The sequence below is a fragment of the Parasteatoda tepidariorum genome, chromosome 4 (genome assembly GCF_982258835.1).
Source record: "Parasteatoda tepidariorum strain Cologne lab strain chromosome 4, Ptep-v5.0, whole genome shotgun sequence".
Lineage (NCBI taxonomy): Eukaryota > Metazoa > Arthropoda > Arachnida > Araneae > Theridiidae > Parasteatoda > Parasteatoda tepidariorum.
Window position 1 is genome coordinate 76,340,419 of NC_141758.1, and position 72,089 is coordinate 76,412,507.

The window sequence follows — 72,089 nt, forward strand, 5'->3', positions numbered from 1 at the left end:
CTGGCTACCGAAGCGGGGGTGCCATCCCCTCCGCAGAGGATCAAATTTGTGATGGCATGTCTTCGGATCATCCTCCGGGATGTTTCCCAGACCGTCGCCAATAGCCCATTGTGCAGCTCTAGTGCGACGTAAATTAACAACAACAACAACAACAACAGCACAATATGGATTAGCACATAGAAAAATTATTTAAATCATCAAAGAAAAAAAATTTTCAATAGATAATTTTAACACGGATTTGCCCGAAATGGATTTGCACATGGAAAAATTAACAAAGAAAAACCTTTAGCAGATAATTTTATCCACGGATTTGCCCGAAATGGATTTGCACATGGATATCCATTTCTTTGCACATTCTTTTCTAATGGCAACTACGTTGGTGTAAGTATGTAAATATTTTATTGCTTTGCAATTTCAACGGTAACTATAGGAAACATAGCTCATTTACAATTTCAACAAATTAGTGAAAGAGTTTTTTTATCAGTAATTTGTAGTGGCAGATGACTTAATGGGAGAATCGTACAAAATTAGAATTATTTAATTATTTTACTTTATATATATGATGTTTTCTACACTAGGGAGCGCTGCAAGCTCGGGACTGCCTAAATTTCCGGGTTACTGTTTCAGTTGTATTTTAAAGCCATTTGGCAACATTGTGTTTTGAGATTCTTGCAAACAATGCATTTGATTACTTATTACTTATGTTTACAATGCTAACAATATTGTTTACAATACTAAAAGTGTTAACACTAACGTAAGATGGTGCACAGCTTGCAACACGAACAAACAGTAATAAACAAATGGAAAGAGGCCAAATCAAGACTGCCAAAAAAGCGAGTTATTCAAAATCTAGCAACCATGTCACCTTTTTTAATAATAAATAACAAAATAACTAAAACAAATTTTCACTCCAAACTCCCCAGAATTACATAATAACATTAATATCTTATGAAATACGGCAGATTTGAGCTCAGAAATTATCTAGTTTATTTCTTTTATTGAAAACAAAATTATTCGTTTGAAAACATCGCCTATCAGAATAACATGTAGTAAGCAGCTGCAAACTTTTTAACCGGAACTAGAGTAGGTCCCGAGCTCGAGATTGTTATTGTTTACATTTCTATTGAAAACACCATCCATATGTAATTAAAATTATTTAATTATTTTACTTTATATATATATATATATATAAAGTAAAATAATTAAATAATTTTAATTTTGTACGATTCTCCCATTAAGTCATTTGCCACTACAAATTGCCGATAAAAAAAACTCTTTCACTAATTTGTTGAAATTGTAAATGAGCTATGTTTCCTATAGTTACCGTTGAAATTGCAAAGCAATAAAATATTTACATACTTACACCAACGTAGTTGCCATAAGAAAAGAAATCCTTTGAGCGCCATCTGTAGTTCGTTTTGATTTTAAACTTCAATAACACGTGGTCTTTACGTCTGCTAATAACAGCGTATTAAAGTTCAAATAAAACAGGACAGCGCATGATTTCCGCTTGGGGTTATTGGCATCAGTGTTTGTTTGTTTGTAAATGGAGTCGACAATGTTTAATTTTTTTTTAAATTAGTGAAATTAGATAGTATCTGTACTATGAAACTAATCTTTGTAAACAATTTTATTGCATAAGTGTAGAAGGTAATTAAATAAACTAAAACATTTTTTTTTCATTTCTTGTGACAGATAACTATTCACAGTTTTAGTACCTTGTCTATTGTATGAATTTCAGTACTTCGATTTATTTTAGTTGATCTAAATATCAGTTGTGATGAATATAAATTACTGTAACAAATATTTTCATCACGAATCACTTTAAACTTTTGGGTTATTATTTCCAATAATTGTCTATGCATGATCCTAAAAGAGTATTACAGAATTGAAATCCACGCCCTGGTTTACTTTTATTTGTGACATATTGATCAAACGCTTGTTTTATCTCTCTAATTTGAATATATATTGAAAAAATAATTTGTCTCAGAGATTTCAGTGTTTGAGAATCTACTCTGATTTATGCATATAAATATTTCCATAACTTTGCATTAGTTGTTAATTTTAAACGCTTTCATAAAAAGCTGTACGAAATGAAAATCAAACAAATAAAGTTATTGCACCCTTTTCAAAAGATGTTTTCGTGCAGAATCAAGAGATGGATTTTATTGGTTTAAAAATTGTAAATTTTTCTATATTGATTACACCATTTAATGTAATTATTTATTCTATTAATCTCTCAAATAAGGGAAATTAGAATAAAAGCCAATTTTTCAATATGAAAATTTTTAATGTATTTTATAAAATTATTGGTTTTTAAGAAAAGTTTTCAATTTTGTTTCATATTCACTATCTTTTATTTGGGGCTGTTTCCGTATCCTGATCTGTCTTGCCAACTACAATCGCCAAGGTGCCAAATAGATTTTAAACTTGCAAGTTTTCTTTAAAAAACAACTTCCTTGGGGTTGCTACGGGTTATACCTTTCGAGTTGGTCCCTTTCTGTGATTTTTATTTTTTTGGTTTCTCGTGGGTCACTGCCCGGAAGTTTCCAAGACTTCGCGATTATTCTGCCACAGATCACGATATGGAAATCTCTCCTTTTATTTAGTGATTGTGTGTGGACCAAGATCATAGTCATTATCAAGATAATTGAGTAAAATTAATGACATTACCCTAAATAAGATATTTTACTTTTTTTGACCATATCTTCCCTTGTTTATAATGTAATGTAATGTTATATATGTAATGTTTTATAAAGTATAAGTTTATTTTATTCAAAATCTTTTGTAGTTCACTTTTATAATTATTCAATTCTGTGCTATGTTTGAATTTAATTAGTCTTGTATATTTAAAAAAAAAATTGTATTAGAATTTTCATAGTTGTACAACAGTTTGGCTGGGGTAGTCTGTTAAGTAGGGTGTTGGGCCCATGTCCAGGAGGCCCCCACTGGCCGAAGACTCCCTCTGTAGACTCCTCTGAAAATACTGAATTGGCGATTTGTCGTTCTCTGGTTCAGGGCAATATTATGATCTGTGGGTGTTTGAATGTGTCCGCCCTCTGAACCGAGCTGTGATGTGTGCAGCTGAACTCATATTCTTGGCCATAGAAGGCGCCACTAAAGAACAAGAGGCGCTTCCTCTGCCTTGAATTTGCTGGATTTTACCAAGTAGGCTTGATGATATTGATCAATCGAAACAACAGCAACATACCACAGTCTTTTGAGCTGATATAATACAAATGACAAATTGAAAAAAAGTCAAATTTATTGAAATTAATTATTATCTGAGTGTTTTAAAATTGATGGAAAAGCAAAAAATCTTGATTCAAAACTATGACATTTATCTATCATTTACTTTATGTCGAAAACATATTAGCATTTCGCTTGTGTAAAATGACATATGGTATGTTTATGTAGCTTGCTTTTAAAAACTATTACGCTACTAATTATCTTTTTATCATACTTACTTAAATAATTAATTTTATTCAACTACAAAAGGGGAAATTTGTTTTTAAAAAAAGACATTTTTTTTTTATTTTTTACTTTTAAAAGATTAGGTTTTAGGACAAAATTTATCTTAATTTCCATGTTTAGCCAAGCCATTTTTCTTTCTCAACCATTGCAGTTTGGACCAATATACTGAAGTCCATTGTTTTATCATGGCCTACAATATTAAAATTACTAATGGTTTTATGAATAGTCACAAAAATTTTTGATCATTAGTCATTTTGTTCCCTATCATTGTTAGTCTGTAACCAAAAAGCATTTTTAACTTTTCACTTTTTCCACCCTCCTTTCTCAAGCCTCTGCAGTAGGCCCAACAGACCGTAGAAATTATTTTGTCTTAACTTAAGTATATAATAATTTACACTGTATTAATAATTTTTGAAATTGTTGAGCAAACTTTTTAATTCTTTTCTAGATTCCATATTAATTCTGCAAATAGCCTTTTGCAAATGTGAAAAAGAAAACTTCAGAAATGACTAAAATGAAGCTTCAAGTCTTTTCTTGCATATTGCTAATATTTATGATATTCATTAAAGGTATATATTTCATGTTTTATTAATAAAAAAAAAATTCTTTTATTTTGTATAAATACTGTTTTTTTTTTACTTTGATAAATGTTTTATTAAACAGTTTATAATATGTATTTAGTATTTTTTAATGTTGCCTTTAATTAGGTAACAACTGTATCGCTGGACCAGAGCTAACCGTATCAAATATTACTGAAAGTAAAATGCATGTCAGCTGGACCACAGTATCTGTTCCTGACAAAGTTATTGAAAAGTATCAAGTAAGCTATTTAATTTAGCTATTTTTTAAGTATGATTTTTATTTGCTTTTTATCAGACCTGATCTGAATTTGCTTATTAATTTGTTAGCCACATACATTTTAAAAATATTTTGTTACAATATTATCAATCAAAACATGAGGGTTTTTTTTTTCAATAAAATTTACTTTTAATTTCCAGATTAATTTAAATTTATTTGAAAGAAATGTGTATGAAGTATGTGTCATTATTTTCTCTCACAGTAAATCTGTACAATCCTTAAACGAGTTTGTTTTTTTTTTTTTTTTTTTGCATACACGTCAACTATCTAATTTTAACTTCAAAATGGTGGGGGGTTTTTCTAAAAGTTGAACACAACAACTAGAGTTTACAGATAGTAAAAAAAAAGAAGAAAAAAAAACTACTGAAGTTGATTGTGCTGTCTGAAAATGTGGCAAATAAGATGTTTTAAGTTTTTCAAATCAATTATAACATCTCAAAAAATGGACAGTATGTTAAAAAAATGTTTTTGTTATATAGAAGTTTATACTGCAATGTTATTGGTTCTCTTATTTCAAATTCTTGTATCATTTTATATGTTTTGGAAAAAAATACTCTTACTGTATTACTATTGTAAAAGTTTACTTCAGAACTTTAAATGCAATTTAAGGTATTGTAGAGTTGATACAAAATGACACAATGTAAAATATAGCCCTTTTCATGTGTGTTTATGTTTTTAAAATTTAAGGCCGTGGACATTGAAGTTTAAAGTGACTAACTATTATCAATCATTTTATTTATAGATTTTACACAAAGTAATGATGATTTTATTTATTTTTTTTAAATGACTTTGTTTTTCTACATTTTATTTTGCTACTCTTTTTGTAATCTGTTTGAGAACTGCCTGTCAAAAAAAAAAAAAAAAAAATTATGAATCTTTTGATTGATTTAAATAACATATTTTAAGTGATAATGTAATTACTTTCTAAAGATTTCTAAAAGAAAACATTTCCATGCTAAAGTACAAATGGCTTTAAGTGCATAAATAAGTTAAAGCATTACTTTTAGTGTTAAAAAAAAAAAAGAAAATGAAATCAGTAAGTTTTGAGAAAAGAAAAATTATAATGGAAAATGTTTTATCTCTATGAATAAATAAAGAGTCTGTGTGCATGTTTGATTGCATCTCCATTTCAGGGTTGTCAAACTTTTGACTAGTATTTGACAATTTTAACCATAAATAAAACTTAAATAAATAATTCCAAGAAATGATGTGGTAAGATAATACCTGATTAAAAACTTCATTCACTTCAAATAGAGGTGCCAATTTTCAAGACTTGCCAGGCGTGAATGAGAAGAAATAAAAATGATTTGAAATTTTTTTAAAAAAATAAAAAATAGAAAAAAACTTAAAGTTGGCAACAAAAAATGGAAAAATAAAAGTGAGAAACAAAAGAAGAAAAATATTACAGCAAATAAACATTAGTTCTTCACTGTCTCTCCGTAGATTTTCTTGTTTTGTTTCTCAACTGATTTTCTTGTTTTGTTTCTCAACTTTAATTTTATATGTCTCATTGGGAACTTTGTGTTTTTTATTTCAAATCACTTTTGTTTCTTCTCATTCACGCCTGGCAAGTCTTGAAAATGAGCATCTACTTTTGAAGTGCTTGAAACATGTCAACTGTTATTTCCTATTTGTATATTTTTGAAGCGAATAAAGTTTTTAATCAGATAATATATAAATAAAGCTTTTTTGAAGCGAATAAAGTTTTCTATCAGTTAATATATAAATAAAGCTTTTTTGAAGCGAATAAAGTTTTTAATCAGATAATATATAAATAAAGCTGTTTAATTTAAAAAATTACTGTCAAAGTTTGAACCGTTAAATAGATTATTTTTTTCCTTGATTTAAAGCTAATAACTCTGAGACTAAGTCGCGAATTTTCTAAAATTTATCAATCAGCATTTATTTGATATTTTAGGTTACATTTATTTTGTGCAATTGTGTTAAATGTGTTTAACTTATGATTTTATTCAAGTAAATAAAAGGTATATCTTAAAAAATGAAAAAAAAAATATGAAATACATTATATCTTTGTAAAAAAAAAATTTGTTTTTAAGCACTACACTGCACTTTTTTTATTATTTTTTTTTATTTGTTTAATATTATGAATAGAGCCCGGATTTTGATGACCTAAAAAATCTCAATTAATGTCCTTAAAAAGTGCAAAAAATGCCCTTACAAACTGCAAAAAATGCCCTTAAAATGCGAAAATTGTGCTAACAATTGCCTTATGACATGACTTAAGTAGAAGTTAAAATATTGAACTAAAACAATGTTTTACTCTTTAAAATTATTATGAGTCGTTTCAAAAAATATAAAGCGATGCAATACTTGTTCTGCGTTCATTAAAGTTTGAAAAATATGTTATATCCTAAAATAACGAAAAAAAGGAAAGTATATTGACTCCAAAACATTTTCATTTTGTATAGAAACTTAAATGAATATAACAACTTCCATCTCATAATATTACTAAATATCAGAATTACAGTAAATTATTAAATTTTTTTTAATATTTTGAAATGTAAACGAGCGTCTCTTGTCTGAAAACAAATTTTTATACCAGGAGAAGCTTCTTTCAACGTCTACTGATGTTAATGGTGCATACTTGAAAAGGACAGTCACACTTACAGACAATTCTTCCTCAATTTGAACAGATGTTGCTCCACCTGTTAATATCCTAGAGATTTTCTTCATTGTTTGGAAGCCTGTGTACTAGTAAAAAATTATAAAAAATAATAAAAATTACAAAAAATTTAAAAAATGCTTTAAAATGCAAAATACGCCCTAAAAATTAAAGAAAATGCCCTATAAATCTCAAAAAATGCTCTAAAGGACAAAAAATGCAAATGTCATCAAAATCCGGGCCTTAGTTATGAACATTTGTTTGTTGCCTGTCTCTTATTTAAGAATTTTTCAATTGAAATCCAACTCCTAAAAAACTTGTTTTATTAGGTTTCTGCTTATCCAGTTAAATCTTATAGCCAAATGGATGCACTCAACCGAAATGAGTGGACTTTTTATAATACAACTCATAGCTCTGATTTGCTGGGTCTTCATCCAGGAACGATGTACAATATCAGTGTCTGGGCAGTGACCAGTGATGGTCACTCTGATCCCTCTACCAAAATGGTTTGGACTGAAGTGGGAGGTAAGAAAACATAACAGAATATAAAAATGACAGAATATAAAAATGACATAAGAGAATGTGACAGAATATAAAAATGACGTAAGAGAATGAGACAGAATATAAAAATGACATAAGAGAATGTGACAGAATATAAAAATGACATAAGAGAATGTGATAGAATATAAAAATGACATAAGAGAATGTGACAGAATATAAAAATGACATAAGAGAATGTGACAGAATATAAAAATGACATAAGAGAATGTGACAGAATATAAAAATGACATAAGAGAATGTGACAGAATATAAAAATGACATAAGAGAATGTGACTGAATATAAAAATAAAATGTTAAATAAAACATGTTACATGTAACTGTCTTCAAACTTTCTATGTATTATAAAAATACTTTATTAGAAAAAGTTGTTACTTTGTTACTATGTGTTGTAAAGTTGTTACTATGTGACAAAAGTTGTCACATAAGCATCACCTAATATTAAGCAAAAGCAGAAATAAATTCTTTGCTGGTAATTTTTTTCATGATTGTAGGCATATATACTAACATTTAAAAAAAATCATAAATTAAAACTTTAAAATTTTTATTTATTTTTACACCATCATTTCCTATTATCTGAGACTAACCTGGGTATTTGTATTCTGTTCAGTTTAATTTGGTTTTAAAATTTGACTTAAAACCTTCCAATTCTGGAGACATATTTACTTTATAATCTAACGTTGTATTCTAAACAGCTTAACTGAAGCTAAAATATAGTTTTATAATATTACTTTGTGTTAATCAGATTAATATTTCTTTGTGTTAATCAGAACCTGATGAACCTTCCCCAGTTGACATTATTGAGAGAAAAGGAGAAACTCTTTCCATTCACATACCTGAAGGTGTCAGCAATAAAGGCCCTATAACGTAAGTTAATTCAAATATTCTTCCTGTGACATTCATAAATCAATACATTGTCAGCAAATTTCAATAATTTCTGCATTTTGAAATTAAATGGGATCCCCAACCTTTTAGGCAGAAAAAAGATCTCGAATTTTTGCCACCAGCAAGCATTTGAAATTTCTTAATGGTAATTGTAATCTGAATCATGTTTCACTTTTTGTCTCTTTCATTATCACCCTGATAACTATTCTCTTTATTTAGGGATATTGCTTTGCTTGAAAAGGATACGGCAGAAGAAGCCCTTCATTGTAAATTCTCTTTCATATACATTAATAATATAATAATAATTAATAATAATATTAATAGTATAACTTAAAATGCTTCACTAATGCTTTTTTTTTCGCAAACAAATTAAAGGATTATTTGGTATTTGCACTTTAAGATGATCATGGATACCCACACATGTCACCAATGTTGTCAGCACCAGCTGATTGTTTATAAGCAAAATGGCGTATTAAAATTCACCCAAGTTTCTCCGCATAGGTTAGAAGGTTAATTAACGTGAAGTTAATTAAATACAGTGCCGTATCATACATCAAAATAACTGATCTATCATTCATTGTTGTCTATGTCTTTTACTTAACTTAGATTTATTATTTGCTTTTATATTTTATTGTAACTGTAATATATTTTTGTTTTGTGTATCTGGCAACATTGATGCTTAATTAGTTTGTTTATGTTCAACATGGTTTTGTACCTTTCTTTGTTAAGTAAGAAATATATGGTAAAAAAATCATTGTGAAAGAATATTGGATGTATTACCTAAGAGAATTGATATTTGACGATCTTGGTTTACTTGAAATAGAATATGAAGAACAGTTGCTAACGTAAAAAAAATGCCACATTTTAACAACCAATCAGGATCGAGATACCCTCACTACATTGCATGCAGGTATCCCATTACTTTCCTTTCTGCATAACAGTGAAACTTCCTCATCTGAACTCATTTTTTTCTTTTTCTTAATATGACTGAAGGAGAATTTGCCGTAAAGAGTTTCTCCCACACAGTATAGCCTCCCCTTAAGAACCTGTCTTGTGTTTTGCAATAAACATTATAGTTTTCAAAGTTTCATTACATAAGTTGGATTAAAATGAACTACTTAATTGTAATCAGTTGATGAACATCATTTGCTATCTATTTACTTTAATTTAAGGAGAAATTTTTGTTAGTTATTTTATATATTAGTTAAATTTGATTTCACATCATTTGTAATTTCATTGCTTTGATCATTTTTCAGGGGTTATTATGTTGTGACATTAGAGAAACATTCTCTAATATTTTTTAATCCAGAAGAAGTTGGCAACTATTCCTTGTCACTAGAAACTGGTCTTCCATTTTATATCACAGCTGATCTACTTCCTGAGCATGCAAATCGATCTTTTATAGTTGGAGACAAGAGAATGTATAACGGATATTACAATGCACCATTGTCAGAAGATCGAGATTATGAGATACTTATTGGAGTAGTCAGCTCTCTAAATGGGGTAAAATAATGCATTTAATTATTTTTCTATTTATTTTAATGATTAAAATATTTTTTTCTAGCTTATGCATCTTTAAAACTACTAATTGTGTTAATTATTTTTAATAGGTTACAAAAATAACCTATTCGCCTTTACAGTCTAGTATTGAAAGTGAAGAAGAAGATGATGTTTTTAAGGGTAAATTGCTTTGAATATTTATTATTATTATTTAACTTTATTGTTCTTATTGTATTCTTAGTTTTTAGGAGTTTTAAAATATTTGATTTTGCTACCTTAAGAGCTGTTAGTTAATTGATTGGTTAGTCTTGTCATGTATTCATAAATAAAACATACTTGCACTGTATGCAAATTATCTATTTATAAAATTACTTTTTAACTTTTAGGATTAAATAACGAAAATATAGTTTAAGATTGTGTGCACTGTTTAACTCAAATTTTCATTCTGAAGAAAATTAAGCAAGATTTACTGATTTATAAGTTTAATTAAAAAATTTAAAAAAGGAAAAAAATTAAATATCATCAAGAAGTATCTATCTATGGACTATGCCACAGTAATAATAAATATTTAATAATTTAATTTTTTTTTTAATTATATTGAATGTTTTTGAATAGTCAAATACTATTGTGCATGTAAGAAAGAAAAAAGAAGATGAAATTATAAATGTTTATTTAGAATAAAAATATAAAGTGTGACTGGTGTTATGAAGGAAGGATATGATGTAAAACATCATAATTTTTTTATATTCTCCTTCTTCAATAAGCAATAATGAGATTTTTTTAAATTTATTTTAAAAAATTTCAAATTAACAGAAAACATTGAATGTACACATAAAATTACTTATGAAAAGTGGCAAATGGAGAAAAAGCTCTTGTGACTGATGTTAGTATCTATTAGGCTGTTGTTACAAATAAAAACTTTATTAAAATTTTTATTATTATTATAAAATATGTAAAAACTAACATTTATAAATGTAGGAGTACTATTAACCGCTTATTTATTTATTTTTTATGTTGCCCTCTGTGTCATGAAATTGTCTATATATATATATATATATATATTCAATAAATTCTTATTTGTTATTTTTAAATCTTATTATCTGTATTAAGGTATTTTTTGCAATAATATTAAATAAATTTATAGTTTTTATTTAGTTTGTTGATGTTTTTGTGTAAATGTGCCCAATTTTAGGGAATTATATTACATTTTTCCAACAATATTTGTATTAGCTCAAATAACAAGTATCCAGCATATGTATTTTATTTTTAACATCTGAAGAATTTTTTTTTCTTCATAATAATGAAAGGAGAAAGAAGGCAAGAACGGAGAAACTTTTAAAAATTTTGAAATTCTACTGTTGAAAACTCTTATTTTATCTAGTTTTAATGATTTTTCAACTTAAATTATAATTAACTTCATACTTAATTCAGCTATCATCTTGTAAATCTACATAACTTATTGTAATAAAAATCAAGATATTAGCATACTTCCCTGAAAAGATTTTTAAATCATTTTTTCAATATGAAATTTGACCAGCTAAGAATCTATTTAGTCTTTTTTTATTATAATTTTGCTTACAGTTAATATTAAGATTTACTTACAGTTGATAAAAAATTTTCTTCCAGCTCCAACAAGCTCAAAGTTATCTGTTATTCTTTCTGCTGCAATCGGTGTTTTTGGATTTCTTCTTGTTGTGTCAGTTATTGTTTATTTCTTGCTCAGAAAACATTATGGTAAAAGAAGACCGTCAGATGAAATGGTTTTAAGAGCTCACGGTTCAGAAGCAGTATGTCACATTACATTTATTCCATGTTGTTTAAGAAGCTGTAGTTATCAAACATTCTTTAAATATTTCTAAACAAAAAATTAACAGAATCTGTTATAATTTGTGTCATGATAAATATAATTATAATCTTTATCTTCATATCACCTTATTAGAGAGTGACACCTAGATGATGTCACTCTCTAATAAGTATTAAATAAATATTGTGCTCTTTTTCCCTAAGAGCTGTTTTTAATCCTTCTTCTCGGCAATAATTTTAGATATATATAGATTTGAATTACTTGTTAAAGAATTAAAGTATTTTTTTAAAAAAATATTGGAATAAATATTTTTTATGAAAGTAAACTTTTACCTTATTTTAACTTATATGTTTTTCTAATTGCAAGCTGTCCTCGGAACACAGTGAGAGTTATTCTCATGAAAAAGTATGATTTTTAATCTGATTCATTTGAATTAAGTATTTGTTTTTAGATAAAAATTAATGAAGTGGTTTCTCAATAATTCAGCTTAATGTAAATTGCATGTCTGGTTGATCGATGCAATTTTATAATTCTTGTTTGTTTGTTTTTTTAAATAGTGTCTTACTGTAAATGAAGCTTAATGTGTAGTACCTACCAGATTATTTAGATACTGTTTTTATTATTTTGTTAGTTAGTTACTTTCTCATATTTCTGAGTCAAAATAACAAAAATTGTAGGTTTCAATAAATTTTTTCTAGTGATTTTTATCCCTCATGTGGTACTTTTGTCTTCACTAATGATGATAACTTCATCAAGAATCTTCATAATGCGAAAAAAAAAGATTTAGGAAGAGGGGGATAACAAACAATCAATTTTATTAAAAAATTCTATTGAAAATATCCATCAAATTTTAAACATTTCAACTTTTTCCTCAAAATATTGAATAAATAAACTAAATAGGTTTATTTGGATAGCAAGTACTACAAACTAGAAATTATTGATTTTGTAGGACTATCTCAAAATTGACATCATGTTAGACTAAATAAAAACACACTTTGTATCAGAAACTGTGTTTCACATGATTCAAAAGCTAATTCTGCATGTGTGAAAACTAGCAACGAGAACCTTTTTTTTTTTCTTTACTTGCCAGAAGACCTGCCCAATCAAAGAATCCCTTGTCCGAAATGGAGTCTGCACTAAGGAGAAATTGCTGTATTTCTTTCTTTACTTGTTATTTCAATTTAATATGTATGTTTTTTAACATAATAAAGGTAAATATGTATTTTACAAAGTGTACTAAAATGTGATTGATATTTCTTTTTTTATTCATTTACATTAACTACTTTTTAATGTCAATTTCTAAAATTACTGAAGATAGCCTCTGAAATAAAGTTTAAAAAAACTTTTTAAAACCTTTGAAAAACATGAGATGTCAATTTTGTTTAATTAATACTTTTTTATTTGCTCTTTCCAAAAGAGTATGATGATTGCTTATGAACAGTTTTGTTGTTAAAAAGACATATTTTCTATATGCATTAAAACTGCAGTAAAATTTAAAATTAAAAGAAAATCTACAACCCTTAGTTTTAAGCAGATATCCATATGCAAATTAGGTGTTATAATTTAATAATTTCATTTATATAATGAAATAAATATAGTGAATAAAAAACTATAATAGAGTGATAAGTAATTAATTCTTTGTTTAAATCTTTTTATAAACGTTAATACACTGTTTATAGAACTAATGTCATCCAGATCCAATTTTCTTTGTATAATCGAATGATTACCCCTAATAGTTTAGCACTCGAATGAAACATTTTGTTATCTAAAATACACACATTCTAACTCTTTAGGACTTATACCATTAAATATTTGAGATTCCTTGTGTTAAAGTTTGCCCTTTACAATAATAATTAATGCTCTGATTACTAATAATTATTAATTAGGTTTTAACATGTAAATTAGTGATGCGGTGTTCCCTACATGTTCAATGAATCGAGGCTGGAACAACTAGTATTCATTTTGCTATCAGAATTTTAAAAAATATATATAAAGAGGATTGAGTGAGAATTATAATAAGGAATCATATATATATATTAATGATTCCTTGTGTAAAAATTTACTCTTTACAATTATAATAATTATTTATTTTGATTACTGTTAATTATTAATTAGGTTTTAACATATAAATTAGTGGGTCCCTACATATTCAAACAACATAATTAAGAGATGCTAGAACAACTAGTATTCATTTAAATAATGTTATCAAAAATAAGAAATAACTATAAAAAGCTATCATTTAGAATTATAACATATATATTCGTAAACAATGAGAAAAAAAATCTTTTCAAACTAATTTACTTTTTGATACAATTTAGGCTTAACTCTATATGATAGAGAATTGACTTAAAATAACCTTGTCTCATACCAAAGTAAACTGAATTAAAATGTGTACATTCATAGGATGAAAATGGTTTCATACCGGGAATGCTGCAGATAAATGATGATGCTGATCTGAGTGAGGTGTACGAGAGTCTAAGAGAAAAATATCCTCAAATCTCTAAATCGAATTTGGATGTTCATCAAACTGTGCTTGGTGTCGGGCAATTTGGAGAAATAAGGGAAGGATTAGTTAGAAGAAGAGAACAAGCTATTCCCTGCATTGTTCAATACATGCAAGGTAAACATATTTAACATTACATATTTAGTTTTCCAATCATCTCTAAATAGAGAATGAAAAAAAAAACTATTGTTTTTAGAAATTTTTTCACATATATTTAAATAATGTTTGTTTCATTTAAATATAATTCATTGTAAGGTGTGATTAAATGAACAAAAACTGTATCAATTTTTCTTTATTATGTCATTATAAAAATAATGTTATATTTGTTATTAATAAGTTATGTTAACCGCTGGCTCTCAAAGTATTTAAAGTAATTAATTAAAGAACTGTAAAGATTAAAAATTTACATAACCTCAATTATTATTATTTTTTTTATATATAATTGCTAATCTGAAAATATAAATTTTAAAATTCAGGTTCATTGAATTAATTCTTCTCTGAACTTCTTAAGTACAAAGGGTTAATTAGGAGATAAAAAAAATTCCAAAATGATTTCTTCGTTTTCTAACTAAACAATCAAAATTTTATTCTTGTCAGCTACTTATTGCAATACACGAGTTGTAAAATATTAATACTCTCCCATGAATCTTAATTTAACTGACTTTTAAGTAACTTTTATTTTATTTTCAATGTTTGCTTAAAGTTCTATACTTAATTCTTTAATAATTTATAAATTATTGATCAGTGAAGAGAAAATTACAACTAACAAATAGTTGCATTTTTACCCTTAATTTTTCTTTTATTTCCTTCTGGGAGAAAAGTTTCTTTTTCACTTTGTTGACATGTGCATTTTATAAAATGATGCGAATCTAAATAAAACTTAATCATATTCATTCTTGTAAAAGAACTTGTGTTTTTTTATATTTTATAAGTTAATTTATTATTTAAATTATTTTTAATACACACTTTTTTTCAAGCTCCATCCCTTCTACTGGAAAAGGAACATAAACAATTGTTATGTGAATTAGATCTTATGTCCAGAGTGCAAGTTCATACCAATGTTGTTGAATTTCTTGGTGCTTGTGATGAAAGAGGTATGTTTATGAGAAGTTACATTTTATTTTTATTTTTTTGTATGAAAAAAAAATTAAAGAAAACTTACAAATAAATTTTAAAATGAATTTACACTTTTTTTCAACAAAATCTCTGCTTTTTGCTTTAAAAAAAATTTCGATTTTGTACTTAAATTGTTAGTTTTTGTTATAATAGAAATTATTCTCCTTTATTATAATCTTACGCTTTTTCTCTGCATTGGTGCCAGGGTAGGAGCTACTGTGACCTCTCCAAAATCTATGTTATTCTGAAATTCAGGAAATTTTTTATAGCATACGACAATTTTAGACAATCATCTAATTTACTGAGTTTGTTGTAGTATTAACTTGAAATCCATTGAAATCTCAGAAACATTATTAGTTTAAAAAAAATACTTTTAGCTAATAAACTGTCATTTAATGAAAACTGTTCCTGTTACTACTGCTTGTGATGAGAGTTCTTTTAGCAAACTGTCCATTATAAAAAATTAAGTTATTCAATTATGAGAGGCAAGAGGCCTCACTCTTTATATAATGTGAAAAATAGAATAGATAGAAATAATAGAATAAATAGATAATAAAAGAATAGTTATAAATTATATGGTTTGTTTAACACTTTAAATACATTGAAGTTTTTAGAAAAGTAATTTTTTTATATTTTTGTTATATTTTTTATTGCGTAAAATTGTTTTATGTGTAAATTTTTCTTTCTTTTTTTGTGCTCATCTTTTTAACTTCTTTCTAAAATATTTTAAATGTGTAATTTTATTATAAAATACTTTCAAAAAAGCATTATTTCAGCATCCATATATGATGTTGCACTTTTTTTTTTGTTCAGTATTTTTGATCCCTCTCTTTCCCTTTACATGTCATGTTATGTTATATTAACATATGCAAACAGTTCAGAAACAAACACATGTTATAAATTATGTTTAAAAATTTTATTTTTATGCTTTAACTCAGTTTTAGCTGCATTTGTGGGCATAACTATATTAAATGCAAAAAATATAAAGCAAGCAATATAAATATATTTAATCAGCTCGTTTTAAACTTTTTATTTTAATTAAAATGTGGGAAGTCAAACTTATTTCTAACTTTCCCTACCCCTTGTCGCAATATCAGGAACTTCCAAACCTGATATCATTTATGAATGGCCTTTTCTATAAATTTTCAAATTGTTGTTTTTTGCAGACATTAAATGCTCATAAAATGGTAACTGAATTTCTGAAATGCATTTATCATTCAAATTTTTAAGTTAATTTAAAAAATAACTTTAAATAAATATTACTATATTTTTCATGCTATAGATGTCCTCCATGTTGCAATTGAACATCACCCTACATCATTAAGGGGAATGTTGCTCAGAAGTCGCCAACAACCTGGAGGAAAAGTTACTAATTTATCGGAACCATTACTTCTTGAGTTGGCTGCTGGTGTTGCTCGTGGAATGGCACATCTGGCTGATAGAGGGGTAGGAATATTTTTCTTTTCCTTCTGATAGGGTGATTCAAATTCACAAAAAGATTTTGAATCTAGCAGAAACTAAAAAAAAATTCTGCACAAAAGTTAGCATTTTTTTTTTGTACTTTTTTTTTTTATTATTATTATTATTTTACATATCCCCATATTAAATGCATGATTTATTTTTTGGAGTACGCAGAATTCTGTATAATATCTTTGAAATTCTAATAAACTGGGCTAGCATGTTGATGATAATGATGCATATTTTGATTACTTATTTGTTTTTTTCCTTTGTAGGTCAATATTTTTTTTTGTATTTTTTTTAATATTTTTTACTTTTTTTTTTCAACTTTTTATCAAGTCATTTATCATAACCTTTTTATAGAGCATTTTATTTGTAAGCAATATCTTTTTCTTTATAAATAAATGCAATTTTTGCATTGAATTTAGTTTTCTTAAATTTCCACAAACAACAGGTGTTGATGTTGAACTGAGTATTTCAAGATAAAAGAATTTTCTTTTGGACAATAAACAATCTTTTAATTTGAGTATTATCAAAAAAATATTTGGTATTACAATATGATACTGATATTCTTGAAGATTTATTTATTAGCATTTTATATAATTTATAAATTGCATATTTATTTTAATTATTACATTTATTTTTATAGTTAAAGGCATTATTTTATATAAGATCATTTTTTGTAGTTTTCAAAGGCATTTTGTAAGGACATTTTTTTTCTTAAATTTAGGCCATCAACATCGTAATATTGGTAATAAAAAAAAAGAATTGAAGCACAAATAGATGGAATCATATCCCACATGATCTTTGAAAGTTTGTGTAAATGACTTCTGTTTTTGTTTCAGTTTGTGTAGAAATCTTGATTGCTGATGTGGGCAGGAAAAAAATAAAACATTTAAATGTTACAGAATTTAATTGTTTTCTTTCTTTTATTGAAGACAATTTGCAGTGATATTCTCATTAACTGAACTAACATTTTTCTTTTTTAGCATTGAATGCATTAATTGTTATTTATGTTGTTCTTATGTTTCCCAAATGAGAATTTTGGCTTGATATGAAAGAAAAAAAAGGTATAGAATTTTTTTAAAAAAAGCAATTTTCTACAGCATTGTAAATACATCAGCAGAACAATTCAATTTATTTTTTAAGATTGTAAAATTCTTTTCTTCCAAAATTCAGCTTTAAGAATGCCGTTTTCAGTATCGCTTGGAGCACAAAAACGTCATCTGCTGGCACTGTCCTGTGTTATGCATTTCTGGATTAAATGTATTATTGGCTGTTTATCAAATATAAGTTCTTAGTTTCACATTTTTTTTATTTGTTTTGTATTATTATTTAGGTTTTGCATAAGCATTTATCTACAAGAAATGTTCTAATAGCTGAGGGATCCACACCTAAAGTTGCTCATTTTGGCCTTGGTTATTACAATCCTCTTGGAAAGGTAACTATATATTTTATTTGTTATATGTAAAATGTTAACTTTTAATATTTAAAGAAAACACTAATTATAATTTAAACTTTTTAAAAGTTTTTCGAATGTAAATCAGGTATTTGCATATTTTTAATACATTTATTATTGCATAGTTTTTATATTTTTTAAGTTAATGAAAATTCTATTTTGTAGTGAAGTATACTGAACAAACTTTATGAACTGTTCTATAAGCTTCGATACAGTATTTCTATCATAATATGCGCCTAAAACAAAAATTATATTGTTCAGTAAATAACATAATATTTCATGAAGTATAAGAAAAGTCTTTTAAAGAAAGTGTAAGGCTTTTAATGTAACAAAGATGCATGGAATATCTTCTGGACATGAAATGGATTATCCCCAAAGTTTTAGTTATTCTTGCCGCTAATTTTTTTTTACCTGAGCTTATACTAAAAATCTTAATATTTAAAGCATGAAATTTAATTATTTTAAACAGTTTTTTTACTTAATAAATAGCATTTTATTATAAATAGCATAATAATAGCATTTTAATTTCAATAAAATTATTAAAGTAAATATTTAGTTACTGACCAGAAGCAAAATATTATCATTGCAAATTCTTTGACTTATTTCACCTTTGTCAATTTTATATATTACAAGTTTTTAAAAAACAATTTCATCAGAATTTTTAATTTTTTTAGCGATTATTATATACAAAATGGACAGCACCAGAAGTTATGAATCTGAATACCTACACAAGTAAAAGTGATGTGTAAGTTGATCAGTTTTTAATATATTGTTTAAGTTATATGTCTCTGTACATATACCATTTTAATGTAAATTTGAATATAAAGAGATCATAAAATTTTTCTAAGTGTTTGGAATCTTATTGCTTGAAAATCAATAAATAAAATTATTTTACAAACATTAACCATAAACTCTGGAAAGCATTGCTTATGATATAAAAAAAAACTTAATTAGTGCAAAAAAAACTTAATTTTTTTAAACTGTTTAAATCACATTTGTTTTGTTTTAATACTAATTAAAGGTATTATTTTAATAGTGAGCCAACTTTTCTTATTAATAAAAATGAATTTAGCTCCACTTCCTAAACCTATACACATAAAGTTTTAAACTCAGTAATGCGACCTCAAATCTGACAAGATAAGGAAAACAATACACTCGTTAAATTTTAAGACTTGGTATTCAAAATAAATTATGATAGACTTGGTCCACTCTTCAAATAAAGACTTCAACTAACTTCTTTAAAAACATAAATTTATTGTACTTATCTTTATTAATTTTAATTTTTTACAATTATACTTATCTTCCTCAGCATCTTGTTAGATTACTAAATAAAATTTAAGAATCCTGTAAATTTACAGTGAAAAAATTTCAAATACTTGAGGTTATTTCAGAATTACATTGTATATAAAATATATCAGTTTTCTTTTGTGCTTTACTTTTTCAAGTTCATCTTCCATAACAATATTAAATATATCTTCATCGGGTATATATAATCGCTTTGTACATAACTTTTTTGTTTGTATTAATAAAATCAGAGTAATTTTCTTCAGTTATTGTTTGATGTTTATTTTTGTATTTTTAAGTAAACGCTTATTATATTTTTTTAACTATATAAGAGCATTGACAAATTACAAGGGGGTCATAGAGCAAGAAAAAGTCAGGAAATTAATTAAAATTTCTTAAAAAGTCAAAAGGAAATAAATTAATTTAAGTTTGGCAGAATTTAAAAATCTGATATTTTTTCTATAATAATTAGTTTTATTGCAGTTTTTTTTTTTTTTTTAAATAAAAAATTCTTTATTTTTAGCTCTAATCTCAAATCTAAGTGTTTTATAATATAAGGCATAGTTGGAAAACTCATAATAAAATTCATGCCATCAGTTACGAAAATCAGGGAATTTCTTTCTGCATGTTTGTGGCTGCTTTGATTCAGTAGTATATGTTCTAAGTTATGAAAGTAATACGAATGAGAAATAGTATATAATTTTTATTTATAATGGTAGATTACAATAACAGTAAACAGTTCAAAGTTACAAAACAAGGCAATAATGTAAAAAAATAGTATGTACCGCCTAACAATCTCAGAGTAGACAAGTATTGATTGCATGACAACTAGAGAAAATAAATTGTTGGACATCTATTTCTTCATCGGTGTTGCACAATTTTTAAATTACAGACTTTTTTAATTGACTGTTATTGCCTGTAACAAGCCAAAATGTAACAACTAATTTATTGTGAGATGTCCAAAAACTCATCAACCCAGCTTGGTTTGTTTTTATTATTCCTTTCAGTAAAATCTTTCCAAAAAAAAAAACTTTTTAAAACCGTTTTTTGTAATAATAAAAAGCTGCTAGATTGCAATTCATTTCCATAGTGGAAAAGCTATTTTTCTGCAGTATAAAAAAATAATGGAGCAAACTTCGATAAATTTAATTACTTAGAGTTACAATTAGATTTTAATATATACTAGTGGGCTGCGCCCCCTGCTCGCTAACGCTCGCCAACCCCCGAAAATTGCTACGCAATCTTATATGGTTTGCTTCGCGTACCAAGATCGCTTCGCTCGCTACTAACTTAGGTACATTGCAAATGCACACAATTCTAAGAATTCAAAACAATCATTCAAATCCATATAAAAAAATTACATCTTTTTAGTAAATACTAAGTCATTAAAATAAATTTGAATTCAAATAAATGACATGTAATTCGTTAAACCTATTAGAAATGTGCTATAGTATAATTCGTGATGTAAATCAAAAATCGTCAAATAAATTCGTAATGTATAAATTCGTGAAAAAAAGCACTTTCGACAAAATACTAAAATAGAGATCTATCGACAAAGACTACTCACTTCTGCCTAGCTTAATAGTATGAGATTGCCGCAGCTGATGCTCTCTGGTTATTTCAGTTTCCGTTTTTAGAAGCGCTATATGTTGAGTCACCTCAGATAGATTTGGCATGTGACATTTTTAGCGGCAATCATGGGTCGATTCGCCGTGTAACAGAAATAGTAGCGTAAGCAAAATCAAAGCAAACGTTGCCACCGGCGGAAAAGAAATACAGCCAAAAATTTGGGAGCCACGTAAGGGAATTATATATATTAGATATTTAGATCTATTGGTAAACAGAAGTGATTTTTCTAAGTAATCATTTTTTTAAATAACATTTATGTTGTTATAACGTTATATTGTTGAAACAAATTTGATGAGTTCACATCCTTAATTTAATATTTTCACTTACCAAACGGTAGGATATATTAAAGACTTTTTTTTTTGCCTGCATCTCATTGTGCATGAAGCTGATCCTTAAGTTCTAAATCATTTAACAGATCTCTTTAACTATAATTTATAACAGTATATCAATGTTATTTGCTCAAAAATAATAATTGTTAGACCACCTTTCTAAATAACTTTATCTTAAAATGTAAGGCAGATTTTACATTATAATACTAATAAAAAACAGCAATTCTCTTAGTTTTAAACTCTTGAATTAAAAGCGTAATAATAGCAGTACAGGAAAATAACTTTAAGTTAGGGATTCAAAAATATTTATAGAAAAGCATGACTTTTATTAATTTTATGCTGACTACAACCAAAACAATAAGGAGACGAATGAGGAAAAACTGGATCACACCACGTGATTTTCTGGCCAATAAAAATGCATCGACAACAATGGAAAACTGCGACACCATCATTAGAATTTTATATATAGTAAGATATATGATATATATCTTCAAATTTAAAAGATTTTTCAAAAACTGTAAAAATTACAGATTTATTTTTAAAAAATTCATCCAGAAATAATGGACTTTTTATAAAAATAAGTAAATTTTGTTTTTGAAGGTTTTATGCATTTCCATAGTTAGAATTAAAATTTCTAGAAATTAATTAAAATTGAAAGTAGTTAGCATCTGAGATAAAATGTAAGGTTGATGTAAAAATTATTTTAAATTTATAATATAAATTTATATTTTAATTATATAGTTTGAATTTATATAATTTTTTATTATTTTATCTTTAGATGGTCCTTTGGTGTGATGTTGTGGGAAATTTTAACTCTGGGTAAGTACCGTAATATAAAATAATTCTGTTATACATGTTACAGTTTTGTAATTTGTTTTTATGTTATTGAATTGACTTTTTATAGGAGGATCGCCTTATGTTAGTCTTCCATCCAGAGATGTACTGCCTCGTGTAATGCAAGGAATGCGACTTCCTCAACCTAAGGGTGTTATGGATGACTTGTAAGTTCAAACAATATTTTCATTATAAATAGTACAGTAGAGAACCGATTATCCGGAACGATCGGGACTATCGCTAATCCGGATAACTGATTTTTCCGGTTTTCTGAATCGCTACAAAAAGCCGTTTTTTTAGTGTTAAACCCAACTAAAAAAAAAAAAATTTGGAAATAATCTTAAAAATAAGAAAAAACGATGAGGTAATGCACTAATGATTATTTTTGAAATGATGGTAAGGTAAACATCTTTAAAAAAAGAAGGAAAAATCCTAAAATCTTATAAGGAAAAAAAAAAATTTTTTTTAAATTGCGGGAAAATTTATCGAATTTTGTTCCGGTTTTTTGGTTTTCTGATTTCTGGATAACGGGTTCTGTACTGTATCAGAATTTCTGTGGATCAAATGAATAAAAAATTAAAATGACAATTTAATGAATAGAGACTGATAGATATATATTTTATTTAAAAAAAAAAGTAAATAAATAAATAAATTATCTTTATGGTTGTTAAATAATTTTAAAACTAAATTTACAAATTCTGTAAAACATGCAGGAGTAGAGATGAAGAAAATTTAGTTGGTAGTTATAAGGACCAGTAACTAAAAAATTTTACTGGTTCACAATTATTTCACTGGTTTGTTTACATATCTCTATTAGTTTTTTCAACAAAAAAAAAATTTATGAAACTAATTTAAATAAAATATTGTAATACAGAGAATGTGTTGATAACTATATTTCTCATAGTTTTGGACAGTGTTGTATTAAGTGGTTCACAAGTTTAGGTTCTGTAACAAAACTTTATCATCATAGTATTTTTTCATTATTAAATATTTTCTGATATAGATTGTGCTTGTAATAACCAGCAGTATATTACTTATTGCATTTATTATATTACTTATTCAATTATCTATGTTATAAAGAATGAAGATTCACTTCTCTAACATTTAACACGAATTCACAAAATGAACAATTGAGCTCCCAAGAATATCATATTTTATGTGTGTAATATCACAATATTTTATATTCGTCGTTGAACAGCCGGCCCAATTTTGGGTTTAAGACTACTAATGTTCAACTTCGTAGCCTTGTAATTTTGAACCAATCCAGAAGACAAGGAAACTCCAGGATCAGTACCCCCAGAGGTATGATTTGTTATACGATCATGGTGGACTTTGTGACTCAACAGATTTATTGTGCATCAGTCACCGTTTACTACATGGGGATTCTTTGGTCGGTGGGGATCGAACTCACGAACTTTTGGACATGAGCCCAGTACCCTATTAACCAGGCTATCCCGGTCATATTGAAATATGCTGTTTTGTGACAAAAACACTGTCGAAAATATACAGCTGAAAATCAAAACATCATACCTGCCACCATTAATTTCAAGGCCTAAAATCATAATACTAGCTCAATTTTGCCTAACTCTCAAATTACTGCTACAAAATATTTTTTGGCATCAGTTGTGCTATTTACACGATTGTTTTTATTAAAAATGACTCATGTTCTAAATATCTTTGTGAAATATTTTTATCTAAAACTAAATGGCACTCTTAGAATTTCCCTTTTTTTTCTTTTTCGCTTTGTTAATGGTTGTAATTTTTCATCTTTAAAAAATGTCACAAGATGGCTACAGAACAGAGAATTTCTACCATTCTAGAAATGTCAGGAAATTTTACTAAAATAACAAAAAAGTCAATTTATTTGAGCTTAAAGTACTTGAAAATCTGATGTTTTTAAAAATAAATTGGTTGTAATAGTTTTTTAAAAAAAAAAAAAAACCCAACTACCTTGACAACTACAACTACTTTTATTTACAACTACCTTTAACAAGTATAAGTGTTATGTAATATTTTTTATACATAAGAATATGGTATAACTGAAAAATTATGTTATCGATTACAAAAATCCGAGAAATCCGATAAAATCCGTCTAGAAAAATTGTGGGAAAGTCGGTACATTTTTTTTTTTCTAATTGTTTTTTACCATCTTGTCTTAATTTACTGATGGACTTATATACTTAAATAAGCATCAACTTAACTGTTTTGAAATCAGAGATAAGTAATAGACATATTAAAAGAGTTAATAATATTCTAGAAAATGCAACATTAGGTATATGGATTATAATTTCCAATTGTCAATTTTTTTGTTTCAAATCCTATTTAAACTGAAATAAAATTGTTTGCTTCTTATATTTCCATGTAATCCAATTTATTTGTGGCCAGCTCTAATGTACTATAGGTTATTAAAATTTTTCACTCTTTATTTTTTAGTTACCAGTTAATGCTTCACTGTTGGGAACTAGATCCTGAAGAAAGACCCAAATTTATGGAATTAGCTACAAGTTTGCAAACAATGATCTTAAACATAAAGGTATATTTTTGAGTTATTTTATGTTTCAACACACTTCATTTCAACAATCTATTTGTTTTAAAATTGCTAGTTTTGTCAGAATTGTTATAATTTTTTTTAGATGTATTTTTGAATGTTTTGATAATTGTACTTAAATTTCATATCATCACTGAATGAAAAAATTATAATTGTTTAGGTTAGCATGAGGAAAATAACTCTCCTCTAGCTAAACCTAAACTTCAAACTTACTATTTTTTATTTTATTTTTTTAGTTTATTGTAATTTTATTTTGTCTTTTTTAGTAAATAATGACATTCACAGTAGTTAGAAAAAATTGCAGTTTTTGTAGTTAGCTACAACTATTTTGCTGCAACTGTAGTGAACAATAACTTTTTTTAACTCATAGTGATCATAAACTACTTTCAAAATGTAGTCGCAATTTAACTACTTTTTGGAGATAGATTTTGCTGTAGTATACAATTTGCACTTCTGCACAAAATTTTAAAAAAAATATATGAATCTTAAATAATGGTTTAAACATAGTAATTATTAAAAAATGTCTTAATTCTTGTTTTTATGAGCAATTTTATTATTCTTAATCACTTTTACAAATCTTTTCCTTGAATATTCAACTTTTTATACCTTATTCAAGATGCAAATTGCTAAGAAATTATAAAAGATTTTTGAGTTTGTTTAAACTCTTTCATTTCTTATTAAAAGTAATTTTTTTGAACATGCAGAGTTTTCAAGCAAAATATGTTTTGATGAAATTAAAAAATGTATGTTAAACCTATGAGATTTGAAAAATTAGTTGCATTTGAACTTTGTTTATTTACTAAACTTGCATTATAAGTAATAGTGCCAACTCGTGGTTTGTCTGTACCACACTACCCACTGTGCTACTTTTTTGTTTTGTTTTTTTTAAAAAAATAGCATTTTATTACTGTACAAACTTCAGGAAAAGAATAGTGAGTACAGAAGCTTCATTACTTGTATCATGTTAGTTTTGACCTTTAGACATGCATTTTGATTATAATATTTGTCTGTGATTTCCTAAAATATTTCGGAAATGCCTTGATATTTTATATATAACATATTTTTCATATTTGTTTAACATATTTTTCATATTTATTCTTACAGGAATATTTGAATTTTCAAGATTGTGTTAACTACCAATATGCTAAATTTGATCCTAGTGCCGAAGATCAATAAGGTTGTGATTCAAAAACATTCCTTCAAACAGTATTTTGATGTTTTATACTGCATATTGACCATTTATATGTGTTTATATTATGTAACTTTTACATGCGTGAGATATTTTATGTACTTTCAAGTAGTCCTCTAATGGATTGATTTGTTTTATTTCTTATTTCGTCCAAAGAATTCTCCGATTTTTTTCTTTTATATTTACTACTGTTTATTTTTCTTTGTTTGTTTGTTTTTTTCTCAATTTTGACTTCTGTGTTGGGTTTGGGTATTTTTTTTACTCACGGTAGTTGTTACATTTTAGAATTCAAAGAATACCCTCTCATTAGTTTTTTGTCACTTTTCAAACTAAAATTATTAAATTAACAGGAAACTTTATGATTAGTATATGCAAAAAGTCTGCTTGCATTTAATTTAGTGTTTAATTGTTATTATTTTCAGATTCAATGTTAATTGCATAGACAAATTTCTAAACAAATTTAACTTTAATTAATTATTTAAAAGCTATTGAACAAAAAATACTCAAAAAGAAATTATTCCTTTTACTTAAACCGTTCCAAAATAAGTGTAAGAAAACCTTTACACGCATGCTATTTAATTCAAGACTTTATTTTTTTTATCAGTTTTTAAATGTAAGACTGAGTGCCTATAAGCAATCTCAGAAAAAATTAATTTACTAATTATCAATCTAAAATTTTTAAAATGCAATTTAATTATTTATTTTAAGAAAATCATTATGAAAGAGTCTAAAAGAAAACGTGCCTACAATGTAATTTTTTTTTTTATTCAAACAAAAAAAATTTGTAATTGAATGAAATTTTCACAATTTTAAGTTCTAGCTTAATACTAAATTAGTTTTAAGCTATAATTGTCAAAATGTAATTGAATTATTTGTTTAAAAGAAATCTTGGAGCTTAGCTTAAAAAAAGTACATGTGCAATTTTTTTTCTTTAGATTATTTGTGAAGTTTATGTGTAAAATATTTGCAAGCATTTTATTTGATGTAGTATAGTAAATTTATTGTTTTCAATTATATTCAGAATGATTGTACAGTTGACTGAAATCTTCTGAAAATTTCAATATGCAACTCTTGATGCAACATAAAAATAAAAAAATCTATATTATTGAACATATTAACATACAAACTTCATTGAAGAAAGCAGATTTTTATAATTTATTATTATTATGCATTCTACTTCAAAATAGTTTGTTGAAAAGCAACCGGCTCCTAGCCGAGACTAAAATGAATCTCAAGTTAAAATGAACTCCAGGATATTGTATCAAATTTTTTGTAGCTGCAATTACCTTTGCATTTTGTTCATTTTATTTTATTATACATTGTTATTTCTTAAAATCTTTTTTAATTATTTAACTTTCTATATACAATTTTGTTACTAAAAGATGAATGCTTACTATTTTTATTAAATAGAGGGTATCCAATGAATAGCTCTAAACTTATTTTATTTTTGGTATGCAGCTATTTTCTTACAATTTTTTATATATGACTTAATAGTTAGCATTTCCTAGTCTTAAAAAATGGACTATATATTTTTTATATCATTCATTGAATCTTAGATTAGTGTTGTTTAAAGCTAGGTAATATAGTGATATACTGTGAAATCTATATTTTTTTATAATTTGGATTACAATATTATAATAAGTATAAATAGACTGTGGTCATAATGGGATAAATGTTAAAGAAAAATTTTCATGTATTATTATGTTGAGATGAATTATATATATAATAATAAACAATTAATCTCCATTACCATAATACAGCCAGTATTATTAAAAATGGAGTCATGGTGGCTCAGTGGTTAAGGAACTAAACTGTAATTATCAAGATTTGGGGTTCTACTTTCAGTGGCGGTTTGAAGATCTCTAAGCTTTAGATTGATGTGTACCAGCTTATCTTTGAAGTAAGGACAGCATTGTGCACAATGCTGGCCACAATCATGCCGTAATTGTCAATCATGTCATCGTTCATGTTGTAGTTTTAGGAAACTTTAACCTCCGTGCCCATGACCCATAACTAACCATTGTGAGAATGCTTTACTATTATGAAAAACAATATCACTCTACTAAATCTCATTTGTGCATTGGATATATGTAAACTGTTTAAATTAAATAAATTTTGTAAAATCTTAATATTTTTTCGCAGTATATTGCACTATTAATATTCGAATATTGCCTGGCATTAGTGTTGATAGTTCACATTTATAACTTTCTTACCACCAAATAATACAAATATTGATAAAAAACCTCTACTAACACCTTTGCAGAATTTTTGCATCTTAATCAAACAATTTTACTTTTAAAATTCTTTTAACCAAACTTATCTTTTGTTTTGTAACTCTGTTTTAGTTTACTACGAGTAAATTAGGAAAAACAAAGTGTTTAAATTTGTTTTTATAATTTACTAACTGTGATTTTTACTGTATTTTTAATAGACACTGTTGTGATATTCAGCTATTTTATATTATCATACCAGTGGTTTTATCATCAGGTATTGGGTAGTTTTACATTACAATCTTAATCTTGCCTTTTATGTGCAATTATTGGTTAAAAATTTCTTTTTCATCTGATTTCGTATCATTATTGAAACTAAAATTTTATTTTAGAAAGTAGTTCTTACTCTGTTGTGTTGCTTGTTTTGATACATTTGATATATTTTTTCTTATTGTGATCTACTTCAAAATCAAATTTTGTACCATAATTGATGTTTTATTTCAGTGTTTTACTATATTTATTTACTTTATTATATAAAAATTATCAAATATTCATGATCTGAAAATTGACTTTTATTTGATGTTGATGTAATTCCATGTATTCGCTATTGAATTTGAATTTTTGTTGTTACTAAATTTTTTGTACAGGTTATAATAAAAGTTATTTGTAGAATTTAGATTCTGTGTTCTTTCAGTAAGGTTATTTTTTATGAAAACAAATAAGTATAAATTTTTCATAGAGATTTTACTAAAAATGTGTTCATGTTTTTAATTCAAGTCATTTCGTATACGTTAAAATTATTTTGATACTATAATTATCTAAACAACAATTTTTTAAAGCATTTCTTCTTTGATATTGAAATTATATTCATAATTTTTTTTTTAAAAGTATGTAATTTTTTTTTAAAAAAAGTAAGTAACTTTCTTTACTGGAAAAAATAAGTTTACATATATTGTTTAAATAATAATCACAATTAATTTTAAAATAAATTTGTTAAATGTATGAAGAAATAATTTCCTTAAAACTCTTGAACAACATTAGCATAAATGTGTATGTATATATATATATATATGACGCCCGGTGGCTGAGCTGTAGCGCTTCGCGCTGTCGTGCCACAGGTCCTTGGTCGATCCTCGGGCCAGGCAAGGTTGACTCAGCCTTTCATCCCTTCAGTGGGTCGATAAATGAGTACCAAGCATGCTTGGGAACTAAACACTGGGGGTTTCGCGTTCGGCTGACCACCTAACCGGAACATCTGCTCCTGCACCCCAAAGGTCAAGAAAACTGAGATGGGCACAGTAGGCCTTGGCCCTCTATGGGCTGTCGCGCTGCTGAGTTTATATATATATATATATTAATTTGCATGTGATCTAATTCCTATAAATTAAACGTCTGTAGCTGGAGAGATAATCTTAAAATTTTAGGAAAAGGTCTAAGCAAGGTCAAAAATATTTGATATTGAATATTTTTTCTATTCGTCTAAGTTCTATAAGTATCTATATATTGAGGGAGGGAGGTTAATACTCAGAAAAAAAAAAATTCTAAACAATCAAATTCAAATCTCAGATATTTTTTTTTATTTATTTTTTTTTTTTTTGCTTGAAAATTTTTAGTAGTGCAAAAATATTTTGACCATCACTCCAAGGAAAGAATGAAACTCCAATTTTCGTTTGTTGTTACAAAACTTTTTAATCGTTATTTTGCTCCAAAATTTAAAAAGAAAGAAACTCATTTGTTTATATCCATATACAAAGAAAAACACTATATTCACAGTGGAAAATTAATTTTTTAATGTTTGTAAACATTTACAAGAATTTCCTAACAGGAAAATGTAAAAATATTTACGAAAAAAAAATTTACAAATATTTCGTTCAAAAGGCCTTAACTGTAAGTAATTGCCATTTTTCTTACATTGATATTATAAAAAATAAAAAATGGCACTTTAAAATAATTTTAAATGTCCATATTTTACAAAACATTTTAAAAAAGGTCTCTTACATATAATATTTTTTTTTTTAATTTAAAAATATGTAAAAAAAAAACATAAATGATATTATTCCCTGCTGTATTCCATTTTTTGATAACTTTTATGTATTTTTTATGAATTCAAATATTTTTTAAAGCGACTATAAGTTAAGAGCTAAAATAGTAATATATATACATAGGCAAAATAATGCTTGCATTTTTATAAAAAAATCTTCAAAACATTTTAGCATAATTATTATGTAATTTAAATAGTCATATTTATAAATCATTTTTTTTATTCAGAATGGTTTGCAGTTGCTGTAAGATTTATTCTGATATCTAAGCAAATAGATGCTCACAATTTTAAAAAAAAAAAATTGGCCAATTTTGTTATAAAATTTATGAAACACTAATTAAAACAATTTAACACAGGTGTAGACCTAAGTATAATAACTAATCTGTAAAAAAAATTGTAGTTCTGCACATGTTCAAACAAGTGAACATGTGTAACAAGTTCAAAAGAAGGCAAATTGATAAAAAATAAATACTTTCCTCACTTTTATAAGTTATCAAAATATTTAAAAGAACAATTTTCGATTAACAATTGAGAGTTTTTGTAACTTGTTACATTATCTCCATATAGATGGCGCCATCTTATAACTTAGTTTATGAAGATTTCATACTTAGCCAAAGAATTATAGTCTTAGTATGCCAAGATTTTAAAAATAAATTCCTTCAATTTAGAATTTCAACTTGGTTTTTAACTTTCATTTATCAATTAAAATCTTAAACAACAAAATGGTGGAGCCAATTAACGATGAGTTCTTACCCGTTTAAAACAATTTAGTTTCGTTACATGACATTCCTTGCATATTTCTAATATTGCACTCATTTCTGAGAATATTTTTTTTTAATATAAATTGCATAATTTAAAAAAATTTCTCCAATTTTATCACCTCCCTTACGGAGATGCGGGGTTGTCCAAAACATTGAACTTCCTTATCGAAAAAATTCTAAGCACAATAATATAGTACTTTCTAAATATTTAAGTTATAGCAATTTATATGAAAATTTATGGCACACGGAAAGCTTTTTTAATCACTTTTTAAATTTAGAAAAATATTATTTTAAATAAAGTAGAATATTAAAAGAAATTTGTTCGATATGACTTGAATATTTGGCTTAATAATTTCTTTTAAAAAAATACGAAAGAAATCCCTTTTATACGGTATTACATGCTTACAATGAAATGCTAATGCTTTCTTAACAGTTATGTTATTAATTAAATTTATTTCAATATGCTGCAAAAAGAATTTTCAAAAACTAGGTTCCACCGAGATTTGAACTCGGATCGCTGGATTCAGAGTCCAGAGTGCTAACCATTACACCATGGAACCTATCTTCCCATGCCGGGAATCGAACCCGGGCCGCCTGGGTGAAAGCCAGGAATCCTAACCACTAGACCACATGGGACTTGTAAACTGAGCGAAAATAAATAAAAATAAAGTTTGTCATTACTTTCAGGAAAGTCTTGAGGATTTTAATAATAATTATTCTAATAAAATTTTTGAATTCCATTATACAGAGATAAGGAAATAATGTTTACATTCTTAGATGATGTTGCACTATAAGCATTCATAAAAATAGATTTTTAAAGACAGATACTGTTACTTTTTTTTTTTTTCCAAACAGATAGTGTTTACTTGCTGTATATATTTTGCCTGTTTAAAATAAACTACGCCATCTTTGATTTTTTTTAAAAAATAACTTTTATTTACGTTAAAATTTACAGAAATCAGTCGAATTGTTTATAACTTTATTAATAGGGTAACATTTAATATACATTTATTTACAGCTTCACAAACTTTCGTATAATATAAACCTATGATAATATATTGACATTAATAAACATCACTTAAGCGCAACTCATATATTTTTCGATTCTATGACGGATGACTGACTGTTCGTTATTGTTTTTATTTCTTTTTTGATAAAACAGTGAATGCCTAAATCGATTATTGAAAGCAATTGTGGTGTTAACTATTCTATGTTTATCGGGGGGGGGGGGTAAATAATTAATTGTTTTATTGGCGGGAAAGCTCAAAGGAAGAGTTCACTTTTTCATAGATGGTCAAAAGCTGAAGCATGCGAAATATGAACACCTTTCATTTCGCAATTTACCGTTCTGCTTGACTCTCACATTGCAGTCACCAACCCATGATTGAAGATCTATTCCAGCGACGTGACGTAACTAACTGGGACAGGGTTTAATTTCGTCGCTACCTGAAAATTTAAAATGAAACTTCCGGAAAGAGCAATTTTTTTATTCGATAAAGTTAATTATTTTCTAAACAATTTTATATGAATAATAAAATTACATTATTTCTTTTGTATGAATAATAAAGTATAATGAACAGTGCGCTAAATAAAAAATGGACCCCCCTGAATAACTTTTGATCTAATGATCGTATCTTCTCGCTCAAGAACTCAATCTTAATGGTTCGAGAGGGTGACCTCAAATAGGCTAATTAATTAGTGCAGACGATATTTTAAGCTATGAAATCAGACGCATAAAACTACTTTCTCTGAATCGATCGATTCGGATTTCTGACTTCCAAAATATAGGGTAAGACGGAATCTGGGAAGTATGATCCTAATAGTTTACTCAGGAAAGCGGTCAAAGTTTGAATACCTTAATGTTAGTTTCACTTTTTGCGTATTTCGCCAGATCTCAAGGCTTTTTTAAGTGAATTGAAAAATGTTTGCACACAATTATAAGATTTATTTATCCCAAGATAATTCCTTGCAAAAAATAAAGTTTAGTAAATATTTATCATTTTTTATTATTTTATTTAATATTAGTCGAAAAAGTTTGAACTGTAAGGTATACAACTTTTAACATCATTTTTAAGAATATAATTTTACATGGCAAAATACAAAATTTGAGTGAAGTCGATAGAATCGTTCCTGAGGTACTTAAAAAATGACATCGGTAAAAAAAAAAGTATTTTAAAATTTTTATTTCTCATAAACTATTCGATTGATTTCACACAAATTTTGTATTTCGCCATGTAAAATGTGCTTCAAAATTATTTTAAAAAATTGTATTTCTAACAAATCAGAATTTTTGCTAAAAATTATAAATATTTATAAAAGTTTATTTATTTATTTATATATATTTTTTTTTCTTGCATTGAATTATCTTTTAACAAACGAATTTCATAATTCTGTGCAAAAATCATTTAAATTCACTTAAAAAGTTCTCGAAATATAGTGAAATACGCAAAAAGTAAAATTAACATTAAGGAGTCCAAACTTTGGATCGCTCTCCTGACCGAACTATTGGGAGTAAATTTCCCAGCTTACGGCTACCCTTTATATTTTGGGAGTCAAAAATTCGAATACATCGTATAAAAGGTAAAACTAATTCAGAGAAAGAACGTGATTGATACTTATTTCATAACTTAAAATATCGTCTGCATTAATTAATTAATATATTAGAAGTCACCCCTTCGAACCATTGAGTCGTAGAACGCGAAGATCCGATCAAAATTAATTCAGGGTAGTCCGTTTTTTATTTTACGCACTGCACAACAGATTTTAACAATATGAACACGAAATACTCTTTCCAATTAATAATTAATCAATGCCCGATAATATAAAATTAATACAATTTAATGAAAACAAGATCAAAATATTAAAATAATGATTTATTACATATAGATTAAAATTCATTTTTTATTAAATAGAATTGTAAAGTACCAGAAGTCTCAAAAAATATAAAATCATAGCACTTCTAATTAAAATTCGATCATTCGTTCAAAAAAATTCTTTATACGTGTGTCGTCTTTTAAAATGGGGCCTTAACTTTGTGTTCGAGTTGTTACTGTGTTTGAAAATAAAAGTTTCTTAAAATAAAATAAAATAAAAAATTTCTTCCCTAAGAAAGTGCATCCAAAGTTCTAATATTACTAGGAGCAGCTAGGAACAAATTTGTCAAATTAGTATCGCGGAACATGTACTTTTATAAAAAATAAAAAAAATAATAAAAATAGTTTACAGGTGTTATAAGTATATTCAAGGATTCTATAAGCTGTTTAACTGGAATATTCTGTACATAAAAAAAGCGTTATTTCACATAATTTATGTATTTATTATCGTTATCATATTATCTTTATTTTAATTTTGTCATCGATTTTAGTAATCATTTCATAAAAATATTGAAAAATAAGAAAGAAAAAAAAGGCATGAAAAAATTACAATTTTGTAACTAAATATTCAAATTATTGAAAAATTTTCTTTTCTTCGAAATTTGATTTGAAATGTATATGTTTTTTGTGGTGAGCTTTCTTATGGTAGCTTTTATAATAATAATTCGATTATAATTAAATTTCTGAAACCAATTTTTAACAAATTTAATATTTAAACATATTGCAGCATATTGAAAACTAAAAATTTTCAAACCCCACTATTAGAAGTATAAATATTACTAAGTCCCTGATTTTGATGACATTTGCATTTTTGGAAATTTTTTGTCCTTTAGAGCATTTTTTTTAGATTAGAGGGGCATTTTTTTTTAAATTTTGGGGCGTATTTTGCATTTTAAAGCCGTTTTTAAGTTTTTTGTTAATTTTTTCCAATTTTTATTATTTTTTGGGGCATTTTTATTACATGAAGAACAAGATTTGTCTTATAATTTGTCTTGATTCAGAAGATGCTGCATCAATTAAGATAGGGCAAAACGTGTAGGCCTCTGATAAAATCGAAGGAAACTTATCGTTTATCAAGTCTAACTTTTCTATTGTGTCCTCGACAATTACAAGCTTGGAGAAACAAGAATTGGAACTTTGCGATGCAATAAATTCTATTGACGTAGTGGGTCAACTGTTGCAAAAAGCAAGTGGAAAGATAAGACAAAGTGTAGCAGCTAAATTGAACAAAGTTTTGGAGAAGAACACTGACTTCCAAACAATGAAGAAAATCTCTAGGATATTAACAGGTGTAGCAACATCTTTTCAAATTGAAGAAGAATTGTTAGTAAGTGAGACCGTCTTTTTCAAGTACGCACCAATAACATCAGTAGACGTTGAAAGAAGCTTCTCCAGGTATAAAAATTTACTTTCAGACAAGAGACGCTCGTTTACATTTCAAAATATCAAAAATCATTTAATAATCCAATGTAATTCTGATATTCAGTAATATGAGATGGAAATTGTTATATTCATTAAAGTTTCTACACAAAATGAAAATGTTTTGGAGTCAATACATTCTCCTTTTTTTTGTTATTTTAGGATATAAAACATATTTTTCAAACTTTAATGAGCGTAGAACTTTGATGTCCTAAAAATTCTTATAAAGTGCTCTTATGATGATCTTAAATAAAAAAGTAATGCAATTTTCGAAAACATGATTTACATTAGATTTTTTTCATAAAAAAAATAAGAAATCTTAAGGGTTAAGATTTTGCCGTCCTAAAAATTCTCAAAAAAAAAGTGCTTGTATGATGATTTTAAATAAAAAAAGTAATGCAATTTTCGAAAACATGCTTTACATTAGATTTTTTTCATAAAAAAAAAAAAGAAATCTTAACTGGTATTTAAGAATTTAGTAAGTAAAATAAGATAATATAATAATTATAATAATTAATATAAGTATATGCAATTTGTGTATAAAATTAAATGTAAAATAAGATAATATAATAATATAAGTATGCAATTTGTGTATAAAATTAAATGTACGTAAATACCTGATGGAGATAAATAAGAATTTATTATTTTAATTTACAATCTTCAAAAATACCAGAATTGTATTATATTTTCAACTGTTTCTTGATATTTGTCCAAAAAAAAATTCATACATAGCAAAAAATTCTGTTCAACATCAACATTTGTTTCGGAGGATAATTAAAATAACAAGACTCAATCCAAAGTTTTCACTTATTTACAAAAAAAAATCACAAAAATGCTTTAAAAATATTATTTGAAACTTATAAAACAATATCAAATATAATTACGAATAATGCCGCATAAAAGAAAAAACAACAAAAGATATATTATTCATCACCGTCCCGGCTCTGAATTACAAAAAAAACTGCCCCGGGTGAGGATCGAACTCACGACCTTCAGATAACTCAGTATGAGTTGATTATGAGACTGACGCGCTGCCTACTGCGCTACCGAGGCTGGTTACATGAACAAATAGGTTTTATGATATAGGCATTATAATACTTTATCTTAATATATTATAATTTTATACTAAATAAAACCATAAGTCACTGCAACAATAAATATAAAACACACCTAAATATGTATAGAACAGAAAACAATTTTTATCAGCAACTAATTTAAAGCTGACCAGCGTCCTCTTATAACAAAGAAACTGATAGTAAAATTTCCATACAGATCTTAAAAAATTTACTGCTTTACCTTTTTAATTTAATAATCTAAGAACATAAAGCTTTCGCAAAGATTCTTTAAGAGAAATAATCTTTTTCAAATAATAATTAAGATAACGAAGTAATTCTTCAGATCTTCATTTAGAAATATTGCTACCAGTTTTTATAGTTTTACAAGAACATTGTTCTGCTTAACCTAGGCCTACATCTATTATCTTTGTATGCCAAGAGCTTGAAATGTGTACCATTTTGGGGATGACAGTATTGCTTATTTTTTTCAAATTTATTACTTTTAAACTTTATGCTTATCACCTACTACTAATGAAAAATAAATATTCTCATGAAGTGTGATGAAGGAAGAAATGTTGTATTTTAAAAACAAAATACAAATAAAACAAATAATCTGTAGCTTAATTTTGGAATCGTTTGATTTTGGAATGCAAAGATTTTAGAGCAAATTGCAACTAAGTTCAGTAGTGCCATCTCGTGGTAGTAATACGAACTGTACTCAAAGTAATAAAATTATCTTCAACTTCAAGTTCTCAACAATCTTATTACAGTTATGTGCTGCTCTCTTACAGTAAATTTATTAACTTCGAACAATTGTAGAAGTAACAATAAGTTTGCTACAGATCGGAATATACTGCATTAACAAAAATTCTTTTATATTACGCCATAAGTAATCTAAGTAATACATAAAATATTTTCATGAAAAATTTGTTGCTGCAATCTCACTAAATATTTAATGAGTTATTGAACTAAATTAATAATTCCTTTTACTTAAAAAAATTCCTTTAATTTCTTTTGGTTCTCATGCCAAGCTCAATAAGTGGTGCATTTGCATTTCATTTCAAAATAAATCTGATTTGAAATAATATATGATATGATATAGTACAACTGAAAAACAAACACGAATTATGAATATTTTACATTAATTTTCTCTACTTAATGAAAATTTTCTAACTTTAATATTTAAACGAACCATTTTTAAAATGCGAGCATTTATTAAAGTTTAAATGTGTAAATTTAACTACTACGTACAGTTTTTTTAAATCTCAATTTTTTCATTTATATGTTTCCATTCCGAATAATTTTTCTTTTTGCTTTAGGTAGTGTTATAGGTTATAGGTAGAAATATAAAGAGAAGTAGAATTATGTTGCTTAATAAATAATAAGTTTAGCCATAGTTTTATCTGGGTTTTAGAGCAGACAAATAACTTAAACATTTTAGAAGTTATTGAACTTTTTTAAAAATAGCCGATTTGGCGACATTTTGCCACGTAAATGAAAATTATTAAGATCACTGCCTTATTCTCAGTTTTTGCAAATTTTTTTGAGTTTAGGTAATGCAGCACTGGAGTAAGTTTTTAAATATTAAAAAATTAGACCACAAATGCTTTTCATTTTCACGAAACTGTGGCTTTTCTCCATATTTACGTTTTAAGCCATTTTCAAAATAAGCGTAGACAGCGCTAGCTTTATATAGGCTAAACTTGACCTTGAGTAACAGTTGTGTTGCGGTACGCATAAGCAAACTGTAAAATAATACATTCCCAGGTGGATAGGAGTTTCGAATTTATCAAACATTGAATTCCACATATTCTGTGATGCTTCAGAGCGAGCATATGGTGCTTCAATTTACATGCGCTCAACAACAGGCAATAATATTACAGTTAGATTAGTGTGCAGCCGTAATCGCCTGTCTCCTGTTAAGAAAATTACTCTTCCACGTCTTGAACTGTTATCAGCTTTAACAGGAGCACGATTATTTCACTACGTTTGTAAAGAAACTAATATCCAGTCTTCATCAGCAACGTTTTGGAGTGATTCAACAGTAACATTGAATTGGATAAAAGGCGATCCCAATCGGTGGAAAACTTTCGTATGTAATCGTGTTACGGAAATACATCAATATTCTTCTCCATCTCAATGGCGTTACTGTCCAGGTCCTCAAAATCCAGCTGATCATCTTTCTCGTGGGACAAATCCATCAGAACTTACAAATTTGAAAAACTGGTTTAATGGTCCGGAATGGTTACTTCAATCTCATAAAACATGGCCATCGAAAACATTATCCGTAAAAGAGAACGACTCTATAAATAAAGAAGCTAGAAAATTACCAGTAAAGGAAATTTTATGTTCTGTTACTACTGAACCTCTTATAGATATTTCACGATACAGTTCATATTTAAAACTCTTAAGAATAACAGCTTGGATCTATCGCTTTATATGCAATTGTAAATATCGACAACATTCTACTTCAGAATTAACAGCTGATGAGATGAATAAAGCAAGAAACTATTGGATTTCAGCTGTACAAAAACAATGTTTTTTTGCAGAATACAATGCCCTGAAGAATAATCAATCCTTATCTAAATCATCAACAATTTCTCGTTTTCACCCTTTCCTTAAGGACAATATTTTACGACTTGGTGGTAGACTACACTTCGCACAAATATCGTTTAAACAACGACATCCATTATTACTAGAAGGATCTCATCATTTTGTGCACTTGTTGATTAGACATACTCATATTCGTCTTCATCACATGGGAGTTCGTGTAGTTCTGTCAGAATTACGTTCTCAATTTTGGATACTTCGAGGTCGTCAAGCCATAAAGCGGGTAATTAACACATGCTTACCGTACAAACTATCCCATGCTATATGCTCAAATGAAATAGAAGCACCCCTTCCATTAGATAGACTTACTCCGTGTGTACCCTTTGATACGACTGGAATAGATTTTGCAGGTCCAGTTTATGTTAAAACATTCAAACCTACAAAAACAGTCTACATCGCATTATTTACATGTTCAACTACTAGAGCCTTGCACATTGAGCTTGTTTCCGACCTTTCTACAGACAAGTTTCTTTTGGCCCTACAAAGATTTGTTAGTAGAAGAGGGCTTCCACACATCATATATACTGACAATGCCACCACCTTCCATGCTGCAAACAAGGAACTAATTTTTCTATGGAATGCATTGACTTCAGCGGAAGTGCAGCAATTCTATGCTCATAATGGCATAAAGTGGAAGTTTATTGCACCACGAGCAGCTTGGTGGGGAGGATGGTGGGAACGACTAATAGGTCTAACTAAACGGTGCCTTCGAAAGTCACTTGGTCGCTCATTACTAGATGAGGAAACCTTAGCTACAGTATTGGTGGGAATAGAAGCCTCGCTCAACAGTAGACCTTTGATTTACGAGCATGGTGAGAATGATACAGAAGAAGCTTTGACACCATCTCATTTCTTAACTGGTCGAAAGCTTACTACTGTTCCATCAGGACCTGAGCTTAAAGGTGATAAACTCACTAATATTTACAGAAAACAACAAGATGTACTTGATATGTTTTGGAAAAGGTGGACTAAAGAGTATTTGCTGGAACTGCGTTCACATCATCAAGTAAAAAATGTTCGGCAATCACCACGAGTACGAGTAGGAGATTTGGTTCTACTGCAAGAGGATGTACGACCAAGACACGTCTGGAAAAAAAGCTCTCGTGGTTGAATTAATTAACGGTCGGGACGGAAAAATTCGTACTTGTATTCTTCGTGTCGAAGGAAAACATATTACCCGTCCAATCCAACTGGTCATACCTTTGGAGGTTGACCAGGGTGGGGAGGATGTTGCGGTACGCATAAGCAAACTGTAAAATAATTGAATTATTCTTATATGTTTATTTGTTTCATATGTTTGTAATATACGTTTTTGGAATATTGTACGCCACGTCATCTAAAATTAAATATATGGTTTTCATTGATATTTCTTATTCTTATTAGTTGATAATCTTTAATAAGTTGTAAACTCACAGCAGTTATAAAAATAGCATATTATTCGCAAAAAAGGCATCATTCCATATTACGATAGAGCGTTAATATAATAATTTACTATAGTCATGGGCGGATCGTGAATTTGTGGGGCCCTGGGCTGAAGCTACTTTGGGGCCCTAATAGCCATTTTGTCAAAAAAACTGTTTTCTATAGTGATGTAGATAAGTATATAGAAAAAAATAGGACAATAAAATAATTTTATTAATTTTTTTTATTTATTTATTTTTATTTGTCTATACAACAGCAACTGTACAACATTATTACAAAAGAAATTGACAGGTTAGGTGTAGTTATGTTATATAAATTATAAAGCAACCTTTCTGCATTTTTGTGCTGCAAATTCCTTTATTTGTTCATCACATTATAAGTCCTTCGTTAAATCACAAATTATGGAAAGAACTGATAAATGATTTAGTCGATGGTTCAACATTGTTGTCTTATATTTGTTTTCTATATATGACATCCTGAAGAAAGAGCGCTCAGGAAACATCATAGAATGATAGTGTAGAAAACATCAACAAATTTATCTTCATAAATTAGCATAAAAATTTCACTGCAAGAGGTGTAAGACTCTGGCTTAGACTGAAGTAAATAAGATTTTAACTTAATGCACTCATTCACTAAATGCTCGTCTACGTCATCTGGATAATAATCAACAATATTACGTACACTTTCCAGATCTATGTTTTCCATATTTTTGTCTTGCAATTCCATTAAAAACTTGAATTTCTTGCTATACATCTCATAGACTTGGCTCCTTTTATTTAAATCCATAATCAACTAATCCAACGCAAGGTTTAGCGTGCCTCTTTTAAATTTTTCTGCGCCGTATACTGGGAATTTATCTGTAGACTTATCTGAAAATTTTGGAGTAATGCGTCTCTTGTTTATGTCATTGTAGTCTATTCCCACACTAGTACTTAATTTTTTAGCTTTCTCTTCATATTCCTTTAGCTTCTGATCTGATTGGTGCCTTATGCTGTTCACGAAGTCTTTTAATGACACAATTAACTTGTTGCCTTCACGTGTCAACCACACTAACATTGATTTCTTATGTTCATTAGAATTTTCATGATTTTCTAAACAAGTTCCTACGTGTTTCCAATCAGAAAATCCGGTTTTGTATTGAGAAGGGATTTTAGAAAAAAGTTTGCAAGTCAAGCAAAAAATAGTACCAACCCTGGTTGAATAACATAACCAAGATCTTTCCAGTGACTGACCATTTTTCATTTTCTTAATGAAATACCTATTTGAAAATATTCTGTTTTGTTCTTTGTATTTCTTTATTGAAGCTGAATATATATTTTTTGGATATTTATTTTGAAAGTCAGTCATTTCATGTGAGAGTATGTCATTAATAAAATCATTATTCAGCAATTCTGGCCACAAGCCCACGTCAACATATTTATAAAACTCAAACTTAATATTCTCTAAATTTCTTTCCGCCTCGGTATTACCGTCCTTTTGCTGAACACCAATATAGTTTTCAGTGGGATGAGAGGGTTGCTGGTAGTCAAAACAGTTATTAGTAAACTAAACAAGTTTGTCACTTTGACGACGAGAACAGAAGTGCGGGAAAAAAAATTACGTCGGGCGTTAAGCGGCGCTGCGGGAAGTCCCCCGTAATAGACGCGAAAAAATACACTGACCAAAAACAAGCGACCGGTAATTCCCCGTTCCGTTCGATAGACGCGCACATGCATGGGTTGATTGATCTCAGGGTTACCAACCTTATAATAGTTTTTTTTTTTTTTTTTTTTTTTTTAAATATTAGATATTTTTTTAAATTCAAAATATCATCGATTGTTTTCAGTGGGGACTGGGGCCCTTTGTATCCACGGGGCCCTGGGCTGCAGCCCAAAAAGCCCTTAAGTAGATCCGCCCCTGACTATAGTGGTCATAAGAAGCATGTTACCAGAGGCAATGGCGAAGTTTTAATCCTTGTTTGGAGGGGTTGATAATAGACAAATACAAAAAGGACAAAAAGAGAAAAGAAGATAAAAAGAAAAGAAAATTAAGAAAAACAACACGTGGTAACTAATAAATCAAACGCACTTCAGTACTGCAGTAAGAACGCACTATGGATGGGTGATCGTGTAAAGCTAAGGGTGGTGGCGCTAGTGGTAAAATTGCTCTTTCAGGACTTCCGGGTTACTGCTTCCGATATATTATTACGCCGCAGATTGAAAAAACGCGCCATCATATTATTGCATCATATCTTCTGCAGTATTTTACATGTACCGAGTTCTTTCTTTCAGCCTTTAAACTTCAGCATTTTCATATTAATATTATTATCATTAGAATATTTTCTAATTAGGCTATCTTAAAAAGATATTTTTAGGGACATATTATTCAAATGTAGCCAAATAAGGGATAAAATACAAAACATGGCAAACCTTAAGAATTATTCACAATGAGATATTAACTTTCCAAAATTTTTTTTGGCCTTACGACCTCTGAGAATCAATACATTTCTGAAAGCTCTTATGAATGGTACAATTATATTTAGATTTGAACCCAAATTACAATAACAAAATTGCATAGAATATTAGGCTTGTTCACACATCGCCTCGTAGTCATAACATAAGCGGAGGGATACACCGGAAATTTTCTAAATTTCTTCCGGTTTAAGGACGCTTGTTATTGTTTACATTAGACCACCCATCCATAAAGAACAAAATCCCTCTATTTACGCTTTTACCTAACTTTGCGCTTCTGTTTTCTAATTTTGTAATCTGGCAATATTAGTACTAAAATATTTTAAATCATTCTTGAAAAATTTCCCGCTCATGTAAGGTTATTTGAGATCGCTACTCGCTTTATATATTTCGTTTTATGTTTCATTCTGTTTTTTCTTTATATTTTATTTTCTGTTTTTACGTGATATTTTTACTTAAAGTGTTCTATTTTATTTGTTGTAATTTTTTTTTCAGTGCTCCTTCGATTATTGTATTGATATATTTTGCTTTGACTATATTGATACTATATAAGAAAGCACTCCTTTTTGCGGATATAATCGTGTGAGCTGATGAAAAGATTATATATTTTTACTTTCCGGATTTTTATTATTTCACAGTGTATGATGTTAAAGTGGCTTTTAATACACTCGGATATTTTTGATCACGTTTATTGTTTTTAATTAAGCGTAACTTTAAAAACCAATTTATTAAAAACTATTTTAACTGCGTGCTAACTACGTTAACAGAGACACCCTTCAATTTTTAGTTTTGCTCCATTTTTAAGTAAATTGGATAAAAATTTGAGTAAATTGTGGCACTCGTTATTCGTTATTAGCAATTAATATTTAAAAGATAATTTTTTTCTTGAAATTTTTTTTCATGAATTTGAATTACGCTTTTGAGTGCCCCCGAGTAGCCCAACTACGAAGGGAAAAAAAGCAGTTTTTAATGATTTTCGGCAATTGCTTTTAATGTTAGTTACTGAAGAAACAGGGTTCAAACGAAACTAATTTTTCGAGCTTGATTGATACGAGTTCATGCGTGTACTTCGCAGAGTGTTAACGTACACCATAAGAATGCCCTCCTTCATAAGAATTACGTATTTAGAGTTACGTATAACCAATATTTAAACTAGCCATTACGAATAAAGCTAATTCATGACTTTGGTCACACCTTCGAATGCGAATGTATAGTGCCCTCCCCCCAAAAAACTCGAACCACTCAGAATAATTTTGATCTAATGATCGGATCTTCACATTCCAAGACTCAATCTTAATGGCTCAAGGGGCGGCCTAAAATATGCTAATAAGAGCAAATGATATTTTATAAGCGTACTTTCTCTGAATAAACATACCCTTTTTTTTCCCTAAACATACCGGATTTCCGACCCCCAAAATATAGGGGATTGACGCTAGCTGGGAAACATGGTTCTGATAGTTTGGGCATTCCAAATCTTGGAAGACTTAATGTTAATTTTGCGCTACATCAATAACTTTTTAAACGAATTTTTAAAAAAAATTCACACAATTCTAAATTTCCTTTATTCAAAGATAATTCCAGCAAAAAATTACTCTTAGCAAATGTTTATTATTTTATCTAATAATGGTTGAAAAAATTTTGAATTGTAAAACATACAATTTTTTGCATCATTTTAAAGAATATAATTTTGCATGGCAAAATTTGATCAAAATCGGTTGAATAGTTCATGAGAAATTGAATTTCAAAAAAGTGACATATTTAAAATTTGAATCAGTTCGCTACACTGCATGTTTCCAGGTTTGCTAATTTCGAAGACATAGCTAAATCCCATAAGTAAACAATAAGTGAGAAACTAATTAGAATATTCTTACACACTAGTTTTATAAAATTTATTTTGGAGTCAAAAACTTTAGGGAAAATTATAAAAAATAAATTGCGCATTCTGATGTTTAAAATTTGATATTGTTCTTAAGACTTAAATAATCGTAAATCGAAATATACCTAAAAATACAGCTTTTTAAAAATACCCATTAAATTATTAATAAGGAGCAGGCTAATATTGATTAAATCAAATTAAAATGAAACGAAATAACAGTGAAAATTAAAATTTTCCGGACCCCACAAATACCAGAATTTATCTAAATTGCTAATGAACTATAAGTATTATTTCGCATCATAAACGGGAAGATAATTTTGAGTCACCCAATAAATTATAAATCTGGAAGACGCACAATATTTTGGGTAAGTTACAATTATTATATAATATTACCAATAAACGTTGGACGCAATAGTAAAAACTGCTTTTAATTACAATAAATAATTACATTACATTACATATTGCACTAATATTAAATAAATGTTTTTTTAAAGGCCTCTATGTTCTCTTTTTATGCCACTTCAGAATGTTTTTAAATGATGAAATTTTTTGAGACACAGTAAAGAATATATGCACTAATTACTAATTATATTGTTTTGGGGGCTTCACTGATAGCAATAGTAAGTTTTAAATAATTGTTGATCACTCTTATATCCGATTTATTGGTTTTTTACAATTATCAGATTTATTGGATTTTAAAATGCAAAACTAATAAATGTGGAAAGGGTTAATAATAATGCTTTCCTTGTAATGCTTCCTTTCGTATTAATTTTTTTTCTTTTTAAGATCGAAGAACAATTTTGATTTTCTAACACACGTGTAAATTTATCATTCGATTTCAGAAGGTGATTTGAAATAAAAAGATTTAGTGCAGATTAAAGTCGCTTTTAGAACAATAGAAGAACATTAATATTTTTTTAATACCTTATTTTTTTGCTATATTGCACAAACGTGCAACTGAAAAAAATTCTCTTATAAAATAAAGAAGTAAAATAAAAATGTAAATAGATATTGTTATATTTGAAGGGCATGTAAAAATTACAAGGTTAAAATATTAATAGAACCGATAAACTGTGTAATTTACAATCAATTGGAAAACAGCAGACGATTATAAAGAGGAAGGCTGAAAATTTCTCAACTCCACAATCCTTTCGTTCTATTTACGGATAAGGTATTCCCCACGTGGAGATTTGTGAGTGAGGACATTTTCAGTGGGGTGGAAACATAACAAGGGAAGACGTGTGGGGGAGGACGGCACGTGGTGAAGGAGGCCAAGGTCACATCCGATCGATAGTTGAGCTCGTGCAGCTGTGTATACAGCTGCTGTAAGTACTCAAAATCTATTATAAATTAGTAATGAACGACGTATGATATTTTACTTAGATCTGTTCTGTTTACATGTTGGATTGTTTCTGTAATTAAAGTATGATATCAAAAATGTCTGGTTAAGCCCCTTGTAATTCTTTGCATTTCTCTTATAGGAGTATTTTTTTTTTTAATTTATTGAATGAATATTCGAAAGCAACGAATAGAAAAGTTGATTTGATACATTGTACAATTAGTTTAATTACCCAAGTGTCCAATAATTATGGAAACGGTTAAATGTCTCAAGAAACATGATTCGCGTTCGGGTTAATATTCTAAAACTATGCGTGCTTCAGAGATATCAAATTGAATATATTTTTTTTATTTCCTATGAGCTGCACAATCAGTTTTCCCGATGAGCAGACCTAGTGCGTTCTCCAGAAGTGGTATCCACTCTTTCAGGACCACCACAATGGGTGAGATATCGTTGGCCATGTTTTTTTGGGCGTCTAGTTTCTGCCTCACTAGATGGCAGCACCGAGACTCTATTTGGATGCTACAGGGCACTAGGAATTTATAATCCAAATTGAATATTGAATCGCTAAAACATCAACTTCTGGGTTCTTTCCTGGAACAATCCAATTTGACCTAATAAGGTTTGTATTTTAGTATACAGATGGCACTGTAATCGACAAAATTGAAAATGGGGTACTTAAAACGGAATTATCTTGAGGAATATACATCAGATCAAAAATAAATAAACACGAATATGCTTGATATTTTTAAGCTAGGGGCCGTCCATAAAGGCGTTACTATTTCCCCGAACGCTATTGATAACGCTTTTTGAGTTTCACAACGCTTAAATTCTACAAATCGTAAGGGTGCAAAATGAAGGTTAACGTAAGGCAAACGCTATATACTAAAGTCTCCAATGTTAAATTTTTTTAAAATTAATTTTGACACCCTCCTCCTTTTTGTCTCATTTCACCATACCCTTACCCTATCTTGACACGTCACACTATATAACATAAACATATACTAGCAGTTTAGAAACAAAACACATGTTATTTAAAATTTTATTTTTAAACTTTAATTATGTGTTTTAATGACATTTGTGATCAGAACGGTAATAATAATTGAATGCGAACGTATTTTGATGGGGGGGGGGGAATATAAAAAAAGATTAAAATATTTAATCAAACAGTTTTTTTAAAAAAAGTTGTGATGTCACACTTTCTGGCTACCCGTCCGCCCCTCTCCTTTTCGTGAACTGTCACAATTTCTCAAACCTCTTGTCTCCTCTTCAAATATGACATCATTTGTGAACGGCAGTTAAATAAACTACAATTACGTTTTTCTTTCTACGTTACTCCATGCCCTACAAAATTTGAAAATAAATTTATAAGAAACAGGGATTTTAGAAAGGTAACTTTGATATTAAGAATGAAAATTAGAATACTAATTCAGATCAGTTCGTTGTTATTAGACTGAATCCTAGGCTGAACATTCCAGCTCTGCCCCTTGGGGAAGGGGATTCAAAATCTTCACTAGAAGCCCCTACTTTTTATTACAGAATTTAATTAAATAAACGAAATTACATTGGAATTATGAGCTTTAGTTTTAAATATCTATTTGATATTTTTAATCCAACTATATCCATTAATCTATCCACTCTCAATAGTTAAAAATGACGTAGAAACATTTCTTTTCTACGAACTTGTCCCCCACCTAATAAGATGGGAGTGAGGTTGGGTTTGGTATTATTAAATAGGTATACCACTTTTAAAAATGACCTAGAAACTTAAGCAGTTTAAACATGAGCTTTGCCAGATTCCGATTTTTGAGGGGTCGAAATTATAAAACATAGCCACAATAATAGCTTCCTGAATTTCGCGCGTAGGAAGAAAAAAAATTCTTACTTCTGCAAATATTTGCAAAGAAAGATTGTTAGCTTTTATCTTTTTCCCGTTTTTAACTTTGATGAATTTAAATCGATGCGGATTCAATTTTTAATTACCGTCGTTGAACAGCCGACCCATTTTTTGGATTTACGACTACTAATGTTCAACTCCGTAACCTTGTAATTTTTAACACAATCCAGAAGACGAGGGAACTCCTGGATCAAGTAGTGGAAGAAATTCGCCTTTGTGGAGGACTTTTTGATGGAACTAACACGCATTTGCGTTAAAAGGAAGAGCGCGAGAACCTCCCACGGTTAGCCTAACGGCAAGGGGACTCTAACCCATGATCCGTCTACCACTGAGGATATTTCACATCAGCACTGTGGTCGGTGCAAGCCGGATGAGGAATTCATATCGACCAGCCATCGCCGGGATCGAACCCCGGTTCAGCTCATTGGAAGGCAAACGCTTATCCCCTAAGACAGTGTTTCCCAAACTTATGAATTTTGTGTACCCTTTCTAAACTCTTCGTAACGTTGTGTACCCTTAATTAAAAAATGAATGTATTTTTTACTATAAAAAGGCACAAAAGTTAAAAATTACAACTGGCTGTTGAAACCACTAATTATTAACTGTTAACTCTGCAAAAAATAATCAATAGAGAAATATGTAATCGTAAATTTACATGACTAGTTTTGTTTTCAAATAAAATTTTTTGAAATTTTCATGTTGCAAGATATTTCGCATAAGAACGCGTACCCCCGCTAAACTGTTCCCGTACATCTGGGGGTACGCGTACCATACTTTGGGAAACACTGCCCTAAGCCATCGCGGAAGGGGTCTTTTAGAGATTTCTATTAATTAATTCTATTAATTATTATTTTAATTCTATTAATTTCTATAAATTAATTTCTATTAATTTCCCCAACGACGCCCATGAGCTTAATCCGCAACACGCGTTTCGATCAAAACAGTTTTATTATAGTCAATAATTTATATATATGTAAAAGACTTTAAATACGATTCGACTTAATCGATACACTTTCTTTAAAATTTTAAGAAATATTTTTGAGAAAAAAAAAAGAAAATTGAGCAGGAGCTGTCATAACTATGAGAAAAGCACGGAAGTACAACGTAAACACAAGCGTAAATCGTGCAAAAAGACTCAAGGTCGCCTGAAATGAGTTATCGGCTTTGTCTCTCTTTCTTTATTTCTTTTTCTCTGTTAGTCGGGGAGAAGTTATATTTAGAATCAGCTTTTAAAGCATTTATTCTTAATTACGTGCCCTTAGAGGCTGAAAATTTATGATTTCTTTTTAGAACACTAAATAAATCGTTTTAGGTTTCAGGTTATGAAAATAAATCTCTCCAGCGATAATTCCTTTGACTAAAATATGGAGCTTTTTTTGAGATAACTCAGTCAAATAAAGGAAAAATTTTCGAAACAAAACTCGAGGGGAGGAGGGAGAAGAAATTAGCATGTATTTTTTTTTTTTTTTTTTTTTTTAAACCTGAAAATCGTTTTGTAACTTTCTTGACCATTATAGTTCTTTTTGACCAAGAAATCCCCCACCCCCCATCAAATACTCTTATCTTAGTACAGGGTGCGTAGCGTTCTTAAAAAGTGCTTATTTTCAATTTTTACTTTTTAAAAGCCCTTAAATGTGCTTTTTTTCATTGGATGCTTTTAAAAAGTGCTTTATTTTCCCTTTTTCAAAATGAGATTGTCCCGCAGTGGACTGATCGTTAAGACACGGTTCACAGCAGATCACCGAACTCAAGCATCACTGGCTATGGTCAGTGTGCGGGTGGGTGACCACTTGGATCAGTCTGCGTAGGGACCGAGGGTGTGCGGTATTGGTTCTCGTTAAACTGTGCTACCGTAAAGTGCTCGACTTCGCGCGCAGGTCGTCGGGCTACCGAAGCGGGGGTGCCATCCCCTCCGCAGCGGATCAAAATTGTGATGCCATGTCTTCGGATCATCCTCCGGGATGTTTCCCAGACCGTCGCCAATAGCCCATTGTGCAGATTTAGTGCGACGTAAATTAACAACAACAACAACAATCAAAATGAGATTTTTCCTTTACCATGTTGATTTTCGTAACGAATTGAGCAAAAAGACACAGTTCACATTGTTCTATTCAACGTTTTCACAATTATTTCAACCCCAATCTATTTCGGCGTATTGTCAGTCCTTAGCGTATGCAAATGCCATTCGTTTTACATGATTCAAAATTTCATGATTTTTGACAATTGTCAAAAACAATGCCAATTTGTTTTTTTGACATGACTGTAAAAACAAGATAAAACCGTCAATTGTCAAAAACTTTCCAACCCTGCTTAATTATATTTTTTTTAAGTGCTTAAAAATATTTTTTGAGTGCTTGAAAAGTGCTTATTTTTTGTTGAATAATTTGGCTACGCCCCCTGGTAGTAGTAATAGACCTTATGTAATAATGAAGTATTAACATTTCTTTAAAAAAATTTAATTTTATTTTATGGCTGAACTTTTTATAACCAATCCATTTTCGGGTTTGCGACTATCAGAGTACAAATCCGTGTCCTTGTAACTTTCAACCCAACCCAGAAGACAAAGAATCTCCGCGATCAAGCGCTGGAACAAACTAGCCTTTGGAAGGAATTTTTGATGCAACTAACTCACATATTCGTTGCATATTATATTCGCATATATATTCGTTGCATATATTTTTTTATATCCGTCGTTGAACAGCAGACCCAATTTTTGGGTTTACGACTACTAATGTTCACCTCCGTAGCCTTGTAGTTTTGAACCAATCCAGAAGACAAGGAAACTCCTGGATCAGTACCCCCAGAGGTATTGATTTGTTATGGGAACATGGAGGACTTTGCGACTCCACAGATTTAACGTGCATCAGTCACCATTTATTCCACGGGGAGTCTTCGGCCTGCGGGGATCGAACCCACGAGCTCTTGGACATGGGACCAGTGCCCTACCAACCAGGCTATCCCGGCCCTATATTCGTTATATAGAGAGGAAAACCACGAAGAAACCTCACAGTTAATGCGACGGAAAGGGGATTTTAACCTATGATGAACCACTGAGGATATTCTACGTCAGGGCTGTGGTCGATGCAAGCTGGGTATCGGATCGCTTTTTGTTAAGCTACCTCGGCTGTTATAAAAAATGTAGTAATTTACTAAATTTCATAAAGTAATCCAATTAGTGAAGCGCTGAAGTTTGATAAAAACATTGAAACTTTTGATAGCGCGTAAAATTACTGGTAATAGACATCTCGAAAAAACTCATGCACAATACGAGAAATGTTTCAAACAAGTATGGTGTTCTGCAATCACTGCCATTAACATATATTTTTAGAAACCTTGTAAAAAAAAAGGGTTTACCCTTTCTGGATAGCTAATTGACGTTTAAGCGAGGAAAAAGAAAGATCAAAATTTGACGGGTAATTAACGAGAAAGGCTGAATCAAAACCTGTTTGAAAGAAATTAAAGCGGAGCTGAAAGTGCTTATTAAAATCACCTTCAAGCTTCCTCATTTAGTCAAACTGCTTTTAATATTTTTCATCCCACCTCCGCCACTAGTGATTCGACGGATTTCAACAATATTTTCTTCGTGGTATGTGTATATGGGGTCGCATTCATTTCATCGACAATCACTTCATCGACAGGCCATTTCATCGACACCACTTCCTCGACAGGCCGTTTCATCGACTAGGTCATTTCGTCGACAGGCCGTTTTCTCGACAGGGTTGTTTCGTCGACAGGCCATTTCGTCGACAGGGTCATTTCGTCGACAAGTCATTTCGTCGACAGGGTCATTTCGTCGACAAGTGATTTCGTCGACAGGGTCATTTCGTCGACAAGTGATTTCGTCGACAGGGTCATTTCGTCGACAAGTGATTTCGTCGACAGGGTCATTTCGTCGACAAGTGATTTCGTCGACAGGGTCATTTCTTCGGCAATTGATTTCGTCGACAAGTGATTTCGTCGACAGGGTCTTTTCATTGACAGGGCCTTTTTCTCGACAGGGTCATTTCGTCGACAGGGTCATTTCGTCGACAGGGTCATTTCGTCGACAAGTCATTTCGTCGACAGTCTTTTTATTGACAGGATCATTTCGTCGACAGGGTCATTTCGTCGACAGGGTCATTTCGTCGACAAGTCATTTCGTCGACAGTCTTTTTATTGACAGGGTCATTTCGTCGACAAGTCATTTCGTCGACAGGGTCATTTCATCGACAAATCATTTCGTCGACAGGGTCATTTCGTCGACAGGGTCATTTCGTCGACAAGTGATTTCGTCGACAGGGTCATTTCGTCGACAAGTGATTTCGTCGACAGGGTCATTTCTTCGGCAATTGATTTCGTCGACAAGTGATTTCGTCAACAGGGTCATTTCGTCGACAAGTCATTTCGTCGACAGGGTCATTTCGTCGATAAGTCATTTCGTCGACAGGGTCATTTCGTCGACAAGTGATTTCGTCGACAGGGTCATTTCTTCGGCAATTGATTTCGTCGACAAGTGATTTCGTCGACAGGGTCATTTCGTCGACAAATCATTTCGTCGACAGGGTCATTTCGTTGACAAGTCATTTCGTCGACAGGGTCATTTCGTCGACAAGTCATTTCGTCGACATGATCGTTTCCTCCACAGGGTCATTTCATCGACAAATCATTTCGTCGACAGGGTCATTTCTTCGGCAATTGATTTCGTCGACAAGTGATTTCGTCGACAAGGTTTTTTCATTGACAGGGTCATTTCCTCGACTGGGTCATTTCGTCGACAGGGTCATTTCGTCGACAAGTGATTTCGTCGACAGGGTCATTTCTTCGGCAATTGATTTCGTCGACAAGTGATTTCGTCGACAGGGTCTTTTCATTGACAGGGCCTTTTTCTCGACAGGGTCATTTCGTCGACAGGGTCATTTCGTCGACAGGGTCATTTCGTCGACAAGTCATTTCGTCGACAGAGTCTTTTTATTGACAGGATCATTTCGTCGACAGGGTCATTTCGTCGACAAATCATTTCGTCGACAGGGTCATTTCGTTGACAAGTCATTTCGTCGTCAAGTCATTTCGTCGACATGATCGTTTCCTCGACAGGGTCATTTCATCGACAAATCATTTCGTCGACAGGGTCATTTCTTCGGCAATTGATTTCGTCGACAAGGTCTTTTCATTGACAGGGTCATTTCCTCGACAGGGTCATTTCGTCGACAGGGTCATTTCGTCGACAGGGTCTTTTCATTGACAGGATCATTTCGTCGACAGGGTCATTTCGTCCAAAAATCATTTCATCGACTAATCATGTTGTCGACAGGGTCATTTCGTTGAGAAGTCATGTCGTCGACAGGGTCATTTCGTCGACAAGTCATTTCGTCGACAGGGAAATTTCGTCGACAGGGTCATTTCGTCGACAGGGTCATTTCGTCGACAAGTCATTTCGTCGACAGGGTCATTTCGTCGACAGGGTCATTTCGTCGACAGGGTCATTTCGTCGACAAGTCATTTCGTCGACAGGGTCATTTCGTCCAAAAATCATTTCATCGACTAATCATGTCGTCGACAGGGTCATTTCGTTGAGAAGTCATGTCGTCGACAGGGTCATTTCGTCGACAAGTGATTTCGTCGACAGGGTCATTTCTTCGGCAATTGATTTCGTCGACAAGTGATTTCGTCGACAGGGTCTTTTCATTGACAGGGCCTTTTTCTCGACAGGGTCATTTCGTCGACAGGGTCATTTCGTCGACAGGGTCATTTCGTCGACAAGTCATTTCGTCGACAGAGTCTTTTTATTGACAGGATCATTTCGTCGACAGGGTCATTTCGTCGACAGGGTCATTTCGTCGACAAGTCATTTCGTCGACAGTCTTTTTATTGACAGGGTCATTTCGTCGACAAGTCATTTCGTCGACAGGGTCATTTCATCGACATATCATTTCGTCGACAGGGTCATTTCGTCGACAGGGTCATTTCGTCGACAAGTGATTTCGTCGACAGGGTCATTTCTTCGGCAATTGATTTCGTCGACAAGTGATTTCGTCAACAGGGTCATTTCGTCGACAAGTCATTTCGTCGACAGGGTCATTTCGTCGATAAGTCATTTCGTCGACAGGGTCATTTCGTCGACAAGTGATTTCGTCGACAGGGTCATTTCTTCGGCAATTGATTTCGTCGACAAGTGATTTCGTCGACAGGGTCTTTTCATTGACAGGGCCTTTTTCTCGACAGGGTCATTTCGTCGACAGGGTCATTTCGTCGACAGGGTCATTTCGTCGACAAATCATTTCGTCGACAGGGTCATTTCGTTGACAAGTCATTTCGTCGACAGGGTCATTTCGTCGACAAGTCATTTCGTCGACATGATCGTTTCCTCGACAGGGTCATTTCATCGACAAATCATTTCGTCGACAGGGTCATTTCTTCGGCAATTGATTTCGTCGACAAGTGATTTCGTCGACAAGGTTTTTTCATTGACAGGGTCATTTCCTCGACAGGGTCATTTCGTCGACAGGGTCATTTCGTCGACAAGTGATTTCGTCGACAGGGTCATTTCTTCGGCAATTGATTTCGTCGACAAGTGATTTCGTCGACAGGGTCTTTTCATTGACAGGGCCTTTTTCTCGACAGGGTCATTTCGTCGACAGGGTCATTTCGTCGACAGGGTCATTTTGTCGACAAGTCATTTCGTCGACAGAGTCTTTTTATTGACAGGATCATTTCGTCGACAGGGTCATTTCGTCGACAAATCATTTCGTCGACAGGGTCATTTCGTTGACAAGTCATTTCGTCGACAAGTCATTTCGTCGACATGATCGTTTCCTCGACAGGGTCATTTCATCGACAAATCATTTCGTCGACAGGGTCATTTCTTCGGCAATTGATTTCGTCGACAAGGTCTTTTCATTGACAGGGTCATTTCCTCGACAGGGTCATTTCGTCGACAGGGTCATTTCGTCGACAGGGTCTTTTCATTGACAGGATCATTTCGTCGACAGGGTCATTTCGTCCAAAAATCATTTCATCGACTAATCATGTCGTCGACAGGGTCATTTCGTTGAGAAGTCATGTCGTCGACAGGGTCATTTCGTTGACAAGTCAATTCGTCGACAGGGTCATTTCGTCGACAAGTCATTTCGTCGACATGATCGTTTCTTCGACAGGGTCATTTCGTCGACAGGGTCATTTTGTCGACAAGTCATTTAGTCGACAGGGTCATTTCGTCGGCAAGTCATTTCGTCGACAGGGTCTTTTCATTGACAGGATCATTTCGTCGACAGGGTCATTTCGTCCAAAAATCATTTCATCGACTAATCATTTCGTCGACAGTGTCATTTCGTTGACAAGTCATTTCGTCGACAGGGTCATTTCGTCGACAAGTCATTTCGTCGACATGATCGTTTCCTCGACAGGGTCATTTCATCGACAAATCATTTCGTCGGCAGGGTAGCTTTGTCGACAGGGTCATTTGACAATATTAAGAAAAGATTATTTTGTAGGCAAAGTCGTGCGTAATTTTGAAACTAGTCTTATGATTTTTTGGGTCGCATTCATTTCATCGACAATCACTTCATCGACAGGCCATTTCATCGACTAGGTCATTTTGTCGACATGCCGTTTCCTCGACAGGGTTGTTTCGTCGACACATTTTCTCTTTAAAAAAAAGATCGATATAGTAAAAAAACAAACTAAGTTGTATGAGTGGCTATTACGAAGGTTGGCGAGCGAAGTGAGCAAGGGGCTGAACTTCCTAGTATTATAAAAATCTAGGAAAAAAATGCATGTGGGGAAAAATAAAATGAAAATCCAACTTGAAAAACATATTGGGAAATAATGTTGATGAAATTTTTTGTTCTAATCCTCTTCCTCATGTCTTTGTCAACTATGCTGCTGAAGAGGGAAGTTTCTGACAATTCTTATAAAATTTAAATGAAATGTTATTTGAAACAAAAATCTTGTTCTCGCATTTCCAGTTTATTTTATTTCTTATTTAATTAATTATTTATAACGTTTTGGCGTTTAATAGTTTAATATGTATTTTGTCCTATATGTTCCCTAAACATTTATAAGTTCTTTTACCTTATAAAATAAACTTCGTTAATGTAGAAAAGAAAAAAAAAACTTACAATGACTCCACATTCTCGGTATGCGATGCAATCGAAATGATATAAAAAATGGTTCTAAATCAGAGGAGGGGAGGAAACCTGTCTAATTGGTTTTTATGATCTAAAACATTTGGGGAAAAACGCAATTTATTACGATATAACAAATAAATTGACTTTTGAGTTTACAATTGAGGAGAGTTATCCATATGCATCTGATTTTATTCTCATTTAATGTTTTATTAAAATAAGTTCAGCAAACTTGTTTTTTTAATCAAATATTAAAATGTTTTTCTTTTCGACTTGCCAGAGAATAAAAATTTATTTAAATTAATAAAATTTGCGGTGAGAGCATATATTTTAAAGGCGAGCAATAAGTCCTTTAGAAAGTGTAATCGGAAATGGAAATGTTTTTAAATATCATGTTTGATATGTGTTCTGAAAAATAAATGTGAATTTTTGTTACCAAAACGAAAAAAGTGGAATTTTGAATGTTGATAGAACATTTTGTGAAATTTTGCCCTTGTGGTTTTCGCTATGTGTGAAAATTTTCATAATTATTTTTTCTCATTTGTAGTCTACTGAACAAATTTGATATTTTAAATATATATGCATTTTTTATTTTCATTTTTTCTGCATTTTAGTTTTGAGCCTCCTGGCTTGTTCAGTTGTTGTTGTTGCTGCTAATTTACGTCGCACTAGAGCTGCACAATGGGCTATAGGCGACGGTCTGGGAAACATCCCGGAGGATGATCCGAAGACATGCCATCACAATTTTGATCCTCTGCGGAGGGGATGGCACCCCCGCTTCGGTAGCCCGACGACCTACGCGCGAAGTCGAGCACTTTACGGTAGCACAGTTTAACGAGGACCCATACCTCACACCCTCGGTCTCTTCGCAGACTGATCCAAGTGGTCACCCACCCGCACACTGACCGCAGTCAGTGATGCTTGACTTCGGTGATCTGCTGGGAACCGTGTCTTAACGATCAGTCCACTGCGGGACGAATTTTTTTTTCTACTTATGCAAATATAATAATTAGGTCTATGATTATTTTCATTTCTGTGAGAATTCGACTGAAGTCTATGTTTTTGTTAAAATTTATGTAAAAATGTTCAAACTTTTTACAGCAATAAATTTAGCTTTCCCCTGCTTGAAATAGTGTCTAAATTTTGATTGTAATATATTTTTATTATTTTTAATTCTAAAAATATATTTTATTAATTTGATTTGATATTAAAAACAATTTGATTGTTAACGTCACACTATATTAACTAGTGACCACGGTCCGGATATCATGCTTGGTAATGTTCTGAAGACAATCCTTACCTATCCTGAAAATAAGTGTCGAGCTATTACGATTTAGATATAGAAATGTAGATTTCGATACATCAACCGTTTAAACGCTTCTCAACTACCTATTAATTAATTTAAAAAGCGAACTTTTTTTAGTGCAATTGGAACAATAAACAGCCATAAAGAATTTTATTTTAGTATAAGATTAAATAAGTGCATTTTTCTCATTAATAATAGAAATATTTAGATTAAATCTCTAAAATAGTTTCAGAATTACGCATGACACTATCAACGAAATGACCCTGTCGACGAAATGACCTTGTCGAGGAAACGACCCTGTCAATGAAAAGACCCTGTCGACGAAATCACTTGTCGACGAAATCAATTGCAGAAGATATGACCCTGTCGACGAAATCACTTGTCGACGAAATGACCCTGTCGATGAAATGACCTTGTCGATGAAATGACTTGTCGATGAAATGACTTGTCGACGAAATGACCCTGTCGACGAAATGACTCTGTCGACGAAATGACCCTGTCAATGAAAAGACCCTGTCGACGAAATGACCCTGTCGACGAAATGACCCTGTCGACGAAATCACTTGTCGACGAAATGACCATGTCGACGAAATGACCCTGTCGTTGAAATGATCCTGTCGACGAAATCACTTGTCGACGAAATCACCCTGTCGATGAAATGACCTTGTCGATGAATTGACTTGTCGACGAAATGACCCTGTAGACGAAATGACCCTGTCGACGAAATGACCCTGTCGACGAAATGACTTGTCGACGAAATGACCCTGTCGATGAAATGACCCTGTCGACGAAATGACTTGTCGACGAAATGACCCTGTAGACGAAATGACCCTGTCGATGAAATGACCCTGTCGATGAAATGACCCTGTCGATGAAATGACCCTGTCGACGAAATGACTTGTCGACGAAATGATCCTGTCGACGAAATGACCCTGTCGACGAAATGACCCTGTCGACGAAATGACTTGTCGACGAAATGACTTGTCGACGAAATGACCCTGTCGACGAAATGACTTGTCGACGAAATGATCCTGTCGACGAAATGACCCTGTCGACGAAATGACTTGTCGACGAAATGACTTGTCGACGAAATGACCCTGTCGACGAAATGGCCTGTCGACGAAACAACCCTGTCGAGGAAACGGCCTGTCGACGAAATGACCTAGTCGATGAAATGGCCTGTCGATGAAGTGGTGTCGATGAAATGGCCTGTCGATGAAGTGATTGTCGATTAAATGAACCAGACCCGTGTATATGTATGTGTATATTTATGTGTATATTTTCTTCGCTTAAATTATTATCATTTGCGTCTTCTAATGTGTATCAGAGCGTAAAATGTAAACCATACTTTACCTGCAAGTTCATTTTTGACAAGGATTCGAAAAGTATACATATATTAGAGACTGTTGTTACAAGACATTCTATTTTCTAAATGTAATGGGTTGTTTTTTAATTTAATTTAATTTTTTTATTTAATAAATTCAGCAAAATTATTCTTTATAAAAATTAAAACTAGCGTTGAAAATTGTTTCATACAGTTGCCAAGAATTCAAAAATGTAAGTGCCTTGTTAAAACGCAATATATATGTAGCACAATTATTATAAATTCTGAACTTTATTTTTATTTTAATAATTTTTAATTTTCTCTTTTCATTAATCTTTATTATTTTCCATGTTTCTCTATACTTTTAACTTAACCTTGTCGTCGGTTTTCGTGTTTTTTTTCTCCATGTCACGCAAATCCCGGTTAGTAACATCAAAAAGTCCTCCACGAAGGCAGATTTTTCTTAATACTTAATCCAAGAGTACCCTTGTCTTCTGGATTGGGATCAAAATTATAAAGCTGCGGAATTGAACATTAGTAGTCGCAAACTCAAAATTGCGTCAGCTGCTCAACGACGGTTACACAATAAAATCGTTTTATCTTATCACTTATATCTCCTGCATGAACTCTTTCAAATAATTGAAATATTTTGTTAGCAAGGATGTTTATTTTCCTCCAATAAAAATTGATAAATTTTTTTTTTATCTATTACATATATATATATATATATATATATATATATATATATATATATATATATATATATATATATATATATATATATATATATATATATATATATATATATATATATATATATATATATATATATATATATATATATATATATATATATAATGATGTTATAAAGTTTAAAAAACTTTATTTATGATTGCGCACCTACGAAGATGCAAACGACTATTCGAAAAAAAAGAAGAAAGGAAAGAACTTTCTATTTTAGGAATTTGTCGCTTGCTAGAATTAATTATAAGATCACCTGTTCCATGCACATTACACAGAAATTAAATCACCGAGTTGCTGTGCCAAACTGACTTCAACTGCTGTTGAAATTTAAAAGAATGAGGTATAATAAGTTACTTGTTGGATCCGAATCAAATGCAGGAATAGCGGTGCTCCATCATTTAACGTAAATTCACTGTAACCATGTTAACTACCGGAGAGTATTTTTCACGCTAGCATGCCTGAGCTTTATTTATTTATTTATTTTCATTCCATTTGTGCCTTACGTGCTTCTTAAAACTTTAATTAATTACAAAATAATAAAACGGAATTTTAAAAAAATTATAAAATGTTAAAAATAATAAATGTAAATGTTAATTATAAAATGTTAGAAAATGTTAATTTTCTAAAATATAATAGCAATGTTACACTAAGTTTTCTATATTAAGGCAAACTTATTCATATTTAATGAATGTATATTTATAATTTGAGATCTAATATTACAATTTATAAACCATTGACGTAGTTTTATTTATTTTAATTTAACACTATTTACAAAAATAATATAATATTTATTAACATTTTACACAATTTACAGGGCGTCCACTAAACCACTGATCCATTTTCAACGCAAACAATAATTGCATGATAAGAAAAATAAAAATGTGCCGAGTGCCGATAACTAACTACATTTTTGTTAGCGAAGCAATAAATAATAAAAATAAGCAAATATTTCGTTCAAATAGTTCCAAACTTTGCCAGTAGGTGAACTGGAAACTACATTCTATCGATTTCTTCTGTGGCAGATGCTGCTCACGCCATCTTGTTGTTAAATAAGAAACTATTTGAACACAAAGTACCCATATTTATTGTTTTTTTAATAACAGTTAAGCAAATGCAGCATTTTTTTTTCTCAAATCGAATTTTTATTATTTACATTTAAAAGAGTCTCTATTATTTAGTTAGTCCCCGTACAAACTAACAACAATTTATATCAATTATATTATTTACATCGCTGAAAAATATTTTGTCTCTAGTCTAAATTCGTATCATTCACAAAATATCGATTTGAAATTATTTAATTTCAAGCATTGGAATTTGTCACGGACAAACATATGGTTTAATAACCATTGCTGGTTACATTTTGAGTATTATAATTTTTTTCTTATATGTGAAGTCAGCTTATTGCTTTTCTTTTACTCTATGAGATATATTTTAGTTTACAAAAAATTATGTTTTTTAATCCGTCCTAATTTAAAATAGCACATTCAAGAAAAATTCAAAAGTGACAATGTAGTTAGCAGTTTTTAATTCTGAGATCCCAATTTCTTGAAATGAAATTCTTTTTAAAGTGATTTAAAAATTATTTTGTAAAGGAAATAATTTTAGTTTAAAATTTAAACTGCTTTTTTTTTTGTTTTGTTAAAACTTTGAACACAAATTGAATTTTTGCTTAAATTTTGATATAACTCTAATGATAAGTAAATTTTTTTGAAACTTGAAATTCATAAACAAATTTAAATTATTTAGTCTTACTCATTTACTCCTAAGTTGAATTTTTCTATAATATTTTTCATACTAAAAGTAGCAAAATCATCAACTAGAAAATTATTTTTAAAAAAAAGTCCATTTTCGTTGAAAAAGTCAATAGTAAAAAAATTTTTAAAAAAAATCGTAACATTTTATTTATAAACGCAATGCAAAATTTCAAAACACTACAAATATCTAGTGACTTACTTCATTTACTAAAATATTTGCTGAATTCCGATTTATAATATATTAATAAATAATTAAACAAACTGACGCTTTTCAGATATTTTATGAACCTAATCTTTAAGACCTGACTAATAAACCTGAACTTTAACTTGTACTTTGAAAACTTAAAACCTTTACTTATAAACCTGATTACAAAATAAAGTTTCTTATAAGAATAATTCCTTTGAGATTATGATGCAATTTTAGAACCGTTCCTGTAAAAAAAGACATTATTTAATTAAATATTAAGAGATTGTTTTGGTTATTTGTGAATATTTTTTGTCATTAAATAATAATTAATTATTAAGAGTTATTATAATTACGCCTCTAATTTTTCAAAAAACAAAATATAGTCAGTTCACAACACTATTAATGTGAATTTTTCAAAACACGCAATTAAAACAAAAAAATGATCATTCTATAATTATGTTTAATTAAGACAATCTGCCATATTAAATCAGTTTCAGGAATTGATTTCATAAATGACCATAATATGTCCTTGTTTTTTTGTCTAGTTTAGATAAGTTTTACTATTTTCTTATTATTATTTTCTTCTCCATTAAGTATTATTCAAATCGATACATTAATTATACAAGCTCATTGTAAAACTCGTTTTGTGGATTTCAAGTTTTAAAAGTTTACGGATTATTAATTGTAGTTCTATATGATGAACATGATTATTACTTTAACAAGATTGCTCGTTTAGTCTATCATCACAGATGATAAGAAAATATACCCAAGTGGATTTCCAGCAAAAATGTTTACTTTAGAGTCACTGAACTCAGAAGACTTCTCTCTCAAGCTCTGATTAACCCAGAAAAACAAACTTTCATTGATGATTTTTTAAAGACTTTAACTCATAATTGCTTAAGTGGATCTGAAAACCACGAAAACCTCTCTTGGTTAGCCTTTTGGCAGCTGAACTAAATTGGAATAATGATATGCCCCTTCCTTGCTAATGTTAAGCTGTTATCCCACATTTTATTATCAAAACAAAACTTTTTATTCATTAATCAATTAATAGAAAATTTTTAAGTACTTCTTTGCCACTTTTCTGTTTTTCGTTTTGAATTTAATTAAAGCTAAATAATGATAAGCCACTCTTTAAGACAGCATTTTTGTGGAAAACACCACAATTTCAATATCGGCAAAAAGACGTGAAAAACACCATGATTGCGTTGTAGGCAAAACAATATAAAAAATACCACAATTTCTTTGTTGGAAAAAAGGTCTAGAAACACAAACGATAAATTAATGTAATATTTAATTGTTACGAGGAAAGTACGGCTTTCTCTCAGGTTTCCTACCTGATGATTAGAAAAATCAATTACAGAAAAAACGGAAGGAGATTTGCAACCTTCAATAAACTTTTTGCTGCTTATTGACCAAGAAACCAGGTATTTATCCTCATTGTGTTTCAAAATTATTAACAAGATTTTTCATCTAAAGTCTTTCCTAACTGTGAAAAACTTAAACACATCATTTTTAATACCCATTTGCAGTAACAACGTGGCATGTGGGAAAACAAAATTAACAAATTTCTGTTAAAACATTTCAGTTGATATGGTCTGACAATTAACAGAAAAAAATGTTTTACATATACCCTCATCAGTAAAAACTGTTGACGAAACAAATTTTAAAAAATCGGCTAGAAAAACTTTAACTAGTTTCCGAAGCAGAACGCAGCAAACTCATTTTACTTTAATTGAGTTTTCTTTCGGTCATTTTTGAAACACTGCATTATAATTCATCCTCTCACCGATAAGTGGATATTTGGTTTTGAGCAACTGAACTTTTTTTTTTATCACTAATCAATTATTCCATAGAAGTCTTCCATTATAAGATAATGTGCAATAGTTAAAAAATTAAAATAATAATAATAATAATAAATCGAATTTTCGCTCTACATTTTAAATTACTTCTGAATAATGTTTTTTAGAATTTGAATGTACAATGCATCACCATATTTAAGTAAGTTTATAACATTATTAGTTTTTCTTAAAATAGATTTATTAGGAATTAAACAGAACTGAAGGATTCTACTTTCTACTAGATCAGAAAAACTAAAAAACCTTCTGGTGAAGAGCTCGTAAAATATAGCCCCATAAATTTACAGAGACCTAGAAACCTGGTTAGCACTATTTTAGCTGACTTTATCTTCTTTATGCACTCAGGAATAAACTTGAAGGGTACGAAAGAGTGATGGAAAAACAATCTTACCCTTATCACCTGCCCTCATTTCTTCTTGTATAGTTTTTAATTGTATAGCTCAACTCAACTGAGATATCTGAATAATCTACCAAAACGAATTAAACTGAAACAAAAAAATTTAATGCTTTTTGTCTTAGTTGGGTAAGAAATGGCGTTTTTTTTTGTAACAGGATTTAGTTTTTTTTTAGGGTAGTTAAAAACTACAATTGCTTATCTCAGTGCCTTTTTCGAAATTCTTCTAGAAAATATTGTTGGCTAGTTTCCCGCGTAACAATTTTTTATTTTTCCGAACTCTTGAGAATGTTGCCAAAAAGGAAAGAAGAAAGAATCCTGTTTTATCGTTTGCAATTTTTATGTGCGCGATGTCAGATGTTCGAAAATCCGCTTCTTTCAAAAGTATATGATCCGAGTTTTTGAAAGGCTTCTTTCGGAGGTTTAGATTTTCGGATATTTTTATGCTTTTGATGATAAAGGGAAAGAGTGAAATTTGAATGGCGGGGGAAATGGAAGACATTCTGTTAGGTGAAGAAAAGCTATAGAATTTTCTAGAGAAGAATTGGACTGACTTTTACGGCCCGTGGATAGATGAAGCTTTTCTTCAGTTTCAAAGGACTGAAACTTAAATTTTTTTTTTATTACGCCAATATATTTTATATTATTTCGGTCTTTAAAAACTATTCATTGTCAGTTTTTAATATAACAATCGCAGAACTATGTAAAAAGTAATGTGTTGAGAAATTTTTGACGTTTTGGTTAAGCAGTGCATCTTATTTAAGTTTTTTTGGATAATAAAAGAATACGTTTTTCGAATACAAATAAATACAACATACAAATAAATAACAAGCATAAATTCGATAAAAGTAAAAGAAAGCGCTTTTCGAATTTTATCAAAATAGGTTACATCTTGAAAGTCTTTAATTTTTGTAATTTTTTCTAAGAAATAAGAAGCGGTTTTTATTTATAATTTTTTTTTCTTCTGCGGTTTAAGAGCTCTTAAATTTGAATAAAGGTGTTTGTGAAAAATTTCTACACAATTCCAAATTTTATAAAGATTTTATGTAAAGTTCGAAATGTGTTGCGGAATTTTTTATTTATTTATTTGTGTTTTATATTTATTTATTAATTTTTTTTAGCTTTGTTGCGCGAATTATAAGTATGATTTTCGCATTCATTTTGGATCCTATAGTTATATTTATCTCGGCGAAATCGGCACAAAAAATGTTCTAAACAACGTTTCAAGTCCTCCACCTAAGTTACAAATTTAAAGCGCTATAGAGGCTAAGGTCATCGCAGTTTAGTTAAACATGCACGTAAGGCCAAAAATTTATCATGCTAAATAAGTTAAACAATATTATAGATCTAATTCCTCAGAGATAGCAAAATAGTTTACCAAACTATATTTTCTAGTTTTCTCCTTATTTTCTTAAGTTATAAATCGGCACACATTTTGATGACATTTGGACATTTTCCTTCACTTCTAGACTATTTTAAGATTTTGAGGTACGTTTTTTTTTTCTTCTTGAAGAGCATTTTTTTTCACACATAAATATTTTTTTTTTTTTACATTCTTAAGTGAGTTTCTTTTTTCTGATATCATAGCTTGATTAATTGCATTAGCACCATCTAAAATTATCATCTTTGAAACGTGCTTCTGAACCGTTTTAGATAATAACTCTCACTAAACGAAAACCTGTCATTAAACCAAAAGTTGATTGCTAAGACTTAATCCAAACACAACATATTAACAGCATAGTAACCAAAAGAATTAGCTTCAAGAGCAAATTAATATTTGCCAATGTACAGGATTTTTCATTTTTAACAATCGACAAAAGTCATTCTTTGTCATCGAGATTTTCTGAATTTTCGTATTATGTTTTGTTCATACCTCACTTATTTTGAGGAATTTCCAGGAATAATTCTAATCTTTATCCAAAGCAAATGACCAAAATTTGTCTTGTGCTAAAACCCAATATCAAAATTTGTAAGAAAGGATTAGCAGTTTTTCAGCTGTCACTAAATATTTCATCAAGGCCAGAAGTATGACTAGCAGCAACGATATACTTCTGGCGCGTTAGATAATAATTCCCATTAAACGAAAATCCGATTATTTTACCAAAAGTTAATTACTAAGACTTATTCCAAATTTAACATATTAACACTATTCAAAATAACCAAAGGAACAAATTAATATTTACTTATTTCCTAAATTTATTTTGTTTTTAATAATTGGGCAAAAGTTATTCCTTGTCATCGAGGTTTCCTGAATTTCCGTATTTCGTTTTGTTTATAGCACACTTATTCCAAACAATTTCTAGGAATAATTCCAATCTTTCTCCAAATCAAATGACAAAAATTTATCTAATGTTGAAACCTAATATTAATATTTGTAAGAAAGGATACATAATTTTTCAGCTGTCACTAAATACTTCATCAAGGCCAAAAGTATGACCAGAAACAGCGGCACTTTTCTGGTGCGTTAGATAACAATTCTTGTTAAGTGAAAATCCGATCATTTTATCAAAAGTTAGTTGCTAAGAATTACTCCGAATTTAACATACTAATACTGTTCATATTAACCAAGGAAACAAATTAATATTTATAGATTTATTTCGTTTTTAATAATTAGGCAAAAGTAATTTCTCGTCAGCGAGGTTTCCAGAGTTTCCGCGTTTCGCTTTGTTTATAGCATTCCAAACAATTTCCAAGAATAATTCCAATCTTTCTCCAAAGCAAATGGCGAAAATTTATCGAATGTTAAAACCTAATATTAATATTTGTAAAAAAGAACAAACAGTTTTGATGTCACTAAATTAAATACTTCATCAAGGCCAAAAGTATGACCAGAAACAGCGGCACTTTTCTTGTGTGCTACATAACAATTCTTGTTAAGTGAAAATCCTATCATTTTATCAAAAATTAGTTGCTAAGAATTACTCCAAATTTAACATACTAATACTGTTCACATTAACCTGAGAAACAAATTAATATTTACAGATTTATTTTGTTTTTAATAATTGAACAAAAGTCATTCCTTGTCATCGAAGTCTCCAGAATTTCCGTATTTCGTTTTGTTTATAACGCACTTATTCCAAACAATTTCCAGGAGTAATTCCAATCCTTCTTCAAAGCAAAGGGCGGAAATTTATCTAATGTTAAAACCTAATATTAATATTTGAAAAAGAAGGATAAACAGTTTTTCAGATGTCATAAATACTTCATCAAGGCCAAAAGTATGACCAGAAACAGCGGCACTTTTCTGTTGTGCTAGAAAACAATTCTTGTTAAGTGAAAATCCGATCATTTTATCAAAAGTTAGTTGATAAGAATTACTCCAAATTTAACATACTAATACTATTTATATTAACCGAAGAAACAAATTAATATTTATAGATTTATTTCGTTTTTAATAATTGGGCAGCAGAAGTAATTTCTTGTCAGCGAGGTTTCCAGAATTTCCGTATTTCGCTTTGTTTATAGCATTCCAAACAATTTCCAGGAATAAATCCAATCTTTCTCCAAGACCAAAATTTATCTAATGCTAAAATCCAATATTAATATTTGAAAGAAAGGATAAATAGTTTTTCAGCTGTCACTAAATATTTCATCAAGGCCAGAAGTATGGCCAGAAACAACGGCATCTAATTTACAAGTTATTATGAATGGTCTTAAATATTCATGTCCCTTCTTTTACTTCCTCATTATTTCGTAAATAAAATAACACCAAAAAGATATTGCAGTTGTCTTTGTTTCTATGTGGTAACAGATTTAATACAGAACGTTCGCGAACGGTTTAGGATTTATGTTATTTCTTGTTTATTATTAATATATTTTTAGCCCTTGATCTATGAAATTAGTTTTTTTTTAATTATCACACTCAATGTAGAGAAGTAATACTAAAATTAATTTTTGTCGGAGTCAGTTAATGTATTTTTCCTCGATACATTTGATAAAAAGTTTTTTTCTTATTATTTTTACTATCGGATTAACTAGATTTCTTTAAGTTTAGGTTTATAAGTCATCTGCTATTAGTTCATAAGCATCCAAAAACAAATAGTAATTAGTTATGGTTAAAAAAAAAAGCTCTGAATGTGCTGTGTTTTCTTACAATTGTTCAGGAGTATTTCTTTTCTCCATATTAAAATTTATGGATTAAAAAAAAAAAAAAACACGCGTTTTAATAACTTTTAGTCTCGAATTTATCGAATTTCCATTTTATTAAGTTTCAGTATTTTTTTACGTCACTGGAAGTGCCCTAATTAATTTTTGTTAGATATTTATCAAGTTATAAAATTAAAATACAGGTAATTTATATGTTTCAAATAAATATAGTTTTTTTAATAAATTATAATAATACTACTACTTCTAATAATAATAATAAATAATTATAATAATAATAAAATAATAATAATTTTAATAATAAAAATTATAATAATAATGACATTATAAATATAATAATAAATAACACCAGATTCTGTTTTAATACCTTCAAAAACAGACGGCCAGACGAAGTTTATGAGAATAAAAAATAATAACAATCATGGTTGGAAAAAAAAAACCTAAATGTGTTGTGTTTTTTTACAATTATTATTACAAAAGTATTTCTCTCTTCCATTATAAAATACATGGATAAAAGAAACACGAGTTATAATAACTTATAATTTAACGATTGAATTCCTATTTTATTCAGTTTCAGTATTTTAAGTTTCAGTGTCCTAATTAATATGTGTTAAATATTAATTAAATTATAAAATCAAAAGGCATCTAATTCATTTTTTAAAAATAAATGCAGTTTTTTTTTGATAATAAATAAACAACAATGAATTCGGTTTTAACGCCTTAAAAAATAGACAGTCAATGTCTCAATTTGGAAAATAAATGCGCGAATAAAGGCAAATAGTACAATTATTCTAATTTTTAATATTTTATACTGAATTTGAGGAAGATTTCAGAATGGTGATCTGTGGCAGAATAATCGCCAAGTCTTTGGAACTTAAAAAAATAATCACCAACTTGAAGGTTATACTCGTGGACATCAGGGCTAACGTCTACATTAAAAATTAAAAAATGCATTTTTATAATCCATTTGGCGCTTTGGCGATAATAGTTGGCACGACGGATATCTCCAAAATCTATTGTTAATATCTTAAGTTTCACTCATTACTTTAAACTAGTTCATCCAAAAATTATTTCAAGCAGTTCAATCAGGTTTCACAATGTAAAATTCAACAAGTGGAACTTTTCGCAACCTTACGTACGTCCCTTTAAAATTTAAAATGGTGAAGAGTTTTTTCAAGAACACCATATTCAAATTTGATAGCTCTTTACCTGATTGAAGAAAAAAATAAATGAATAAATCCATTCATGAAACCTTAACTTATTTCTGTGGAAAGAAATTATGAAAATTGAAGACTTTGAAGATGTAACCTACTTTGATTAAAATTCGAAAAGCGAATTCTTTCATCTATAAACTTATTTCACGGACGTTTAATTGATTTTTAATTACTTACAATTTTAATGATGAATACAGAGGAAAATTAATCTTTATTAAAAAGTCAATGCAGTCTAATATCAGATATACTTCAAAATTTCAATCTATTAATAATATAGTTCACAGTATGTAATTGTTCATAATAAAAAAAAAATATGTTCATAAAAAAATTTATATTCAAATCGCAAACTCGATTTTCTTCCGTTAACGCTTTATTTATCTCGGAACTATCTTAAAGAACATTTATGTTGATGTCTATTTTTCCACAAAAATTAACTTCTCATTTCGAAATCAAGAAACGAATGTCTCATTAATGCTAAAAAATAATGTATCTAGTACAAGATGAAAAAAAAGTACATTAATATGCAGCCACCGTAAAATTTTTATAATAGAATCAAAACACCACTGACCTTGACTTGCGAATGTAAACAGAGCTATACATAACCCATAATCTTTCACAAAAACAATATAATAAAAAAAAAAAATTATCTTTGACTTATTAATCCTGGAAAACCACTATGTATATAAGAAAAAAATCGTATTTCAACATAGAATTCATAATTTTACTATTTGTAATAGCTATTGATGATGTAAACACTTTGGTTAGAACATAAACATTGAAATGAAGAAAGTTTGGGCAAAAATAACCTATTTAGCATAAAAAAAACTTTATCTGATTTGATATTATCAGCCACAATGTCACAGGTTAGTGCTGTGATATTTATGTAAAGCATTACAGTTGAATGCGTCACAGTGCATGTTGATTAGTCGGGAACTGTATTAAGGGCATTCTTAGAATATGAATAAACCACGAGCTTATTTGTTGTCTAAATTACCATAATTTAGCATTATTTTAGAATTTATTTGGAAATGGTTTGTTTGAGCTAGTATAATTGTTTTAATCGTACATGCTATGAATTCTATAAATGTAAGCTTAACTTAATGATTTATGCATTCATTATAAAAGCAATCATTATAAAGCTAATATGATAAAAAAAAATTCCAAAAGAATTAAATTTATTAATGAATAGTTAACTTAAGTTCAGCTCGGGAATTCAATCAGGAAAAAATAAATAAATGGAATAAATTAAAGTTCAATTTTTTTTAAATGTTGCCAAAAAGGTTAAAAGAAAAGAAAAAGAGATTAGCGAAAAAATTAAGAAAAACAATAATAAATTTTAACTTCTGCGCATAAGCTGGAAAAACATAGAACCTATAAAAAAGTAAAAAATTTAGAAAAAAAAGGAAAAAAGAAATATTTACAGAAGGCAAAGAAAAAAAATTATTAAAAAAGTTTTTTTTTTAAATATTCACAAAGTTAAGAAATTTTAAAAATTAACAAAAGTAAATAATAAAAAAAATGGAAAATAAAAATAAAATTAGGAAAAGATGTAATCTTGTCATTAGCCCACACGATTATATCCGAAAAAATAGAGCTTTCTAATGCTTTTTTGGCCCTCACACTGTTGTATAGATATGTTATGGTTTGGTTATATTAATACAATATTAGAAAGCACTATTTTTTCGGATATAATCGTGAGAGCTGATGACGAGATTATATCTTTTTCTAATTTTATTTTACTTTCCAACTTTTTAATTTTTTTTAAAAATATTTGTGAATACTGTTTAAAAACATTTTTAAATTCTCTTTTCATCTTATTTGATACAGGTTTATTTCTTTTTCCTTTTTTTTCTCTATATTTTTAACTTATATTAATATATGCACACGCAGAAGTAGATAAGGATTAAAATTCCATTCCAATAACATTATAAGAAGAATAACTTAACTAAGAAGTGCATGCTTGTTGTGCCTTGGATTGCCACGTGTGTTTCAAAATGCCAGTTCGCCTGTCAAATATATTTCCTTTGGTACTTACGTAAAAATGTGTTCTAAATTTATCTATAAATTTTTGTATGATTCATTTCACTACACGCTTCGGTAGATGTCAAAAGTAATAAAAAATGAATAAATAACGTTAAAGAAATATGACAGCAGGAGATTAGGTGTGTTGTTAGATATAAATCGTAATCTCTATATCAAAAGTTTTAAATATATAAAAGTCTTAAAAGTGGTGAAAACCGTTTCCAATGTGAACTGTCATTCAATACAAGGTTATCGTTATAGATTGTTAACAAGTAAAATCATATCTCATTTATTGCTTCATATTGTGTTACACATTATATATCACTAAATTTTTCTCTGGTGCAGTTTTTTTTAATTTTATTTTTTTAATTTTTTTATTTATTGAAGTTATACTTCTTATGCGACTTCCAACAAGGTTGAGTTAAACGTTTAACGCTGCATTTTTATTGGCCGGGAAATCACGTGGTAGGATCCAGTTTTCCCTCATTCATTTCCATATTGTTTTGGTTCTCACTAGCATTAAAATAATAAAAGTCATAAAAGTATTGCTTTTCTATAAATATTTTTTTAGTTTGTTTTGATACACATATAATTTAATAGGGTAGATTAATATAATTTAATTTAATAGGGTCAAATTTAGTGGATAACAATTGTAAAAAATGAGTGAAAACAATCCCACGGACAATGCGACGGATTTAAGGTTATGTCAAGGTACGTCTCTTGTGAATATAAATTGATTGTTAGGTTTTCTCTTCTGAAGTTACATTATGACGCATTCACATACATTATTAATACAAATACATTTTCCAGGGCGAGACGATGAGGCAACCGCAAGCACTTCCACTGGTTCAAGAGGTCCACGAGGGAAAAATGCACAATATTACCGTGATTACAGTGCACGGAAGCGAGTGGAGCAGGAAAAAGAGTTGTTGAATCGAACTAGTGATCCTTTTACGACTGCTGATTCTTCTACAATTAACGTCGCAGGTTGCGCGCGGAGGGACTCCACGCACTATTTTTTTTTTTTTAAATCCATATTTATTTTGGGATGAGTAACAGGTTGAAAAAATATTTT

At 29.5% G+C, this 72,089-nt stretch overlaps 2 protein-coding genes and 3 non-coding genes across 5 annotated transcripts; 2 read left to right on the plus strand and 3 right to left on the minus strand.

The window, feature by feature from the left end:
• Positions 1–1,484: 1,484 nt before the first annotated feature.
• Wsck (tyrosine-protein kinase Wsck) lies at positions 1,485–28,937 on the plus strand. Its single transcript, XM_016070268.4, has 17 exons — positions 1,485–1,650; positions 3,923–4,043; positions 4,182–4,294; positions 7,285–7,480; positions 8,284–8,380; positions 9,655–9,901; positions 10,009–10,078; positions 11,525–11,685; positions 14,106–14,322; positions 15,183–15,299; positions 16,604–16,767; positions 18,119–18,220; positions 18,913–18,983; positions 22,259–22,299; positions 22,385–22,481; positions 24,748–24,847; positions 25,967–28,937. The coding sequence occupies exons 2-17, from the start codon at positions 3,980–3,982 to the stop codon at positions 26,036–26,038; spliced, it is 1,929 nt and encodes a 642-aa protein (XP_015925754.2). The 5' UTR covers positions 1,485–1,650; positions 3,923–3,979; the 3' UTR covers positions 26,039–28,937.
• Positions 28,938–31,551: 2,614 nt separating this feature from the next.
• Positions 31,552–31,623, minus strand: TRNAQ-CUG (transfer RNA glutamine (anticodon CUG)). The gene has a single exon. It is a non-coding gene; the product is annotated as a tRNA-Gln (tRNA).
• Positions 31,624–31,627: 4 nt separating this feature from the next.
• TRNAE-UUC (transfer RNA glutamic acid (anticodon UUC)) lies at positions 31,628–31,699 on the minus strand. Its single transcript has one exon. It is a non-coding gene; the product is annotated as a tRNA-Glu (tRNA).
• Positions 31,700–36,317: 4,618 nt separating this feature from the next.
• TRNAM-CAU (transfer RNA methionine (anticodon CAU)) lies at positions 36,318–36,408 on the minus strand. Its single transcript is given in 2 exon segments — positions 36,318–36,353; positions 36,372–36,408. It is a non-coding gene; the product is annotated as a tRNA-Met (tRNA).
• Positions 36,409–38,262: 1,854 nt separating this feature from the next.
• LOC147811066 (uncharacterized) lies at positions 38,263–40,131 on the plus strand. Its single transcript, XM_087162213.1, has one exon. It carries the CDS (start codon positions 38,263–38,265, stop codon positions 40,129–40,131), a length of 1,869 nt encoding a protein of 622 aa, XP_087018339.1.
• Positions 40,132–72,089: the final 31,958 nt, after the last annotated feature.

Bases quoted from the DNA above. Each gene is read 5' to 3' on its own strand.
- Wsck (XM_016070268.4), top strand. From the start codon at position 3,980: ATGACTAAAATGAAGCTTCAAGTCTTTTCTTGCATATTGCTAATATTT. The intron at 14,323-15,182 runs GTAAACATATTT...CTTTTTTTCAAG, and splicing joins CATTGTTCAATACATGCAAG to CTCCATCCCTTCTACTGGAA. The intron at 18,221-18,912 runs GTAACTATATAT...TAATTTTTTTAG, and splicing joins ATTACAATCCTCTTGGAAAG to CGATTATTATATACAAAATG.
- LOC147811066 (XM_087162213.1), top strand. From the start codon at position 38,263: ATGCGCTCAACAACAGGCAATAATATTACAGTTAGATTAGTGTGCAGC.